Raw genomic sequence first — 72,089 nt, forward strand, 5'->3', positions numbered from 1 at the left:
TGCGCACCCCAGTTATACACATACCTCACTCGCACAGGGTCTATCGCGTGTGTAACTTCCCGCGGACCCCAGTTATACACGTAGCCCACTCGCACAGGGCCAATCGCGTGTGAAACTTCCCGTGCACCCCCAATTTACACGTACCCCGCTCCGATCACGTGTGAAACCTCCCGCGCACCCCAGGAATACACGCACCCCACTTGCACAGGGCCTATCGCGTTTGTAACTTCCCACGCACCCCAGTTATACACGTAGCCCTTTTCAGACTCTTTTCAGTCTAAATGGTAATCCTTGGTATTCTGTTGTTCTGTTGTTACAATGTCTTCCTGTCATAAGTTCGATGGTAGGGGGATGTTGTGCGCAAACTGTAGGAACATTAGGACCAAAAATACATGCACCTGAGAAGATGACTAATGTTTTGTAATGAAGGATATTACTGTCAAATATCTGATGGCAATTGATATATCTGATGAATGTGATTTAGGATGTACAGACATTGAAACATGGAGTTACGAGTAAAGTGAATATTTTTAGTAAGGCTCTTGGTTTAGGCCAAAAGGTGGGTTTGTTAAACGGTAATTATATGGTGCCTCCTTAGTATTTATATTAGCCTAAGCCTATTCGCGCTAAAACGCATTGCAAAGTTCAGATTTTTGGGTTAACTTTGCTGCCATTTTAAGATTAATCCGCCATTTTGATTTCCACTCGTGTGTTCTATGTTCTAAAATGGTGGACTATGTTTTTGACTTGCAACCAAGCCTTCCGACCTTTGAGTTCTGTTAAAGCTTAGGTTGTCCGAGAGCCGACTGTTTAGACTAAGCAAAGAGACCTTGTGCTTCATATGAACTGTCATTCAAGTGTCTGCGCTCACAAGCCTCATCCTTGTATAAACATTTGGACAATGAAGAACAAGCCTCAAGCGTATACTTTGGCTGAACTACATTGTGAAGAAACTTAGTACAAGGCTTACCGTGGGGTCCGAGAACATACATTGTTATTGTGTCTTCATAGAAATGCAAACCTATGTAATCCTTCGCATAATATTGTATAATCTGTATGTGAACTAGGCACGAACTCTAGACCACGAATTATTAACGTGAAGAGAGGCTGGACAATATTACATGAATTATGTAAAAGCACGAATGTTTAGATGTCCATCTCTCTCTCACCACTCCTTGTCGGCTGGTACACACTGCGAGGCGTTGGGAGCCAGATAGCTATCTGTTTTGCTTTGTGAACTGTACAGGAATAAAAGATCTGTGAATCTTTTCAGCCCGTGATTGGTGTATTTCCTTTGTGGTACTCAGCCTCGATATTTCTCTGTTCTTTCACTGTGTGCTGCCAATCCCATTGATGCCCTCCAAGATGGAGTTGGCCACCTACTCCCAAGGCAAGAGTTGCAGGGGGTTGTTAGGGAGAATACTCATTGCTGTGCTAATTCCCTTCAACCTTAGAGACCCCCAGCTCTTTTGGTGGACTTTAGGACTTTTTAATTTTAACCCTGTGGTGAGTGAGACGTTTTTGCTCACTCTCTTCGTGTGTTTTGACCTAATTTGGATTACGTGTTTCCTTTGTTTTTGGAGTCTGACAAACTCCATAGGCATCAACTATTTGTATGGTAACACACAGCACCTTCAGTGCAGTGTCACAGAGAAATCCTTTAGATTTCTCATAAGGTTTAAATACCTTTTCTTGTGTGAACTACTGTTCCCAAAAATAGTAAAGTGAAATTGACTTTAATTACCTTTTATCTTTGTAGGTCCAGCACACCCCATTTCATGTGGAGTTCTGGGGGGTTATCCAGTAGTCCCTTATTCTACATTCTCCTGTAACATCTGTATTTTACCCTCACTACTTTAAATGGCTCGTGTAAGTGGTTTAATTTTCCTACCATTGTGCTTTACTATCGCAGGCTGAATCCTCAGCTGCAGTATAGCACCCATGGGTGACCATTTTCTCAAAATGGCCCAAGTCTTCTTGTTTCAACATTTTCTGTTTGTGTGGTCTTTCTTGGGTTTTATTCTGTGCGTTGAGGCTGAGTTGGGCCCTTTGTTCATTTTGCCTTTGCTGGGCTTCAGCCCTGAAGCCCACCTCTGGCTCCAGTGTGTCTGGAAAGGCAGGATGTGAGGGATGTTCCCGAAACTCCCCTGTCCTTTGTCTCTAGGAATGCATGAATGCAACTAGTCCTGATTGGCTGTGTGATTGACAGCCTAGGCTGTGCATGAATGGGAGAAAGCTGCTTGAAAGGTGAGGGTTTTTGAGACTAGAGGCAGAGTCGACCACTGGGAGAAACACCCGATGAAAAAACCATGAACAAAGCTTGCTGCATCCTCCTGGACCTTTGAATTGCCCGGTGAAGCCCTGCTGCTGTGCTGAAACTCCTTTTTTGATTTGATAGAGAAGGTCCGTAAGGGACATCTTCTTCCCTTGGGTTAGTGGGGCCAACTAACCCTGAGACGAACTCACTGGACCATCTTCCCCGACTGGCTGTACTTCTTAATTGCTGCAAGAACCGAGTGCCACAGGTCGAGAAATCCGTAGTCGAGTGCAAAGTCTGGAATCCGGCCAGAAGCTCCTGGAGTCTCCTAAGGACCCTCCAGAAGCAAGACGACCAGAGCTCGAGTCCACTCACCAGATAATTGGACCCAATGAGTGAAGGAAGCCCAACCAGTTTCCGAGATCCGGGGTGGTGCTGTTTACTGAGCGCTGAAACCGTGAAGTGCTGCTGATCCGAAAAGAGCCTGTAGCTGCCAAAGACCTCCAAATCACTGTTGCAGGAGCCCTCCAGACGTCCTCCCTCTTGTCCCCACAACTGAGGCCCAGGAACCCAGGGTCTGCACCACTGAAACATGACAGAATCTAGCTGGACCACTGTTCTTCAAACCAGAGGTACTGTTTAGACTTGGGGTACTTACCTCGTGTGTGTTTTTGAGCTGTGCTTTTCTCAGTGGAGACTTGCAGTGGCTTACCTTAGAGGTGATTCCAACTCTGCTTTTCACAGGCTTAACAGCTTGTGACCCTACACATGATTTCGACAAAATCTCTAACCCTGTCCAAGACTTTTTATCTAAGAAGTGCCTCATCGCCATAGACTGTGCTCCAATTGACTTTGGCTACCCTGACTCCCTGCAGACTCTTCTAGTCCATTGACTTTGATAGTTCTGTCCTTCAGAGGTGGTAAATTGTTTTAGACTGTCATTGCTGGGAACATCTAGATTTCATTGGAAGATGTAGGTGTCCTCATATATATTGAGAATCTGTTTAACCTGTGTTTCCTTTTTCTAACCTTTCCTTTCTGCAACCTCAGAATCTGCAAAGTATAACTAGTGATATAAATGTGATTACTGTCCTTTTGAATGAAGTCATCGCCGGGTGTAGGAAGTGTGTGTAAAAAGCATATCCAAAGAGTATCCACTAACTTATGCTGATTCTGGAATAAGTGTTTTAAAGTATATTTGATTGTTACATACCTTGCCCTTTTTAAAGAACGCTTATTTAAAAATTGATGTTGAATAAATAAATAACTATTCATAACTTTAGGGTAAGTGTTACTTGGCTACTTGTATTGGCGAATTTCATTGTTACAGCTCTACAGCTCACATTTACCCCTCTTGAGATAGGCCTGGCTGCTCAGTCACACTACCAATGTGTGTAGTACAGACCTATACCAAAAAGTGGGTTACCTAATACCAAGCAGATAAGTGTTGTGTAGTCTCACAAAGTGTTACTACACCAATTCTTACCTAACAGGGGTCCAAACTGCCACCGCCTGTGACAGCACTCTCCATCCTGTGTCTGGCTATGAGACTGTGTAACGTCTACTTTGAAACGTCCCACCCATGTGGCAGTTCCCGGCAGGGTGGGGAACAGCACCCATTGCTGTCACCCTTGACATGAGGCTATGTTGCGGTTTTTGTTAAGTGCACCATCGCCAGCAGGCATCATGGTGCTGAAGATACCATAGGATGCAAAGAAAGCAGTTAAAACAGATGTGTTTTCAGAGGTTTCTGGAATTTGAGATGATTTTCGGTAGCCAAAAGGGCAAACTGAAGGGCATTCTATGCTCTGGCCGCCAACACAGAAAATTAGTTGCCAGCCATTCGCGCATGGCAAAAACGAGGGATTATAAGCAGGATCTAAGAGGATGGGCGGGGGCATAGCGGTGGAATTTCTCCTGCAGGTATTTGGTTCCCTGGCCATAGTAGGGCCAAAGGAAAATACATAGGGACTTGAAGACGATCCGTTTTTGTACCGGCAGCCAGTGAAGAGTCTGCACAATCGGAGTAATATTGGCCCCATAGGGGGGATTAGTGGCAAAGCACTGCAGAGTTTTGCAACAATTGAAGGCGGTTTAGAAGATGCAACGGTTGGGGCAGAAATAATGAGTTGCAGTAGTCTAAGCGACTAAGGATAAGAGAAGATATCACCAGTGGGTGGAGATGCTCTGGGAGAAGGGGCAGATCCTTCTGGAGCACTCTAAGTTGAATATAGTCAGCTTTACAAATGGCACTGACCTGGGGTCAAGCTGATAAAGATTCAGAGAAGATACACCCCAAGTTCCTAACCTGAGGTGCTGGTAAGGGGCAAGAACCCAATTCTGGTGCCCACCAGGTTGTTGACCAAAGAGAGGGGCCCAGTAGGGGACCAGACGTGCGGAGAGAGGGGGGACCCACCACCAGGATTTGTCTCCATTCAATTTAAGCCAGTTCTTGCCCATCCAACTACCCATAGCCTCTAGGCAGCCCCTAAGCCGTGCCACAGCATCCGATTGGGTCATATCCAGTCAGACAATGATTTGGGTGTTATTGGCATAGGAGTAGCCTCAAACCCAGAACGAGTGGATGAGCAACACAAGAGGCTGAATGTAGATGCTAAAAAGGGCCGGAGACAAGGCGGAGCCCTGCAGGACACTTAGGAGAAGGGAAGTAGCGTGAGAGAGGAAAGAAGAGAAGGAGATAATCTGAGTTCTCTCCGACAAGAAGGAGGAGAACCATGATAGGACCTGACCCTAGAGGCCGGCCAGGGCGAGGCGATGGAGCAGCAGAGGGTGATCGACCATATCAAATGCAGCAGAAAGATCTAAGAGGATCCACGCTCCCACCAGCCAAACCCCTAGTCAGCGAGGCAGGTCAGGTCATCCAGGACAGAGACAAGAACACTTTCCTTTCTTCGGACTGGTCGAAAACCTCGCTGAAATGGTTCCAACAGTTTAGAGTGCTAGAGAAAAGAAGTAAGAAGAGGAGAGACCAATGATTCCAGAAACTTCATGGGGAACGAAAGCAGGGCAATAGGAAAGAAATTAGAAAGAACGGATTGGTCAAGTGATTTTTTTTTTAGTAAGGGAATGAGACGCGATTGTTTTAATCCCGGGGAATGACACCCTTGGAACAAGAGATGTTGACTGCTTGAGAAACCCATGGGTCAATCTGTGGTATAATTTCTTGCAGCACACATAGTGGAATAGGATCAGAAGAGGAGGCTGATTTAAGACGATTGGTGACATTTATAATAACCACTGGGCAGAGCGATGGAAATACAGACCACTGCTCCCCATTGACCTTAGGGGAGACCATAAGCTTGCTGGGGGTGGTGGAGTGACTTGACAAAATGATGTGATTGCAAATGTCTTTGACCCTTTTTTCAAAGAAAACAGAGAGAGAATTGCAAAGTACTTGAGAGGGAACAACCCCGGCCATGGTGTCTTCCTTGGCCGTCAGAGAACATAACAGAGAAAAAACTCATTTGATTTGTTCAAAGAATCCTCTATTCTAGCTGCATAAAATACTGATTTAGCAACACGAATTCCCTGGGGATAGTCATTGGAACATTTTTTGAACCGTGCACTATCGGCTGGCACATAAAATGTTCTCCATTTGCATTCCTTTCAGCTTTTTTCCATGCATAGCCGCTTTGATTCCTCTTTAAATCAGGGCTTGGGAGAATGAAAAATCGGTCTCTGTACCTTAAGTGGTGCCAGTGAGTCAGCCACTGTGGTACAAATTTGTGTAATCACAAGAAATCCATTGACTCTGTGGTTCTGCATTTCTCTTGGAAGGAAGCTATGATGGTCTCTCTTGCCACCCCATGCCAGTTACATTTCCAGGACACTTGGGTGGCATATTCCATTGTCTGAGCCAGGGTGTGGATTGAAAAAGGCTCTGCCAAGTGGTCGGACCAAGGACAGAAAATGGAGGGAAAACTCTGATAAGTGACTTGGGTGCAAACATTAGGTCTACGGTATTCCCTAATGAGTGGGTCAACTCTGTGACAAGTTGCTCCAGACCCAGGTCTGTTTCAGAGACAAAGAATTGCGTTTCCGCCCCGAAAGCGGAGAATTAGCTTTGAAATTAAAATCACCACAATTATTAGATTGCAGTGTTTTAGGCATAGACTTCCTGCAAACTCGATAAACTGGTGGCTGAAGAAAGTGTCTGTCCCAGGGGCACGATACACTGTTAAAACATGAAAAGTCACGCTACGGGTGACAATAAAACGGGTCAGAGACGCCTCCATCTTAATAGTGAATGCTTGCGGTAGGGGTGTAGTGGTCAATGATGTGTTGTGCATGACTGCCACGCCCCCACCTGGATGGGTAGACAATCGGTCCACATGAAGAATGTGTATAGACTACGGAGGGATTGGACCAGCGCAGGGGCCAAGGAGTCCCTTAGCCAGGTCTCGTTAATGAAGACTAGATCTGGGCTTAGCTCTGCCACTACGTCTCAGCAGGAAGCCCTTAGGGCCACTAGTGACCTTTCATTAATAAATTCTTGAAGTTTCCCCCCTACGCCATCCACCGAAGGTGTGTATATCATATCCAATGGCAGTAAGGTATGCTGAGGGGCAAGCTGGAGCAGATCATCCCGTGTCCATTGCTTAGGACTTGTATGCAAGCAGGGGAGGGCCCATGGCATGGTCTGCGCATGGACGGGCACAGATGGGCTGGACTTTGGTGTAACTTCTGCGTGCCAGTTATGTCCCCTCTGCGCTCGTCTGCTGCGCTTCCTAGCCTTGTGCTGAATAAATAGGCACATGGTATGTACAAGGGCTGCCCCCGTGACGCTGCCAGTAAGCAGCGAAGAAAGACTGGCTGTGAATTACATGCCGGTCCAATGAGAAAAATACTGCACTGCTGCATTGGCAGCAGCGTGTGTGTAGAAAGGAGACCAGGCACCCCCAGCCCTAATAGCTGCAAGGAATGAAAAATTCAACTAAAATAAAGAACTTAAATAACAACAGTGCGCAACTGGCATCCAGTCAACCACTACGGCCAGGATGGCAGAGCGGCTGGTAACAGAAAACCAATTTAAAGTGCAGAAATAATAATCAAATTAAATCAGTAAAAACAACATATAAGACCCAGGGGCTAGTGCCTACCTGGAGTATTTGCAGAAGGAACAGAGGAGCCGGGAGATAAACTGCGAAATAGGCTGTCCCGTGACGCTCCCAGTAGGCAGCGAAGAAAGACTGGCTGTTAATCACACGCTGATCCGATGAGAAAAAATACTGCACTGCTGCATCGGCAGCAGCATATGTGTAGAAAGGAGGCCAGCCACCCTCAGCCCTAATGGCTACAAGGAATGAAACATTCAACTAAAATAAAGAACTAAAATGACAACAGTGCGCAACTGGCGTCCAGTCAGCTGCCATGGCCTGGGATGGAAGAGCCGGTGCCTAAAAGGAAACCAATTTAAAGTGTAGATATACAAATCTAATTAAATCAGTAAAAACTACACAAAAGACCCAGGGGCTAGTGCCTACTTGAAGTATCCCATTTATGATATCCACCCATTTGGCCGTCTTCCTCTGTGCAGCGGTCTTGCGCTGTCTGCACCCAAAAAGTGCAGTGAGCCCTGCCTCTGTGAACTTGGGCTTCCGCAGCTGCAGTTCTGGGAGGCTTGTTTTTTTTTCTTGCGCTATGATGCTGCCACAAATATGGGGACTGAATGGCAGCAGGAAATGGGGTATTCGGAATGGATTGAGTTTTTAAAAATTGCTGCTGCCATACCTCCCATTCCGGCAGCAATGTTTTTTCCCCTGTCGGTATTACCAGCTAGGATAATATCAGCAATTGTGATACAGGCAGCGGTAATGCCAGCCGATATGCTGCCGATATCAGTGATACTGCTGTTTATTTGGCGGTATTACCGGCAAATGCATATTGTGGCGGTAATTCCACTGGACGGTTTTATCAGTGGTGGGGTGCCGCCCGTGCCCACTCCAGGTCATAATACGGAGGTACTTCTACGGGTCACCTCTGCCCGACGGTAATGGTAACACTGCCAGACCGGTATTACTGTTTTAACAGCATACTCATAATGACCCCCAATGTCAGTCTGTTACCTTTTAAGCAGGACTGTACTGCAGTTATTTGCAAAGTTTGACATTGAGGGGTGTGGCGGTAGGGAGACATAACTCTAGCCCAAAGTGTGAAAGGTCCACTTGACCAGGGACTTGTGGACTAGTGGAAAAGAATTGACTATGTGGCAGACACTGCACACTTGGCCACAATCATTCCACCAGGCAAGATAATCCACAGGACATTTTGTGCGTGCAAGTGGAGTTAGCATGTGGGAGAGGGTGTTAGAGGCATATTAGCTAAGTCTCTGTCAGTAGAAGCTATGCTTTGTGATGGCTGACAACAGGTCCAAGGTCCTTGCTGCCATGATGGCTGATCAGACTGCACATGTCCTGATTTTCCCATGTCCGCTATCTGGTGGTGAAACAGTTGATCAGTGATACAGGAATTGGGATAACACGAGGTCTGGTAAGAATGTCGCTGTTTTCAGGCACATAACACCTGGACTCCTTTTCAATGTGAAAACCTGCTATGGTATTAATTATGTATGATGGTCTGAAGGTGGACAGAATATTGGCTTACTTTATGGTGTTAGTTAAATTACTTATAATTAAGACTTCCACCCATGTATCAGACCTGTGTTTTGAAATACGTGAAAAGACCACTTAGTTCCCCATGTCTCAGCAATGACAGTTTACGCTTTAGGTAGATTGCGTCATGCTGTTATTAAACACGTTATTAATCTGTAATCATTGTGTCCCGTATATAAAAGAATAATTCAGAGTCTAAACGGATTCCAGTCTGTCCAGCATTTAACTTTGTTTGGCTATCAGGCAGGGCCGGTGCTATCACTAGGCAAGGTTAGGCGCTTGCCTATATGTGGAAATGTTAGAGCGGCAACATGCTGCTTTAACACTTCCACACTAATTGTATAATACTAACTGTCTTGCCTGTGATAGCACCGGCCCTGACTGTCTGCAGGCTGAGGCTGGCTGCAGCAGCAGCAGACCAGGTGGCGCTGCCATGCCGCAAAGGTTGGGGTCAGGTCAGGGTCACGGGTGGCATGGCCGTGGCAGCGCTGGCATGGTCCGGCACCTGGGCATTTGCACTCCATGTGGCAGGCCATGAACTAAGCACCATATGTGCCCCCTGGAGTCTTCAGTCTTGACCGATCGTCGTGATGGTTTGAGTCTATCAGGGAATGCTGCAGTGCACTGTGCAGCCTGGCTGAGCCCCCTGCCCTGTGCCTGTTAACTTGTGGTCCACCGTACGGACCGTCCATCAGATGTGGTGGCCTGCGCACCCTGGCTGGAGGCCGGCAGCAGCCTTTTGCTGTGCAGTGCTGGTGCGCCAGGCCAGTGAGTACCTGTTGCGTAGGCCACCCATCCTGAAGGCGGCGGTCCCTGCTGTGCTGTGAGAGTGGACCTGGGACCTGCGTGTACTGGAGCCTGTGCTGAGAACAGCCCGATATCACGCAGGTGAGGATTCCACACTAATTGTATACTGCATTGCCTGAATAGGCTCAACCCTGCTTCCTTTGCACACTCGCTCCTCCTCTACAAATCCCCCTAGCAGGAACTGGTACCTGCGTTAACATGTGTGATCTGCTGTACTGTGCGTGCAACACTAGGAGACTGACACTGTGCAGATTGCATGCTCATGTATGCCCTGTGTCTCCTTCACACTCCACTACATGAAAGTCAGCGCATCCCCTGCAAACACCTTTAAAACATAGTTCGGGTTGCACATCCATTTGTACCCTTAAACTAAATGCACTGACTGTAACAGTGGAACATAGCACGGAGTGTAGGCAGAGGTGCGTGCATGCAATATATTATGCATTAATTTAGCTCACTTTGTTAACATGCCTGCTGTAGACGCCCCAACTGTGTGCAGTGCAAACTCTTCCGGTCAACGACACTAATGCAAGCAGGACCGACTCCACCTTTCAACCTTCCAAGGTCAATCAATAACATGGCTGCCATTTCCTTCCTTGGAGCAACACTTGTTCTTCACAGAGCCAGGACCTCGAATAATGCAGCCAGTGCCCCACACTACCCATTTGGGGAGTCGGAATATAGCTTTTCAATGCATTTGAAGGCAATACATTCACGGACTGCCCGACGCAGAATAAATACAGGATGTTACTGAGACCCTGGAATGCAGGCAATCCCAGTGTCCCTGTAGGTCATGGAGTCTTCCTGATTCTCTGACATTGTTTTTGTGATTACATCAAATGCGAGGAACATGGGCGGGCCGAGTTTCCCCATCTTCCTTCGTGGGACACTTGTGCCCATTTGAGCTTGCATTCAATTAACTACCTAAGGCCATGCTAATCCCTATGGCCAGCCATTCCCACCCACTTCCTGCCCAAACGCATGCACTCTTGGGATATATTTGAGCATGCTTTACTCAAGCCAATAGCCCCATATCGCCCGAGGTCCTCTCAGAGTCAGCCCTCGGCCCCATCAGTCAGGCGGCACTGACGGCAAGAGATGTGGGGGAAAAGTATTAACAAAACCCCCCACCCAAAAAAAAACTACGATAAAGGAATTTGTTATTTGGGAATTTGTTATTATGTTATTAGTTATTTTGGATTCGTTATAATTACATGTAACCGACAGGACAGACAAACTAACTAGTCCTGGTAGATTTAGGTCATGCATGCTTACAGACGGAGGTGGGAGGAAGAGGCCACTGGGGGGAACAAATAAGTCCAGTCCAGCAGGGTCCTGGGTTAAGTGTAGAGAGGTTGCCCCGCTCATGGTGCGTGATCTGAAAGTGCAGTAATGCTGAACATAGTGCAGTGGCCCGGAGGCAAGTGCAAAAGACTGGCGGGGGAGCCTGGGACCTGTAAGGCTCTGGAGGTGAAGCTGGCAACCAGTCAGCAAAACTGACCAGAGTTAGGAAGGAGCAGGAGGAAGGAGAGAAAAAGAATGGAGGTTAGCAGGAGGGATGGGGAGAGAAGGAGGAAGAGAAGAGGATGGTCTTGAGGAGTTTGCGGAACTTAAGGTGCTCCGGCTCAAGACAGAGGGAGGCAGAGAGGCTGTTCCAGAGGGAGGCACCTGCAGAGGATAGAGATCTACCCCCCAAATCTCTGTTTGTGAAAGTGGCTCACCTGCCGAGAGTTGGAGGAGGACGAGTGGAGGGCCCTAGAGGGAGAGTATTTAGGAAGAGAGCATTGTAGATAGTGCGGGCTCCGGCCCCAGAAAGCCTTGTGGATTATGCAGAGGATCTTGAACTTGATCCTTGCAGCCACAGGGAGCCAGTGGAGGCATTTCAGCGCTGTAGAGATGCAGTGCCTGGGCTTGAGGCCAGGGATAAGTCTTGCGGTTCTGTTCTGGATGAGCTGTAGAGGACAGAGAGTAGAGGTAGGAAGATTGAGAAAGAGACTGTTGCAATAGTCTAGCCTAGAGAGAACCAGGGCTTGCAAGGTGGTGAGTCTTTGGGGGAAAGTGAGAAAAGGCAGAATACCTCTCAGGAGGTGCAGTTGGTAGTGGGACTTTTTGGAGATGTCCGAGATGTGAGAGGAGAAGGAGAGATGACCCCTAGATTTTTTGCCTCATTGGTATGTGAGGGCGCAGGGCCTAGGGAGGTCGGCCAGTGTGAGAGTGGGAAAGCAGGGGCAGGGGTCCCAATGAGTACAATCTCTGTTTTACTGGCATTCAGGCAAAGAACGTTAGCAGCAAACCAAGACTGACCTGCAGATAGACAGTCAGGAAAGAGCGAGGAGGAGGAGGCCGAGGGTAGCCTGAAAGAGAGCAGCAAGTCACAGGTTGCAGCAATCAGTAACAAAATGGTGACAGTTGGTTGAGAACGGTGAGGACCCAGAAAGATTGTGGTGGGGGGAACCAATCTGACAGTTTGCCTAGGGTGGCAACATTCCTTGCACCGGCCCTGCTATCAGGCTATGAGACAAAATGGTTCTGCATTAATGTCCAAAGCTTGGAGGCGGATGCACGTACGCCTGTAAAAGGCCATTTGTTAATATTATACGTGGTGGGAGAGATTAGCAATCTGACAGTTTTGGAGTATAATACACAGAACAGCAGCAATGGCTGCCATGAAAGCAGTAACTCCTATCTGTCCAGGTAAAATAATAACATCCCGCGTCCCGCAGCAGACAATGGGCCTATTCACCGCATTACTAACATGCAGTATCAAAAGTCTCATGCTGTTTTTATCTGAGAGCATGTGTTGTGTCTATAGAGAACAGGCAATATCAGCACCTGTAATCTCGCCTGGAAGGCCCTGCTGCAGCCCAATAATACACAGACCCACACACTAGAAGCGACAGCGGCTCTGGACGCCGCCTCTATCAAAATACATATATTTTAAACGATATGGATCACTAAATCACCAGCTGAAGAATTCCGCTCGAGAGCAGCGTCGAGTCCTTCAATCACGGCTCTCCTCGGCTCATTTGAATATTTCAGCCTTTTACGTGAAGGCGGAAGACAAAGGACCACGAGGCCCGCTCCGAATTCAGGAAGGCGACGACTCTACTCGAGGGATGTTCTGTGCATGCGCTGGGGTTTGCGGCGTTTCCTGTTTACGTGCTCTCTCGCAGGTCTTTGGCTAGTCATTTTAAATAATGTTTCAGCTTGATCTTTTCAAAAATCCATCCATGCTAAATGTCATTGCAAAAATGTCCGGCGCAGATATTTAAATGCTTTTGCTTGAGCAGGGGCACTTACCTGCCTCGCTGCTGATGGTCTAAAATACCACCGTGTCCGCACGATTCTCCATTCTTCACGTCCAATTGCTCTGTTATGGTAATAGTCAGAAGCACAGTATGTAGTAATTACTGACAGCTGATTTAAGGAAAGAATATTCCACCCCCCACGGTTTCACTGCAAGGTCTTTATGCGCTATTAACGTATTCCTGTTTATTAATACTGTTCATGAAATCCAGACTGCTGCTTCTTGGGTTTCAAATGGGGAGACTATTAAACATCAATTATTGACCATATGGGTCAGCACATATTTTTTTGTATCTCACGCATACTCCCACACACTTAATTTTGAGGGTTTGTGCAACAATATAGTAGGGAAAGCAATCATCTGCTGTAGATTAACAATTGTGACGGAATTACTTCTGCGTTTAAATAGCTTAAGCGTTGCAGACATCTCAGTGCACTCCGATACAAACGTGGACAAGGCCAATAGTTTTTTTAAAACATTTTTTTAGCACTGGTCAGGCACTTGCAGGCACAGCTGTCATGACCAATCAAGTGCACTATTTACCAGCTATGCATATATTTATTTATTTATGGTTTGCTTGTTAGGCGCTTATACACAAAGCAAATACTTTTTCAAAAAGCCCACAGGGCAACAGGGAGGGGACAGGGGATGATAGACAATGTAATTACAACAATGTTAAATAGTTAAATACTGCATTATAAGAAGAGACAATTGGGAGGGGAAGATGAACCTACTATGCCCTGTGAGTGTTCAGAACGTGCAAGTGTGGAGGGGAGAGGGGTATGGGATAGCTGCCAGAGAGCAGCATGTGAAGTGCTATGAAGAAAAGTAAGTGCAACCTCCAGTGGAGGAGGGTGAGCCAAGGAAACTGCAGAGGATACAGAGCAGCTGGGATGATAAGATGTAGGAGGTCAGGGCCCAGAGGATGCGTAAGGGCCCTGCACACCAATCAAACTACTGTGCGATTAGCAGGGGAAAGAGGGAGGGAGGGAAGAGGTAAAGAGGAAGGTCTTGAGACTTTTCCGGAACTTAAGACGAGGAGGGAGGCAGAGGCTGTTCAAAAGAAGGGAGCCCACTATGGAAAGTGATCAACCACCTGCCCTCTGTTTAGCAAACCGCTTTACACACAAGGAGTTGGTGTCAGAGGAATGCATGTATCTAGAAAGGGAATATTTAGTCAGAAAGAGCTGCAGGTAGAGTGGTCCCTGGCCCAAGAGAGACTGGTGGATGATGCAGAGGGATTTGAATTTAATCTGTGCTGCGATTGGGAGCCAGTGAAGACTTTGTAGGGCAGGAGAGATGCAGTCCCTGGGCTTGAAGCCAAAGAAAAGCACTTTTGTGCCTGTGTAGACTATTATCATCTCAGAATTTCAAGGGCTCTGATTGGACAGTTGTCTTTCCCCATGTTCCCACCCTCCTTGAGCGCTTTGAAACACTTGCCTTGTGTGTAGGTGCTTTATAAATAAACATTACCATTACCATTATAAAAACCAGAAACCAGGTATGGATATGTTCTTTCTACTTTATAGGTTTCTATATCCTTCTTTAATTTCCATATTTTTTTTATCTAAGGTGAATTGTTAAACGTTTTGATTTCTTCTTCTTTTTTTTTCAAATTTTAATTTTGCGTCTTGTATGGTAGATGTATCATTAATCTTTCTTTCCAAGGCTTCCTGTTCCACACCTTGGTCGTCCCATCAGTGTTTTGTTTACGGGGGGCCTCACTCGATAATAGGGGAGCTATAATCACAACAAAAGCATTCTTTTGGAATTTTCTTGAAACTTATAGTCTGTGATTTAAGCAGAGTGTGAATTAATTATTTTGAAATACATGAATGAAGGAACCAACACAAGAGTGTGGCCATGTCAAATCAATATATCCTTTCTGCACGTGTGACAGTAGTACTCCACGCCTCCTGAATAAAAGGACTGTGAATAACCACACATCCTAAAATAATTGCATAGAAAAAGAAATTACTGATCCTCCCTGTGTGTGAAACAAGCTCAGGACAGTAGCCTAACCTGGAAAATGTACTGGTAAGGGAACTAGCCACAGTAAACCTCACTCACTAGTGTTAATGTTTGTATTTGTAACCTTACAGATTCTTGAATATAAGACAAAGGGGTATTCTTAAGATTTACGTATCGCGTTATTCCATATGTCCTAGTGAAGGCCCAACTATAAACTACGTAAGAAGACCACCAAGAAGGGGCAGATCCTCAATAGGGGCCGAAACACCCGGTGTCAACCACATACTGGTAACATATCCTTCCTTGAGGCGGAATTAAAAATGAGAAACTGTACCACAGACATATGTATGCATACAGGACCCCTTGTTAGAATTGGTAGCAAAATGAATCTGTCATGAAAACCTAGACGTAGATCTACCAACAAATTGATTCATATTTTGAGTTCTGTGTGTATGCTCATACCTACCTGTATGAATAGAAAATTGCCAAAAAGAATTGTTGCACCGCATATGAAGCATTTTAATGCACTAACCCAATTCTTCTGTACTTATGAACTTTAACGAGTGGGCAGAATTTTACTTCTGCTTAGACATTAGAACATTTCTTAACTTGCTGCTCTTTGTCCTGTTATTGGTTTGAATGACATTTGTATACCACATAGTGTTGTGGTTTATTTGTGATATTTTAAGAAGGGTGTTATGGTCTTAATGTTTGTGTTGAATTGTATATGTGTAATCAGTATATGTTTTGGATATATTGTTTTTTATGAGAAACAGAAAACATTGAGGTATTATGCAACGTTTTCTCCACATCTGCACATTCTGCACAGCTTTGGCTGACTGGTCTGCACAGTAGAGGGAGGGGTAGCCCAACACTCGCTTGCTTTTGTTCTGATTATAGCTTCCCTATTTTCGAGTGAGGCCCCCCCTTAAACACAAAAATGAAGGGAAGACCCCTTTTTGTAATAGAAATCTGCTATAAAGCAGTCATAACCAAAACAGCACATCGGGCCTCATTTTGAGAGTGCCGGTCTGGTAACAACGGTGCAAGTAATCCTGCCGGCACCGTTCTTATCGGACCGGCATACTCCAAGTCTGTGGGACAGCAGCTGCTCGCAGACTTTCATGGAACACCGGCACCATTCTTAACGGTGCCGGTGCTTTCATCTTCCCCAATCCCATTGAGTCCTATTGGACTCAAATGGTAATGGGGATTAACATTTTTCTGGGGGCCTAACTTCCAGGACCACTGGGGCCGTAATCTCCTAGTGTTTCCGTGAAGCCATGCGCCGGAAAAATACACGAGTCAGGCGGCAGCCCGCCGGCCCACTATCTTGCTTAGAAACACACAAACTCCAGTGGCTAATGCACCATCACAAGCCACTAGTATGTCTGACTAGCAATGAACTGTAAGAGAGAAAACCTATGAAACAGGCTTTTTTCTGCTATGAACCCTGTGTGTGGACCAAGTTACCAATACAGATCAGCCTTGCCATTTTATCTTACATTTCAGGAAGAAACTGAACACCCTAGTCTTAAAAACATTACCCAAATGCTGATCCTTTGACTCAGCTATAATTGTATTCTCCTCTCTGAAGTTCCCTTCCTCTCTTTCCCCTACCAATCCAAGCAACCTCTGCTACTCCCACAGCCCACCTGTAACCTTCTACATGTGACCATTCTTTATACATACTTTTGCACCTCACAAATCCCATACATGCATGCATATGTACAAGACAATATTGACAATACATTGGAACAAATTGTGATTTTTACAGTACATTTTTCTTCAGAGGTTTGAGAAATAGAAACAGGATGCACTGGTCAATCAGAAGAGGAACAGTTGTGAGATGTTCCAATATTTCAAAGGCAAATTTGACCACACAACACAACATAATTTCTCTTTTGCAGAGAGTCATGTATTTTAACATAAAAAGTTATACACCCAATAGAAATGCTGTACACAGAGAAGATGTTTTGTGATATTACTGAAGCAGTGAATCACAATGTTTGCAAGTAAAATTCTGGGAACAATGGTCATGATAATTCATAAACCAGTAGAAGTGGCAATGGCTGTGAATATTGTGTCAGAAGATTTTGGGCCTGTTAAGAATTGCCACCTGGCAAGGGTGCAGACGCCATGGTTTGGTTTAATTGAATTAGTTAATAACATGATACAGGTAATTCCATTTTAGGAAGGAAAATCTGATGATAATAGTACCCTGACCTAAAGCCACATGAACTAAGTATAGCATACACCTGTGCCCAGCTGCAACAGTAGCCTAATTTGATGCACCTGCTCTCCAGTGACACAGTGCAGGTTCAGGGGTCAAAGGTGCCCTATTGCCAGCTGCAGTGACAGCCACATATCTGCAGGACAGAGGCTACATTGAAGATAAGCATCCCTTCCAGAAAAGTATGAGGATGTTGCCCTGGTGGCTTGTTAAACTGTAAATATTAGCCATGTTTCAATTAGGGTAAAATGTCAGTATCTCATAGTTATCAAAGTCACACACATTTGATATCATACATGTGACAGCCTGTGAAGCCAGTACAGCTGTAAACGCTCTATGTGTATTCCTCCCAGAAAGGCTGTCCCTGCCACTGCTTACAGGACTGTAGCCTTGGGGATTGCCTCTCTTTGTTTCTCTGTGACGGCAGGTGACCCCTCCTCAGAGAGACAACCACTCCACAGTAAACTGTCCTGGCAACAGAAATCAAAGAGAACACTCATTCACAAAAGGCTAGGCCTCACACCAGGGTGATGCATAGCTAAAGGCCATTGTTTCTATATGGAACTTGTTGGGGTTAGTTTAGACAGGGGGAGCACCTTACATCTGTAGACAAGTTCCACCCTATTGTTTCTCTCTCTCTCCATCTTTCCTTTCTCTCCCCTCTACTTCCTGTAGCACAAAGCACTTTGTCAGAAGGCAACATCCACTTGTTCCTAGAACAGGGACTGGAGCCCCTATAGCAGAATAGTTTTAGTCCAATGACCTGGGACCTTCACCTTTAAAAGAAGAAGTATCCCACACAACTCTGCCATGTAACTACCCAAATTGACCATCGGAAGTGAATTGCTGCTGAAACAAGACCTCCACCTCTACCAGCCACTGTGCTGTCCAGGACTTCACTGTGCTGAGCGACTGCTGGAAGGTGTGTGCCAGCCTCCACTATCCTTGAGACCCTAAAGTGGTACTCACAGCTATTGAGAGCCAAGACAGCCAGTATTCCTGTAACTTCATGATCTAACCACTACAAAATGTGATTTGATCATGTTAAACCCAATTTGTACCACCAGGAACCTCTACAGACGCATTTGGCACTCATCCCATTTCAAACCGTAGTCTGCCCTTTTGAAAAATGTTTGTCACTGCACCATGCTAGCTGAATTGTGACCTTGCCTCAGTCCAAACAAAAAAGTGCCACTGCATCTGCTTTACTCAAACCGCTGCTCGCCCACCAGGCTCTTTATTGCTGATTGAGTCAGCAGCCAAAATGCCACTGGTATTCTCTCTGAACTGCATCCTTCAAGCCACATCGAACTGCCTCACCTGCTCATCCCATTAACAGTCCATTCGTTGTCGAACCTCGATCTTTGAGCCAAACCTGATGACCTGCATGATCCTTACCACTCGAGCTGCTTCAAACCACAGCTTTCTTCCAGTTCGACTCCACGTTGACACCCGCTCACCGCTAGAAGACGACTACTGCCACATCTCCAACTGACTCAAACTACCTAACAGCACTGAGAAGCCTGGTTTAGCCTTGTCGAACTGCAATGACATTCCAGGGTACGATTGGCTAATGACTGACCCCTGGGGCCCTAGAGACTGGCAAGGTCACCTTAATTCCTTTCTGCAACCTCAATAACATAACCCTTTGAGCATTGTGGTTTTCATAGCCTTATCTCTGCCTGTCTCCTTGCCCAGAATGCTGCATCTTGTTATCTGGTATATTCTTTGTTCTTTGCACAAGGGTGGGTTTTGTGATGCCCTCTATTTAGTTATTTTTGCACATGGTGTTTGATTAAAGTATATATAATTTTATGGTACCTTGATTGGACCTTCCTCAATTTTGGACTGTTATACTTTGCTGATCGGGTCACTATGTAAACCTACTAACCAATCTGCTAGGGATAAAAAATTGTTAGAGAGTGAAGTGTTCAGGTTGATGGCTGAATATGATAAAAACATTGACACAATCCCTGAATGCAAAGTGCAGGTCACAGAAATGTATTTTTTAATAGTCATACTGTGCGGCGGCGGGTGCTGCACTCTATAAACAGAAACAAGATTTGCATTCCCGGTTTAGAGAAATAAAATGACACCATTTGTATTTCAGAAATCTGGGGCTGTGCTCAATGCCCTGTGAACAGCAGGGCATGACTCTCACTGGGGCTATGCCAAGTCAAAGTCTGCGAACTCTGCCATCTGATGAACATTTACCAAGGGCTTGCCAGGCTCTAATGTTGGAAAGTCAGGTCATGCTGAACAGAGAAAAATCGGTCAAGATGAAATTCAAGTTAATGCACTTAAATCATCTCTTATAAGTCTAATTAAACCTTTTAGAAAAGATTTGGATGAGACTTTTGAAGACCATCTGGAGAGGGTTCCCGAATTGTTTTGCACTTTGAACATTCCAAAAACACAATAGTTGGTAGGGATATTGGTGTTTGGTGTCCAGGGTCGGCTTTTTTAGGAGCAGGAGGACGCATGCATTTTAGAGATTGATGGCAACTGTATTGGAGGCGAAGGAGGCATTGATCAAAGCTGTTATAAAAGGTGCCAGGTCTTCAGCGCAGTCTTTAATGAAAGTAGCTGGACACCCTTGCAATGAGAAGGTATGAGGCCTTTGATGATAAGTGCGGTTTCTAGTTTTGAGATGGGTTTGGAACTGAATAGAGGTGCATCAAGCTGGGGGGGTCAGAGTTCCTGTAGTGTCAGTATCCAGAGTCCCTAAGGCATTTTTTGATGGATAATCTTCTTTTGGATGTTTATAATTTTTTGGGAGAAGGGCATTTTGCATGTAGCTGCACAAAGTATTTTCTTGAGTACAGTTGGCTGGCTTGAGGATAGGGGATTCTAGTTCCCATCAGGATAGCGAAGAGCTCTCTCGAACTACATTTGATTTCTCTATCCCAGAGTTTTAGGCAACTTGTTTCTATAATAATTGATTTTTTTAAACTGTTATTTGGCTCAGTAGGGTGGCAATTCCATTTGTCTTCAGCTTGGCGTTTGAGGATGCTCAGGGTTTTGATTTTGGGGAGAACCAATAATTGCGATGCAAGCCTGCTTTTGATTTTCTGTGGGTAAGGTGGGCTATCCTATTGATAGCATCAGTGAGAATATTGTTATACATATCTACTAAAATGGTGGGGTCAGATACACCTGTTGGGGCATAGCATAACTCGCCCAACAGTGGCAAAAACGCAAGCTTTAGTCATATTTTTGGAGCTATGGCTCACTAAGGGGGAGATGAGTAGGGGCTATGGGAGGGGGTTTGTGAGTGGAAGTGAAAAGGAGGTACTATTGTGGTCGATGCACAGACAAGGCTGATTAGCAATGACTGAGGTATGGCAGTTCAGGTCAGCCAGCCAGTCTAGGATTCGGCCTTTGGTATATATATGGTGGAATATACGCTGTACAAAGCAAGTTCTATGAGTGAGTTAGAAAAGGCTTGTGAACTAGCATCTTCTGGGTCGAAGAGGCCAAGGTTGATATCCCCCATGAGCAGTATTTTGGAGGTTTGTTTGGTCTCGGAGAGAAGATGGACGATATCCTGCTCAAAGGTGAGGATAGGTCCAGGGGCTCGGTAGAGTTGGTGGATGGTCAATGTGGTAGTGTGTGAGGCGTTGAGCTTGATGTTTAAGAGCTCACAATCGGGAGAGGAAGGGGTATCAATTTATTTAAGTGTGATGGAATTCTTGGCTATGATGGCAATACTGCTGCTCCTGGCATCTACTCTGTCTTTCCAAAAGGTGGTGTAGTCAGTAGGGATAGCCAGAGCGAGGGAGGGGCCTGAGGCATCATCCAACCAGGATTCAGAGATTGCCAGCAGGTCTAGATTGTTGCTTGTAATGAGATCAGCTATTTCAAGTGCATGGGCTGCAACATATCTTGCATTCCCCAGTGCTCCTCTGACATACGTGGGTGGGTCAAAAGAGAGGGTGCTGAGATTGGGTTGTATCTTAGCAAGTGGTAACGGAGGTGAGGCAGTGGGCATAAGAAACGGCTGTGAGGCTGTTGTAGGGTCTTGGGGTGTGATGTCTTGGGGTGTGATGTCTTGGGGTGTGATGTCCGATGGCCAACTGGTGTCATGCAGTGTTGTAGGTGGATGCAGTAGGTATGTGGAGGTGTCATTCCAGGGATGGATTATGGTGGATTGTGCTACATGGGGTAAGGAAAAGAGGTTAGGGCTGAGGAGCAGATCATGGGGTCATCAATACTGGTCTCGGTTAATTCACCAAGGTTGTTGGCCATAGTACTTGTTAATGGTTTGGGTAGGCTGTTGAGCTTGTGGTCAGTGCCTGAGATCAAGGCTAGAGGGCTATGTGTGAGGTTCTGCATGATTTGTAGGCGATAGAGTGTTATGCTATCATTGTTCTGAGTGCTGGCTGTGTGCCAGTTGGTGCAAGGGTTTCTGTGTGGGTTGAAAGGCACCTATTTAGGCCTGTGCAAGATAGTGACAGCATGGTTTTGTACAGCGGTTCCATAGAATGGGCAGAGGGGCAGGTGGAGAGGTGGTAGCAGTGAGAAGGACCTCTGCAGATCGGAACGGTAGGTGCAGGGAAGTGAGTAGGGTGTTCTTGGGCATTAGAATGAGCAATTGGTTTGGGAGCATGCTTATGGAAGATAGGGGCTTGTGATGGGAGTGGATGGGGTGCTCGACCACTAGGCTGGGTACTATGCATGAGGAGGGAAGCAAGGTGGGGAGGCTCTGTCAGTTTAAATGTGGTGGGGATGGCAGGAATCTGAAGCATAGGGAGCTCCACAGAAGGTAGGATGGAGCCATGAGGTGGAAGGCATAGTGACATGCATAATTTACCTATTACAATGTGAGCGTTAGGTTGAGCGTACTTTAGTGATTGTTCTTCCTGATGTCCCTCCATTGTCTGACAGGGCCAGACAGTGTTCATCCTTGAAATCGGTCTTTGTATCAATCAAATGAGACACATATTGTGACATACAGCCCTGGTTCCTTTGTTCAGGCCTTCTCACAAGGAGATAATGGACAGAGGACAGCCATCCCACGCTCCCCACCTCCTGTGGCATAGACTGTGGCAAGAAGTGGTGGTCACACCCATTGAGGAGACACCATTCCTATTAGGAACACATTCTCTGAAGAGATTGTCACCCCTCATTGATGGGGTGAATGGGGTACTGTAGTCTTTGGCCCCAAAAAAACGAAAGGCTCAAAAATTAGTGAGCAGGTTAGCAATGCAAAAGAACATGTATCTTCAAAATGGTTATGTACCTAGTGTCACCGTCTTTCTCATGTGCCAGGGTCGAATGCAAGGAGAAAAAGAAAAGCAGTAATTTGAAAACTACTTGGATTCCAAGAAAAACTGGCAAACACTGATAGATGAAAACACATTGCGGTTCTAAGTGATGAAGACTGTGAGCAAAGTGATGTTTCTGAGTCAGATCAGGAGAAGTATATTTCAACCAATGCACAAATAGTAGACATGATGGCAGATCAGGCCTGGATACCCATGCATGTGAATGGGCATCTGGAAATGGCTGAGGCAGTTTGGCCCGAGAGCAAGAAAAGTGTTTCAGTAATGAGAAAGTATTCTAACAAATGCCTGACAGGGAAGAAATACCAAGTTTCAATATAAAAAATCAACACATTATCGGATTAGATGGTCCTGATTGGGCACAAAGCATGTTGAAAATAACAATAGGGTCCAATAGCATTCATCACAACATATGCATTGTAAGTGGAACCAAAGTCAAATTCTATTTGGCAAATGACATCATGCACAGAATAAGGGCTTGATCACGACTTTGGCGGTAACACCGGTGGTATTACCGCCAGTGGTATTAGCCCTACTGCCAAACTCCTTGGCGCTAATTACGCCGGATCACGAGTTCGGCGGTATTGTAATTCCCCATTGAGCCCATTCGGAAATGCCCCATTCCCCACTGGGTTCAATGGGGAAAATTTGCGCTCTTACGGCCGGCGGATTTCCCGCCGGCGGTAATAGCACGAATTTTCGGTGGATTTCCCCAAGCCAAGAGCTGGGGTGAAATCTGCCGAAGTCCTGATTTGGCGGACCCTTAAATACGGCGGTAATAGTGCGACCGCCGGATTTAAGGGTTACCGCCAAAGTCGTGATGAGGCCCTAAGTATGGTGTTAGATTTCTTGAATCCAAAAGTTTTATCCAGACTGTGTGGCGCAGCACCTGAATTTGAGAATAGAAGGCAAGCATACCATTTTGCACAAATAATGTCATACGCAGTTGAGCTTGAAGTAAAGAAGGATGTCAGTATTCCTGCACTCATAGGGCAATTCACAATGGCATTGAAGTACAGGAAGTGGCAGAAAATGAGGGAGCCCAGTGCCTTTGTGTGTCTAAATCAATCCATGAGATAGCAGGGGCTAGAATGTGAATACACATCTTTAGTGGAAGTTGGGGATGGTCCCATTCAAATACTTGTGGATAACAAAGGATGTCATGATATTTACTTGGAAGAAGGTACACCATTACGGATGGCAATGCAAGAATCGTACTACACTGCAGCTTTAAACAACCCACTCATTGGGAATATTCCTGAAAGCTATTTCACTTCACAAGGTGAATTGCCCAAGTCTTTTAGATTTGAAACCAAAGGGGATTTTCAAAAATTCAGTCAGTGTATCCTTATGAATCAAAGGATGTGATTTATCATTATCAGGACAATTGCATCATACTTCAGGTGTATGAAAATGAGACAAAAGAAAAACATCAAATTGAGGTGGAGGTCAAAGTGTCAAGGCATTTGATAGTGGCCTCTCTACAAAGAGATGCTGCTACGCAGTTCGAAGAAAGCACAGACATTCCTCCTTAAGAGGGTTTTCCAGAACTAAAATGGTAGAGCAACAGATCAAGGCCACAGATGCTTGCACCAATGAAGAAGAGAAAGACCAACTGAGAAAAATATTCATAGAATTCAAGATGTTCGCTAAAGATGCCTGCTATTGGGGGTGTACTGATTTGCATGTTGCTACACTGCCAGAAGGCTATGGTAGGCAACCTGTATTTGTGAGACAATATAGGCTACCCTTGGCCCATTTAGAGCCTTTGGCAGAGATAATTAAAAACGTTGCACCCAGAGGAATCATTAGACCCATTCTCGGTACTTCAAACAAGCCCATATTCAGTGTTTTGAAGCCCAATGGTCAATACCTGTTGTGTGAAGATTTAAGAGAACTGAATAAGAGGGTACCTGTTTCAAGGTGACCTCTCCCATTGATTGACCAAAGTCTTGCACAAATCCAAGGGTTGATGGTTGTTACTACCTTATATTTAACAGCAGGGTAATGGTGTGGGCCCCTAGCAAAAGCTTTACAAAATCTAGTTGACTTTACGTTCAAAGGCACACAATTTCTGTTGAATCATACTGCCTTTGGCTCTTGTAGTGTGGGGAATAGGCAGGACAGAGGACGCTGGGCAATATATATGTATATTAACAACGTGTTTATTCAAGTATACATATGTAGGGAAGGAGGAGGGAGACCGCTCATCCTGCATGAGCAGAAAATACTGTTTTCCTTCGAACCGCATTCTACATTCCGTCACCCGACAAATAGCTTGTGCTTGCCCTACATCATAAGAGCAGAGCATGCGAAGCCATGATGCAGCCAGGCACGTCTCTCCTCAGTCAGGCACATATCTTTTCCTGCAGATGAGATGCTACAGCTCTCAGTAGTGAAAGTGAGTTTCGGATCTTTCTGAACAAAGCACTCACGGATGCTGATGAGAGAGGCACTGTGATCTATGTGGATGATGTCCTGATAAACAATGAATACATAAAAAGCTATTTCAGTGAAATTAGGCATATGCTCAATCAGTTGAAAAATGCTGGGACAAAGGTGTCATTGACGAAGGCACAGTGGTGTAGGAAAAAGGTGCATTTCTTGGTACATGAAGTTACAGAGCAAGGGTTAAACCGGAAAAAGAAAAAGCTAGAAGGCATCCACCAGTTAAAAGACCCCTCAAATGTGAAGGGCTTAAAGAGCTTTTAGGGATGGCAAGTTACAATAGGAAGCTAATTGAAGAGTGTGCAGAAAGCACACAACCATTGACTAAATTACTGAAGCAGAGACTGTCCTGGATATGGTGGGGACAGGAACAGTGTGAAGAGATAGCCAAATTTAAAGATCATCTAATGAACACCCCATATTTGGTTTACCCAAAGAAGAATCACGATTTCTTTCTGGAGATAGGGTTTGCAGATCAATGTAAATCAGCAGTCATGTATCAAAAGCATGATTCAAATCAGAAAACAATTGCATATGCTAGCAAAGCATTGTCATAGGAGGAAACAAAATTTAATGAATGTGAAAAAGCACTTTTGACAACTGTTTGAGCATTACAACATTTCTGCAGCATTAGTAAGCGAGAGTGGGTGATTGTTGAGACTCATCACCAGCCCATGCAATTCTTGCAGAGTAAAACAATCAGATCATGGAACTTAGCCCAGTTAAGAATTACATCATGGACATTGTAATTACAGGGATTCCCTGTGTAAGTGATATATGGGCAGAATAAGCTCAGAGGCTGGCAGATTTATATGACTGTGCAGCTGTAGATGCTACACATGGTGCAGAATTAGAAACAAATGTGACTGAATTTGAACAACCACCTTTGATGAAGAAGGGTTTAGAAATCTCCCAACTGTATATGTGGATGGATGTGCACACCACATGGGGGGTGATCCTGAAAAACAATTGGTAACAGGAATTGGGAATGCGTGGGTCAGAAATTAAGGTATCCCATGACTGGGCATAAAGATAGGTCCCAAAAGTCGTCAGGTGGCAGAATTGGCTGCAATCTTCAAAGCAATATCCACAACAGTAGAAACAAGTTAAAAGAAATAGTTTTGGTTACCAACTCTGGTATAGTTTGCCCGGAATCATTTTATAGAATACTTACCAAGGTGGAAAATTAGAGAAATGGTCACTTTTGACAAAAATACACTCAAACATGGAAAACTGATTCAGGCCATCGACAATTATGTTTCAGTGAATGAGATGAGAGTACACTAGAGGAAGTTACGAGGGCATTCTCGAACACCAGGGGAAAATAAGAAAGGGAATGATAAGGCTGATAAATTAGCCAAACTTGAAGCAGTGCTGCGGAAATAGTTTCCTATTGAACACTTGCTCTGTGAGATCCAAGTAGATGTGATAGCATGTTCCAAACCTCAGGGAACAAGTGATCAACCAGTGATGCAGCAGAGCTTTGATACTCCTGATCAGGACTTGATCAAAGCACAAAGAAAAGACTTAATCATAGGCATGTTGTACAATAATTTTTCAGATACAGAACAAGATCTTTAACAGAGGAGGGCTGCAAAGGAAGAGAGAGTAATTGAGGGTGATGTTGAAGAAAAAAAGGATTCAACTGCAAGACAGACTTTGTCTGATAATCCATTTCAGATCAGATCCAATGGGTGGTCCCTGTGTCATTTTGGTGTTAATGCTACATCATGCCCATTATGCAATAACAGCGGACACATAGGTTTGCAGTAAACATTGGAAATATTGAAGAAATATGCTTATTGGCTGCATATGTCCTGAAGGCAAGTCCCAAAGGGGGAAATGTTGGGATGGAAACTAGTCTGTCCCAGGGAACAAGAAAGGGTTCCCCCTATTACTGTAGAGCCTTGAAACTGGGCCACTGTCCTGTTCCCCCTCCTCTTGGGCCCTTCCCCTAAACCCACCCCCTTGATCCTCGAAATCCACATCATCCTTGTTGCTGTCCTTCTTGCCACTGTGGACCAGAGAATTCTGGGTTTCCCCACCGTCCTGGCCCTCCTTCAGCCCACACTGTGGCCATTTTGGCACTGGTAGCATTAGGAGTGTACCCTCCCTCTTACACCTCTGTCACCATTGGCCCCGTCCCCACCACTGCCACTTTGCCTAATTCATTTAGTACCAGTTTTGCTTCCTCTGCCTGCCGTCTCTGAATCGTTTCTTTCTCACACTCTTTTATTCTCCTACAATGGTGAACTATAATGCTTTGAATTTTGGGCCAAACTTTCACTTCGATTCCTGCTATTTTATATAGTGCTTTCTGCACGTCTTTAGGCAAACAGAAAAATCTTGAGTGTCTGGGAACGTTCGCCATATCGCATCCCATACCTTGGCCCTAATCCTATTGAATGAGGCTCCATCATGGGCATCGTTGCTCAGTGTCACTCGCGGGTAACCCGCCTTCACCCACACATCTGCAGCATGGTCCCCAACTGTGGCCACCAATATGCTTTTAATGAATCCAATTGCCAAGGGTAGGCCTGCTGTATTCTTTTCAAAAGTGTATACATCCATTTCCCTGCACCAGCTGTGAGTGCCAGGAGTGCCTTAAGGAAGTTATTCTTGTCCATCCGTGCCCATTTTTCCGGTATCCATGTCCCCTTGTGTATTGGGACATTTGCATTCCCATCTTTTTTTTCCACCCTTAGTTACACTTCCCTTTTTCCTTGCTGGCCCACATGCTTTCCACTATCAGGCTGTATTGAGACACCTGTTCCACATCTCCCCCCTCATCATCCTCAACCTCAATTAATTCAGTCCAGTCTTCTTCATCTCCCCTCTGTGACCCTACAGTATCATAACCCAAGCTGTCTGTCTCTCCATCACGCTCTACGTGGAGGGTTCTTATGGGCTCATTGTCTATTCTAAATAAGAAGTCTCCTGATTTCCACTCCTCCTGCGTGGGAGCACTGGTGTGTCTGACTTTGTTATGTCACATTTCACTCGTAGTCTTGCTAACTCTGTTCGTGTTGATGCTAGTGCTAATTCTAGGTCTCTTGCGCTTACCCCTGTGTGTGTAGTAACCTCCGGGTGGGGGAAATTGGAGGTCGGGCCGTGCCCGATGTTGTGATATTTGTGCTTGCCGACACATATGTTGGGTTTGTGTACCCTTCTGAAAGACTGTTGACTAGTGGGTATATTCCCTTACTCCCTGTCAAGTTGTTCCATCCTTCTCCCAAGCCTGTAGCTTTACTACTGTCAAGTTTCACTCCTTCTTCAATGTGATCGTCTGTATCCTCAACCATTTTCCAGAGTTGCAATACTTCCTTTCTATTCTGCAATGGTCTCCTTATACTTCTCTGTCAGGAAGATAGAATTGTGTTTAAACAGGCTTCTGTCAAAGGAGCCCTAATCTGGCCAGGATTGCGTCATCTCCCCTCCCCTAGTCTCGGTCACCCATTGGTTGTGATACTTCTTAATCTTCTCACAGGACAATGGCAGGGACTTGCACATCCGTGCCCATGCACATATGTTCTATGGGCATTTCTCCCCCCATGGTCGCGTCTCCCTGTGTGTCTGCTAGTGGGGCTACGCCTATGCTGCTGTGCCACAGTTATGCAATAGTTTGTCAACAAAATGCAGTTTAATTTTGTCAACAATACAACTTAATGGGTGTCATTACGAGGCTGGCAGTAGCCGTGCCTGTAATACAGGCACTGCTGCCGCCGGTATTATATTTTTTCCGACGCCCAGAAATGGGCAATTACTGGGTCATTACGGCCTTACCAGACCTGGTATTTGCCCATTCCTGGTCGCTGGGAAAAATTCTTCCCCATTCTCATTTGAGCCCCATAGGGCTCAATGGAAATGGGGAAGCCGGATGCACTGGTACCGTTATGAACGGTGCCGATGCATCTGTCATGCTGTACTCACGGGTGCAGCTCTGCCCACCAGGTCCGACCTGGCGGGCAGAAAGGCACCCGCAAGCACAACTTGTAGTTTGCCGGTGTGGGAACTACAGTACTGGCAAGCTTACCAGTACCGTAGTTGCCAGACTGGCAAACTTATAATGAGGCCCAATGTCATCAAAAATCTTCAGTTCAATCCACCCACCTCTCTGCCCCCAACCTGCACATGCCCCTCCTGGGCCTCCTCCCTACACCATAAAATACACTAAAATAACAAACTAAAACCACACACACTACTATTCCTGAGTTCTCTAATTATATGGAGATCCTATGTATTTTCTCTTTTCACTTATTGTTTGAACAATAGTTGCAGTGCCACCTTCCCCCCTCACTCGGGGAGGTTCCCTCTCTTCTGTTTTCCTTTTCTTTATTATCCTTAAACGAATTCATGAAACCCCCAAAAAACAACACTCTCCACAGGCATGCCACACTCCCACATTCAGTTGCTGCATATTCATACCATTCACACTGCTCCACATACTCAACCCCTACTTTGTTATCGCTTGCAAGCTATACACATGTGGGCGTGTTCATCTGCACTCCTCCGTCCACTGGGTTCCAACACCGGCCTACACCTATCCGTGGGACCACACCCCGCTCCAAAGAGCAGGCAGGATTCTTCAAAAAGGTCTCCTGCAGGGCCACGGGGGAGTACGCATTTTGGGGCTGGTCACTGTAGGTAGGCGCAGCCCTTCCAGAGAGGTTGCCTGGATACCTCCACAGGTACAGGGCACTGGGATCGCATCAGAGTCACCAAATGAAGGAAGTCCCTTTATGCTCATGCCAGAAATAAATCAACCCTCTAGGGAAAAAAGGTCAAGAGATTGCTTGCAAAGATAACAAGGTTTAATTGTACAAAATATGAGGGTGTCAGCAGAGGACTCTGCTGCTTGAGAATATTCCATCCAAATTATCATGAACACTACATTATAAGAGTCCACAGCGTCACCAATGACGTCATTACAGGGTCTAAACCTGCACAGCTAATTGGTGAGACAGTATACATGCTACTGTTCAATAGAGGATGCCAGGCCATGATTGGTTCTTGTCTCAGCCATCTGTCTTTTCTCACATGGTTCAGCTGGGCTCATCTCTCCAGGGACTGAAGGTCAGGCTCTTCACATTTTGCTGTTCCAAGGCTACTATTGTACACTAAGGCTACTACTACATCATTATGGCATGTGTCTGGGAGGCTCAGTAAATGTTACTGGGGGGGAGGAACACAATCATGCTGACCCACACAAATTGTGCTCTGTCTATATGGCATCCCTCACAGCCAAGGCTTCCCCCCTCATTTGGATCTATAAGTTATCCCTCCCTGCACCTCATACTACAAAAGGGTGTATTTATGGGAATAGGTGAAATGGTTGCATATGTTCAGTTCTTTAATGATCAATGGGTTTATCGCTGGCAGGCTGGGGTCATTTGCTATCGTGGAATGCAGGGGTTCTTGGACTGGGTCAGTGGTGGGTGCCGTTACTCCTGGTGGACTGGGTAGAGGGTAGAGGTCTGCTGTTGTCCTGGCTGTGATGAATGTGCTGCAAGGAGCCTGGCACTGTCTCATGGCCTTGCAGGGCACTTTCGTCTAGTGGGATGATAAGTAATTGCAACAATTGAGGAGCAAAGGGAAGTTTCTGTGAGAATTAGCAGCACAGATGCATCTGGCTTCATCGTTGGGGCCTGTTCAAGTTTCCTCGCCGGGCCTATGTTTACTCCAAGGCCATGCAGGACTGAGTGTGTCTACCATAACGGTGTCTCTTTATATGCGTGCCGTACGTCAATAAACCTATGATACCCGTGATATTGTACTTGAGCCGGGCTTCTTAGCACTGCCCTTTCCTCCCTTGCATATTACACGTTCATCTATTGAACTCACCTCACTCTAAAGTGCCTAGGGGGGGTTGATCAGCCTAATTTCCATCCCAATAGTCCCAAGATGTGGAGTTGTATACCAAGAGTTGTTTGGTGTGTGCACAGTTCAAGCCCGCCTCCCCAACACACAGAGCACCATTATTGAAAAAAAAGGTCTGACACTTCCAAGGTCAGATTAGCAAATAGCTTTCATCGGCCCAGTCCAAAGGTCATCACGGGAAAGCAAATACATGCTAACAGTTCCCTGTCTAATGTCAAAGTAGTTGGAATGCATACCAGCATTGGACTGTAGTGCAGCATTGTTAGGGAACTGCATATTTTCTAGGTTTGATTTGCCTCAGAGAATAGAATCAGACCATGGAAGCCATTTTACCACTGCAGTAATGACCAACATGTGGAAGCTAGATTTTTCATACTTCTTCTAGTGGTGGTGTGGAACGGAGCAACCAATCAATAATTGATATGCTTAAAAAATGTGTAGCTGAAGCAGGGTCTAATTGGAATTTGGCTCTCCCTTTGGTAATGATTACCATCGCGGTCTACAAACCTCAGTCCACATGACATCATCACAGGCAGGGAAATGGCACTGCCCCAACACCTCTTCTATAGAACCAATGATTACGTCCTGGTAAATGCATCCACAATTCATGAATATGTGGAGGAGTTCAGAAAGCATTTGCAACACACATTTGCATTTACACAGTGACATCTGGAAAGAGCAGCTGAGGGTGCTAAATCATACTATGACAGGCAGTCATCTTTTAGGGTGTATGCAATAGGTGAGCAGGTGTAAAAGTTCAACTTAGCGAAAGACAAACGTAAATATGCCAAATGTATTGCATCCTGGTGTGGCCAATTTAAAATTGTGGACACTGTTTCACCTGTGGCATACAGAATAAATACCAAGGAAGGGGATCTGGCTGTGGAACCATTTGTCCATGTGAATCAGATACAGCCAGTTCACCTGAAACATGAAATTTAGAGGTTAGAGCAGTCTAGGGAGACCAGTAGGAAGAGAGAGGTGTAACAGTCACATTACAATCAGGGTGTGTAAGTCAGTAGGTTGAATGGCAGTAAGGTGAGTTGCTCAAATAAGGGGTGAATGGGGTGCATCAGAGCAGGTAAGTAGGTGTGTTGGATATGGTAAGCCTGAAAGAATGAATGAGAAGTAAATATGTGTACTAATAACAAAAGTGTAAATCACGATATGTATAACGTTTTTGTTTATGCCAGGTAGAGGAGTCCTTGCAGCTGGATGTCCATGGTGGAGGCTTCAGGATGGAGCAAGGCAGAGTCCCTGGGACCTTAAAGGAGAAAAAGGCGGGAAGAGACTGGCGGACGTAAATAAGAAGGACTTATGATGAGATGGTGGTGTGCAGTTTATTATGATGTACTTTGTGATGTGGACACAGGCCTCAGTGCTAAGCAGACACACTATAGTCATGCCAGGGCCAGTATTATGCCTTGTGATGGAAAACATCACCACAAGGTCCCAAAGATGCTGAATCTATTGTAAAGAGTTTCTCATTTTGATATTTGTTTCTATTCTTTCACTATAATTCTTTCATAGTATCCTCTTTTCTATGTTTTCATTATGTTGCTGTTCTTCCTTTAATCTATGGACAATCGTTGGACATTTCATTCAATTGTTTACACTTTGGTATTAAGCAAAACACATACTCACATTGTTGCATGAAGATCAAATGACAAGAGAATTTGTTGAAAGATGACACATGATTTTTAGCTAGAATTCGTGTTTCTGCAGAGTCCCATGTTTAAGCAATGTCCTCCGCAGAAGCAGGGGGGATGTAGGAAGGTTGTGTGCCAATGATTTAGACTTCTAATAGTACAGCATATGTGTTCTGTGGTATATTGCTTGGGTTGCTAACATGAATAACTAACATGGTTTACTAACAACTGCGTGACTGTAGCATTAGGCACTGAAAGGGTTGATTTTGAAGCAAACAGCTGATGTAGGGGCAGATTTGCAGCCTGCAGGCCTTAACATTATAGTATTCAAACACACTGGCTGTAGTTTGCCACTTCAGATTGTCAGCGACAAGTGAACAATGCATTTGCAGGCTGTGTTTCTATGAGGCTGCAGTGTGAAAGTTAGAGTTTGTCAAATGTTCACTGTTCTGGATGGAAAAGAGGAAGGCATGAATTGTGTTACTTTATCGGGTTGGGCAGAATGCTGTTCATAGTCGTTTAGCGCTGAGGTGACAAATCACATGAGATGGGTGAACAGAGTTGGATTTTTCTCAAAGGCTCTGTCACTTGTTAAAGTGGGGAGTGACACAAGGTGCTGGAGTGAAGGAAGGGACATCGCCAGAGAGGTGTATAGAAATGTGCAGAATCTATATGTTCTGTGCTGGGTTCTGAGAAAGGCTTATAATGGACTGCAAACTGGAGGGCAAGGGATTTTTGCCTAGCCTTTTCTGCATGGGAGCCTGTGGTTTTTAGCAGGTCTTTTTGTTGAGACTTTATAACAGAGCTGTGATATCACAAGCTCTGATTGTGAGCAAGGCCTGCGGCTGTGTTTTCCGAATTTCAGAAAAGCATCATCAAAGTGAGAAAGCCACACTGCCATTTGTGACTGTGCTGTTCCTGCATTAAGGCATCTTGCCAATTCTTGAATGAGCCTTGAATGAGGACTGTGAGTAAGGCGATATCTGGCCGATTGAGGCTATTTGACAGAATTCCAGAGCAGTTTCCCAGAGAGACCTGGGCTGGACGGTGGGGCTGTCGACTGGTGCTGAGGCAGGCGCTGAAACTGCAAGCAGACCAGAAGGGCTGGTATTACACGGGTCTCAAGTGAGTATTAATAGGGTGCTGAAAAACTGGAATTTCTCGCAAGGGGTGATTTTCCCAGGTCAAACTAACTCAGAAGGCATTGCCCCCTCTATCTCCATAGTACCCTGGAATCAAGAAAGTTGCCTGAATAAAAATTGCTTGTGGGAATAATTCTGATATGCAAGAGAGTCCAGTATCTCTAACCTCAGACTAACCTGACCTTAGCTAAGGGGCAAAGGGTAAATGAGGGTTGAGGTTCTTTCGAAAGTACATTTACTTTCATAAACCAACTACAGTGCCTACCAGGGTGTGTTTTAATGTCATTCCCAGTCCAACCCAAAGAAAAATGTCAATGTCAAATTGCATATTCTGTTTTCTCTTTTTTCGCTTCTCAACATGCACAGTTGAAATGTATGTTTTGCTGGTTAATTTTAGAATGTGTTTCATTTTGTATTTTCAACATGTTTTGTTTCTTTACCTATAACCAGTCCAAATACATAAATGATCACCCTGTTAATGGATCAAAATCTTTTATATAAAATTATATATTGTGAGCCTGCATTATGGTCTGGTATTGGTCTGTTCAATTTACGCTATACCATGTAAAAATCTGGAGTGTGACTAGTGCATATCTAGCCAAGGAACCCACAATCTAATATAGTTGTATTAGCAGAACAGTGGCAGGACATTTTTCTTAAAGTCCTAGAACTTTGCTTATGGGTAAGACCTGTGTTCACCGTGCCTTCTAAACTTTGCTTCTAGTGGTAGGAATGTTTCCTTTCTTGCTAGTCTCAAAGTCAGAAAGTTGTGTGGGTGGTTAGTTGTTTTGTCTGCCCAGTTCAGGACATATTTTGTGCAATTGTTTGCTCCCATGGTCACATGCAACAATCAATAATATAAGCTGAACTTTTCAGAAAGTGTGTTTTAAAATGCTGGTCAAGAGTTGAAGGGCGTCTAAGCACTTTGTTTCGAGTGGGATTCCCAATGGAACTTGAGTTCTGTCAAATTATAATAGCATATTGCACTAATTCAATAGCTTTGTTGGCACCTGAAACAATAATTTTGTGTTATCTTCATAAAACATGATGGTTTTGTGCCAGAGTAAAAAGTGTGGTAGTAAATCTACAAACTGATTCATATTCCCATTAACCAGGTGAAAGTGGGTTACTGGGGGGGGCGTGGCTAGCGCACGAACGATGCAGACGTTAGCCGAGTGAGCTCCCGTAAGCGCCGATACAATCCTGCACTTTTATCCTGATTCCTGGGGATTTCGTGCGGCAGCAACGCCGCGATCGTGCCCGTGAACCTGTGGGCTGGGATCGACTGAAATTTGGGCACCTATCTGCCCACCCGGTGGGCCAATTCCACAGTTTGCTGAAGGCCGGCGGCCCCGTCCGAACTGCGAAACCAAGATGGCCGCCGGGGCCTGAAGGCAGACCTCCTCCGCATGACGGGGGCTTGGGGCGGCCTGACGTGGTGCGGTGTGGAGCGGAGTACGAGGCAGACACCAGTTGAGCCTGCTGACACCCGGAGGACGCCCGGACAGACCCGAACCCTCCTGCGATCCCAGTGATAGGCGGCTCCTGTTCCTGGGCCGTCTCGACTCGAAGCGCCTGAATTGTGGAGGACAGCAGCAGCTCGGCTCGACCGCGCCAGAGCTAGGTGGGATCCCCCCTGCTCCATATAGAAAACGAACTCTGGTGCCACACAGGAGGCATAAGGGGACCACCACTTAGCGGGTGAACTGTGAGATACACCGGAGGCCTGCACAGTCTCTGGAGGCTCCGTGAAACCCCAATAAAGGACACCGAGCCCCCTGGCGCCCAAGGTACATATTAGCCTGTTGGAGGACGCTCTGGGGGACCCGCGGCTCTCCATCCGACCCGCTGCAGGGCTGCAACACCGCACACCGGAGAGGATCCAACTGAGTATAAACAATATCATTCGACCCATTGTGCCGGACGCTCCACGGCCTCCGGAGCTATGGGGAAAGACAGGCAGAAAAAACCATCCACACAGAGCAGTATGAAACAATTTGCCGTCGCTACTACCCCGGCCCCTGCGGGCCCAGCAACACGACCGAACTCCCCCATGGGGGACGGCTCCCTCTCCCTACATGACGTAATGGCGGCCATTGCCAATTCCCGATCCTCCATGGAGACCAAAATAGACAGTATAGCGGCGGATTTCTCCTTCCTGCACCACGACCTGCAGAAACTGACTTTCAGAACAGGAGAGGCGGAACGCCGCATCTCTGAAGTGGAAGACAACATTGGCGGGATCAATCGTCAACTGACCCAAGCCTTAAACCGCCTAAAAACCCTTGAATCAAGAGTGGATGATGGAGAGGGAAGATCCCGCTGCAACAACGTCCGCATCCTGGACCTGCCGGAGGGGGAGGAGGGACAATGCATGGAACTATTCCTGGAACAGTGGCTCGTGGACATCTTCTAGGCCACATCCTTCTCAAAGTTTTTTTCAGTGGAGAGGGCTCATAGGATGCCACCAGGCAAACCACTCCCGGGTGCTCCGCCACGTACTATCATTGCCCGCCTGCTCAACTACCGAGACAGGGACGCCCTCCTGCAACTGTCACGATCGCAAGGGTCGATTACCCATAACGGCTCCCGAATCGCCTTCTTCCCGGACTATACCCGAGAAGTGCAGCGCGCACCACGACAATCGTTTGAACCACTCAAGAGACAACTGGCTCAACTGAATGTGAAATACGGCCTGCTCTTCCCGGCCCAACTAAAAATATACCATAAAGGAACTACTGTTCACTTCAATGACCCACAAGAGGCATGGAAGTGGGCTGAGGCTCACGTAGAAGGCGATTGGACTGCAAGATCGAGGAGACCGAGAGGAAGACCCCGATCGAGGCCTAGGCGGGCTTCCCCGAGGAGAAACCCAGACCGGGAAGGACAGGAGATCCTGGAGCCAGTGGCAGAACAAGAAGAACACTAAACAAACTATTGTCCCCTACTCCGGGGCCTAGGAACAGTGCTCTGACATGTGGACATGCACTTTTCGCACCTCTGAGCCCGACGCATAAGTAGTCCACCATGGAAGATGTTGACATTGGGTGCAAGGGAGGGAACTCTGGAGGAAGCTCTCATCCCGCCCCTAGTCAAGCGTTTTTTTTTCCTCACCCCCCTCTCTCTTTCTTGCTTATCTAGACCCTACCCAAGGGTCTGGTTTTTGAGCTGACACCTTAAGTTGAAGGTTCAGCAATGTTTGGGCGACAGGTACTTCGTGTTGGGGTGGAGTATAGGGTGGGGGTGTGTTGGGAAAGTTCAAAACCTTGTTTGTTATTTCAAGATTGTCACATGCTCATAGGTCAAACGGACCATTATCTCTGGTTGAAGACGCTCTGTACCACTCCACAGAGCACCCCCGCCCCTCTGGTACAGGCGGGTACCATATCGCCATCTCTCACTGATCGCTACACCCTTGAAAACCCCATCATGTGTAATAAATATCCTCCGCAAGACTAGCAAAACACCCATGCGACACACTAAATCTCTGAAATTCCTTACTTGGAACGTGAATGGGATGGGGTCAGGAATTAAGCGGCGTCTTCTCAGGCAATTTTTAAATAGACATTCCCCTGATGTGGCCCTCCTCACAGAAACCCACCTGGCCGGATCTAACTGTGCCTTTTTTCAGAGAACTAACTACCACCTTGCCTTTCAGGCGGGGTACACAATGGGCTCCAGGGGCACCCTCATTCTGATACACAAACGCATCCCATTTATTCAACAAACTGTAGAACGGGACCCGAGGGGCCGATACGTGTTCATCATGGGAACGATCTGGGGTCAGACTATGGCTATTGCCTCAATCTATTCTCCACCTGGGCTGGGACAGGAGTTACTGGATGACCTCACTACCCTTATAGGGAAACACCACCCTGATACACTCGTTCTGGGGGGAGACTTCAATGACACCATGAATGATAACATTGACCGTTCCCATCTCCGAAATCGCAACCCAGATACTCCTACTAGATTAGCCAACTTTACATCTGCTCTTGGGCTCCGAGATGTATGGAGGGAGTTACACCCAGATGTTAGGGAGTATTCTTTCCACTCCGGCGCTCACGGCTCCATGTCCAGACTGGATTACTTCTTTCTACCACATACCGACCTTTACAGGGCAATGTCCGCAGATCTGCTCCCTCAGGGCATCTCGGACCACTCACCTCTCTTAGTTGAAATATGTATGCAGGGTCGCCTTCCCCCTAGATCGTGGAGACTTAATAGCTACTATTTAGGGTTCCCAGAACTGATGGATCGCCTAGAGGAAGTATCTGCCGAATACTTCGAAATTAACGAGGAATCGGTGGACAATCCTGTGATATTATGGGAGGCATATAAAACAGTGCTCAGGGGTGAGATTCTCTCCTGGACGACACATAAAAGAAACACCCGGCTTCGGGAAATACTAAAAGCCGAAGAGGAAGTGAGTAACTGGGAGACTAAGCATATCTCTGACCCTACACCCGAGACTCATCGATCCCTCCAACGCGCCCAAGAGTGCCTTCGGAACAGAGCGATGGATGACGCTAAGCAGGCCCATTGGCAGGCTAGAGCGAGGGTGTACGAACTAGGGGACAAGGCGGGTAAATTGCTCGCCTGGCAGCAGAGAAGGGACGAAGGACAACGCCATGTCCGGGAAATAGTTACACCACAGGGCGACAGCTATCACTCAGACGCTGGGATTGCTGGGTCCTTTGCAGAGTTTTACGCAGACTTGTACCGAGCCCCGACCTCATCGCTAAACCCCACCCTCTTAGATGCGGTAACGCTGCCGACTCTCTCGAGCAACAGAGGGACCAGCTGAACTCTGCCTTATCGGAGGCTGAGATTTCAGAGGCGCTATCTCAACTCTAATCAGGGAAGGCACCAGGCCCGAATGGATTCCCTGTTGAAACCTGGCAAAAGCTAGGGGCAGATAAAACGGCGGCTCCTCTGCATAGAATGTTCCTTGCTGCCCGGGAACAGGGGACTCTCCCACCAGATCTTTGCAAGGCGGCTATCGTGGTCATTCCCAAGCCTGGCAAACCTCCACATGAATGTGCCTCCTATAGACCTATATCACTGATTAACGGGGAAGCTAAGGTCCTCGCTAAGTTACTAGCGAACCGATTACAATTAGTTGCACCCACCCCGGTCCACCCGGACCAATGTGGATTTATGCCTTGCAAATCGACTCGGATGAATCTACGCCGCCTCCATCTGGCACTGGAGAGATCCCCGATTATAAACGAACCCTTGGCCCTGTTGGCAATCGATTTCGAAAAGGCGTTCGATTCCATTCGATGGGACTGCCTCTGGGAGATCATGCGCCGTATGGGATTCAGAGAGGCCTTTCTGGGATGGGTGCAGTTACTTTATACTAACATCCAAGCTGAAGTGAAAGTAAACGGTTGGTCCTCCAGGTCTTTCCCCCTGGGTCGGGGTACACGACAGGGATGCCCGCTGTCCCCTCTTCTATTTGCCCTTGCAATCGAACCGCTGGCTCTTTGGCTTCGCCAAAACACCACCTGGAAGGGATTCAGATGGCCGGAGGGACATGAGGATCGTACATCCCTGTACGCAGACGACCTCCTTGTATATCTGGGTGACCCACCAAGGTCTTCCCCCATTGTAACACAACTGCTCATCCGGTTTGGGGAATTTAGCGGACTCAGAATCAACTGGGAGAAATCAGTCTTCTTTCCGGTAAAGGGTGGAGAACAAGCAATCCCCCAGGAGTGCCCGTACCGAGTGGAACGACAGGGCTTTCGATACCTGGGAATATGGATATCTGGGGACCTGAAAAGTTATATAGAACACAATCTCCAACCAATCACAGACCGCTTCATTATTTACGTCCAACACTGGAAACTCCTCCCCCTGACACTTATGGGAAGAGCGGCACTCTTTAGAATGATGACCCTCCCCAGATTCCTTTACATCCTTCAGAATGCCCCACTTAAAATCCCAGACCTGGAATTTCACCAAGTGGAGACACTTCTTAGAGATCTCATATGGGGGGGAGGCCAACCACGAATTGCGTTAACCACACTCCAGAGATCGATCTGGGAGGGTGGAATAGGAGTTCCCCGTCTCCAAACGTACTACTGGGCATCACAACTGGCAGTGGTTAATAATCTTCTTCATGGAAACCGAGACCTACCTCATATACGTGCTGAGATAGCCACTATGCAGAACACTGACCCGCTGCCCCTCCTCTATCAACCCCTCCCGAGAACTCCCCCACCCACAACCACAACACACATGATTACGGTATGGAGACAGGCACACCGATTCATTGGGTAGGAAAACAAAGTTACTACCACACAACCCCTCTGGCAAAATAATAACCTAGCTGAGACCCGGAAGTTTGAGCCATGGCCCAAATGGGTGAAAGCGGGGGTCATTAGGGTTGGGGATATGCTCACGGAGTAGAGATTGACCTCATTTGATGACCTGCAACTGCAATTTCAGATCCCAAACATGGAACGATACCATTACATACGCCTAGCCCACGCCTTAAAACCTTACTTAACAGTAGATACACAGATACCAGACTATACCCCTATAGAGCGTAACATCCTGCTGGCGTATATTCCCACCAAATGCACTTCCATCCTCTACAATGCCATATCCTCCTTTGCTACCCCTGAACTGAACAAGCTGAAGGCGAAATGGGAAGCGGATGTGGGGGAGATAGATCCAGAGGACTGGATACAAGTCCTCATGCACCCCCGAGAAATCGCTATTTCCTCTAGGCTTCGACTTGTGCAGCTGAAAATACTGCACCGGGTTTATTACCCTATAACGCACCTATACGGCTGGAAACGGGCCCCAAACCCAAACTGTTTGCGATGCGGGGATGAGGAGGGAACCTTCATTCACATCTTGTGGGCATGTCCCCGGATACAAACTTTTTGGAATGCATGCTGTAGGGAACTCTCCCGAGTTCTGACCCGCACCATACCACTGGACCCAAGGGCCTTACTCCTGGGTGTGCCTGACGAGATAGAGGCTAACAAGTGGGAGAGATTACTCCTACACACGGCAATGGGACTGATCAAGCGCAACATAGCGCAGAAATGGGGAGCCCTGATTCCCCAACACTGGACCAATGGAAATCAGATATGGACATATGCGCTATGATGGAGCATAGGATCTACTCAGCACGAGGCTTTCCCAACAAAGCCTCAAAAATATGGGATAGATGGGAAGAAGGAGCGACCTGAGAATCCCTCCTACAAGCTGGGGAATGTGCACTGGGTGTTTTGTATTATACATTACTACACGTACTGAGGAAGCCGCTCGACCTCTGATGTTATGGGTACTATCTCCACTGATTATGAATGACCATGACAGTCTTTAAGTTGATTTGTTTGTTTGTTGCTTTATTGTGATTGTTGTATTATGATAATAACAATAAATACTTTATAATAAAAAAGAAAGTGGGTTACTGAAAAGCTGCCACTGAAGGTGAGACCTGAACATTTCATTTGGCACTGATGCTTTGGGTTTAGTCATTCAAATTCCATTAACCTGCACGCACACATCGAAGCTCTGAAGGGCCTTTTATTCACCAAGACTGAGATCCTTATACTGGCTTTCGTTTTATCGAATTTAAGAAACTCTGCTCCAACTATATATATAATTATGGAAATGACCCAAAACACCTCAACACCCTATGGCTGTGTTCTCTTCACTCAACTGACAAAGATATTTCCAACTAGCACAACTTTAAAGGAAGCAGATTCTTTGCAGTCCTTGTGCACTGGTTACAGAGTATATTCCCTGTGGCAGTCTGAAACTATGCCAACCCATTGAGGTTTCTGATTTCAGATTACAAGGGCTGATCCATCTATCACATATCTATTCAAATGATTACCTGACAGGTAACTATTCAATTTATGAAGCCACACTTGCACACATGTATTCATTCATATACTCATGGTATTTGATCCATTTTACAAGTAATGCAGATAAAGAGATATTCAACATCATCAATGAAATAAGGAACCCAACATCTCACTATAATGTACCCCCCTCATAAACATCCAGCAAGTAACGCTATTTTGATACTACCAGTGACAAACCAAATCCTGCCAGGAAGCAACCACAGCAATGGACAGTTATGCAGCAATCTCCACAGAAGACTTTGCTAAACCAGTGGAAGAAAGCAACAAAGCTGGCTCTCCATCAGTCCCCTACCCACCAGACATCTACAAGAACATCCTCAGCAAAGGAACAGCAGCACAACATTTCCACATTCTCATTAACCTCTCACTTAAAGCAGGAGTAATCAATTGTAGTTTCACATAGGCCTCTATTAAATCCCTTCTCAAAGACCCCACAGGAAGCACAGAAAAGGGACCAACTAGAGGTGTGGTGTACCAGAAGAAGCACTTAGATGATTGTTAGACAAGGATTCAAGGATGTATTAAAAGAAAATTAATCAAATGCATAACTTCCCTATTTCTATGAGGGAACATCCCTACCTAACAAAAAAAAATACTAAAGGTGGATGCCAAAGTCAAAATAAAGTTCTTTAGTTCAAATCCTATTCAGCTAACTGGTCCTACCACTATGGAAAACACCTAACTAAAAGAAGGAAAAGGGGAGGCTTTGTACACTAGCCTCGGCAAGGCTTTCACCTTGCCCAGTTTATACTGGACTGGATTTCAGTCTTCCAAAGTTCCGTTTTGCTAGCAGGATATTCTTTCCAGCCTTGATACCAAGTTTAGCTTTGCAGTCTCTTCTCTTAATAAAGAAAACAGTTTCTTGATTCAAACATGTCCATTCCGCCAGGATTACTTGGAAACACACACAAACATATTTTACTGTCCTTTCTTCCTTGGAGGTGCTATTACTCTACAAAGTCCTTTAGTCCTCAGACAGCTTCTTTTCTTTCACACATTTTATTTTGGATAGGGTAGTAGCCCGCCATGGTCGTTCAAAGTTTGCAACTTTTTGGCTTACTGAGCCTCCATTCAATTATTCATATCTCCTTCTTTCCTCCTTTCATGATTTTATTGTATACTGGGGTTTCTCAGGTTCTCATAACCTGAATCGCTTTTACCAGCCATTAGTTGCAGTGTTAGTACTTCTCTCAGTCCCCCTTTCATATGTTTTTTTACTCTCTGATTTCTCAGGCTTCACTAAACTGAATAGCTTTTCCAGTGATTTTTACAACGTTCATATTACTCTCTTAACACCCTCCCCCTTTAATAGGGCATTTGCACACTTGGCTTTTTCAGGCTTTCATAACCTGGATAGGTTACCCAGCTATGATTCACAATGGCCTTACTTTGTAGTGGTGTGTCTTCCATTGGGGTTCTCTGGCTCCCGAAACCTTGTCGGCTTTCCCTGTGGCTACAAATCTCTCTAGCTACAGTGTGACGTGTAGAGAGATTGGGGATTTATGCTCCCTCATACAGTCTGGTCTCTGCGTGTGCTACCTGCCTCCTGGGATACCACAGGTCCTGCATGGTCATGCCACCAGGCTTGACAGGTACCTTTCTGTTTATGCTCCAGTTCTGTGGGTTTTTAGATCAGATATAACAACAACCAATAGATGTTAGTTTAGCATTTTGCCCGTCTTCCTTGCTTCCATTGGCTCTGTGGCCCAGCATGGTTCCGCCCCTCCAGGACGTCAATACTGCAGAGGCTCTCCTCTGCGTAGCAGTCCAACTGCCTACATAGGAGTTTCTCTTTCTGCTTTATGATCTATCTACTTCCTATACACAAATCGCAGAAACAAGTTGAGTCCTTCTTCATAGACCAGGGCATTCAGGTTGTGTTCAGCACTACCTGCAGCCAAAAGAGGCAAAGAAGGATCCTTGTAAAATATAGTGGTTGCAATAGATACACAAGTATTTTTCATATACATATATACAGACAGGGTGGTTTAAACGGGGAGCTCCATTCTGGAATGAGAGTCCTTGTCCCCAAGAGGGGAGTTACTCCAAGTGAGGTCCCGCTTGCCAAGACTCCTAGGGAGGGTCTTGCATAGCAGACTCACCTCCCTATCCTCAAAGGGGGTGGCTTCCCTCGGGGAGAAGGGACGAATATGCCAGATTTATCACAGTGGCCAATATCAAGCATCCCATACCCAGTAACTACTGGAAACCTATTTATATGATCAAATCCTTACACATGCGGAAGCAAACCACATATTGGACCAAACACAGTCAGCTTCAGACCAATAAGAGCAACAGAATCTAAATCTTGTATGACATAAAATGAACTCAGATTCCAACTCCATCTTCACCCTGATACTGTTAGGTTTTGCTGCAGCTTTTGGCACAGTTAACCCAGTGGTCGAAGTGTACGAAAAGAAGTAGTGGAACTACGATACCCGCTGGCCTGCCCCTGCTCCTCACAAACCCCATTGTCATGCCCCCTCCCATGTGCAATCCAAACCACCAAACGAGGACACATATCTAGTATCCCATCTCTAGCAGGTAAATTGCACTTTGTCTGCTAGAGAGATTTCAATTGCCCAACCCATTCCAGCCAGGAATGAGAAAAATATCACATTAGACAACATTAAACCATTCCTCCATCCATTGCGTAAACCCCTACCTCCTTCTTCCGATCCGGCGGAGCTAGTGAATCTATATAACCAAACTATCACCTCAGCCATAAATGCTATTGCCCCTCTAAAAATGCACAAAAGAAAACCTAGAGCACATCTGAACACCTGGTTCTCTTCCAAAATCAAAGAGCTAAGAAATGAGAAAAGGAGACTTGAAACTATCTGGAAAAAAAATTCTTCCACAGCGAATAAAGACAACTTACTAAAAACTACTGCCACCTATAAAGAAGAAATTCTCGTAGCTAAACGTGATACCTATAACAATTGGATTGACAAAGCAAGCTCTAATACTAGAGAAATGTTTACCATATTAAGAGAACTTGAATCTCACACCCCGCCACAGACAACTGCATTAAAGATCAAAAGTGGTGCACCATAATTCAAGATGCATTAGCCAATAAAACCACTATGCTCCAAAACAAACTAGCCGCCAAAAAACTAAATTTGCCTCCTCAAGGGAACATTGGGAATCAGAGCCCTATTGCCCCTAGGCCGGCTCAACACTTCAAATTCACCCCAGTGTCTCCCCAAGAAGTTAAAAAAATCATAACCTCAATCAAACCTTCCAACTGTCAAGGCAATGCCTGTCCAGCTTCTGTCATAAAAGAAGCAGTGAGTGTACTCACCCCCTTCATCACCTCATTGATCAAAGCCTCCTTCCGCACACGTACTGTCCCTACTAATCTGAAGAACGCATGGGCACTACCACTACTAAAAAAAAATCACTAGACCCTAACATACCAACAAATTTCAGACCTATCACGACAGTCCCCTTCCTTCTAAAGATCATTGACAAAGCCGCTTATAACAAATACAAAATTATCTGGAAACCAATAATCTACTCGGACTACGCCAATCTGGCTTTAGGCCCCAACACGACACAGAAACTGCCCTGATTGACCTAAAGATACAGATAGATGATCTAAAAGACAAAGGGAAATCAGCCCTCTTGCTTCTGTTGGATTTGTCTGCCGCCTTTGATCTGGTTGATCATAAGGTGTTATGTGAGCACCGTTACACAGCGGTACATTTCTAAACAGAAGCAACAGCATGGATCAACTCCTTCTTAAACAATAGATCCATGAGAGTCTTCTCTGCCACAGCTATAGCCAACCCTATCCCAATCTCCTGTGGAGTTCCACAAGGATCTTGTGTATCGCTAACCATGTATAATGTGTTCACTAAACCATTGTTTTTTGATCTGGACCATCTGGGTGTCACCTACACTAATTACGAAGATGACACCCAGATCCTCATACCTCTGACTGGCGATTATAACAAAGACCTTACCCCCGATGGAAACAATATTAAAGTTGCTAAAAAGGTGAAAACTTTGGGTTTTTACTTAGACTCCTCCCTGGACATGCGCAAACAGGTTAGTGCAACAGCCTGTGTGACAGCATATACATGCAAGCTCATACAATCTTGCAAACCCATTCTATCTGTGAACAGCTGCACTACCATAGCCAGAGCCCTAGTATTATCCAAAATTGACTATTGTAATGTGCTGTACCCAGGTGCCAGGAAATATACTATCAAGAAACTCCAGATCCTACAGAATAATGCACTCAGGACTGCTGTGAGCATACCTCGCAGACAACACATATCTGCCAATAGACGTGACAACAACTGGCTCTCCATCATGGAGAGAATACAGCTTAAAACAGCATCCTTAACTTATAAAACCCTTAATAATGCAGCCTCTCAATAGCTCATGGAAAAACTTACCAAAAATCACCACGTCCAACTCACTAGGTCCTCTTACTCCAACTGTCTGCTAGTTCGCAGGTACAAACTTAAAAAAGCAGATGGCAGCAGCTTTCCAGTCTTGGAAGCTCAACTCTGGAACTCCCTACCTACTACACACTAAGAGCAGACCAATCCTTCTATAAATTTAGGAAAGACATGAAAAACTGGTTGACCTCGATTGATGCACCCTACTAGTCTTCTCTAACCCTCTTGAAACTGAACCATGAATTACAAAGTTGTATAGTTCATACTTCCCACACACATATAACAGTATTGTTTGACCATTACCTGAGTAACTGTATACTGCCTAAAATGTATATATTTTAAACTATTCACTGCCCAGTGTGTAAATACTGTCAGTATCTCCCGATACCCATTGTTTTTCCTGTACTTATTTATCTCCCAGTACCCATTGTATTCCTGTACTTATGTACTATGTGTAACTAAAAAATTGCATATTTTTGTAATGCGCCCAGATACCTTCAGGTGCGGTGCGCAATATAAATAAACAAACAAACAAACAAAAACATGCTGTTTAAGGGAATTGTCAGTGCAGTGCACTGAAGTACAGGTTTCAACTTCTATTTTATTTTTAATTTAAACCATTCTGGAATGGCTTCTTTTAAAAATAAAAATATAGAAACATCAAAACATAAAAAAAAAATAGAGTAGCACTGCTCCCAACTGCTCCCGTCCACTGTGACCACTGAGTCAACCTTGTAATCCTCACCATAAGGATAGAAAAAATAGGGCTAAGCAACACCACACTACAATAGATGAAATCCTTCCTGATGAAAAGAAAATAAACCACCCATCTGCCTCCATTCAGCCCAACTTCACAAACTTGCATGCAGAGTTAATCAATGTTCATCTCTCTCTCCACTACGCTTCAACATTTACATGGCTCCTTGCATTGAACTTATCAAAGGACACAGACTCACATTCTACAATTATGCAGATGACACTTAAATCATCTACAAAATCTCCACCAGTGAGGACATAGATTAAACCCTCATCAGTGCCTCACACTAATCATGGCATGGATGAGCAACAACAACCTGAACCTCAAACCAGATGAAAAAAAATAGGATTACACCTAACAACTTCTCTATACAACCAGTGTGACTTTGACCAGTAGAAATTGGAACAGACAGGAACCCTCCAAGCTGGTTATAAATTTTGGAATTTATATGGACAAGAAAGCCAAATTAACACACTAGTATAGCACCTATACTCTATTAGGTGGATATTACCCTTTAAACCTTTCCACAAAATTCCTCAACATCATCTTACCTGTCATGTCAAGAGGAGACTAAGCCAACAGCATCTACCTGGGCATGCTTGACTACCTCAACAAAATCTCTGATCTAAGGCTCAACAAGAAAACATCAGACCAGCACTAAGATCTCTATGTTGGTTTGAAGCCAATAAAATAATCTACTTCAAAATGTTTTGCATAGCACACAGATCAGTTCATGGTCAAGGAGCAGAATTCCTGCCAGAAATAATATCTATCTACAAACTAAATAGAACCCTTAGGTCTGGCAATGATAAAGGCCTTGAATTCAAACAGTATTCGAAAATAAAATATGGTGGATTATCCTTTTATGGCATCTCAACAAATCTCTGGAACTCTCCCATCAAGAGAATTTGCACAAAAAGGAAAACCTCACCTTCAGGACAGCAGTAAAAACATCACTGTTCAACATGCCAAGCTAACTTGCAAAGCTGTATACCACTGTCAAACAGAGACCAAGCAAAGCAGACAATGATACAATGGACAGCAGCTACTCAACAGGCTACCGACACAATTCTGAATTAGCCATATGTCACAAGTCCCACCCTCCTTCCCGCCACAAACACATACTAAAACTCTTCTGGTGCCACTCAACATAGCACCCACAAACAAACTAAGCCTCAAACACCATATATAACACCCCCACCACACAAAAACACCAAACAACAAAACTCCTTACTTCTGCCAACAACTTATACAATCTCAACACAACCAATGCACCCCCACCCCATGGGCACACAAACCGGAAGTATTTCTAAACTGAAATGACCAACACCACATCACCACAGCACCACAGCAAAATGCTCTACCTCTCCTCCTGCAAACAATCCCACCCCTTCTTTTATCTTCAGATCCACCAGAGCACTTGGAGACCATGAAAATGGCAGTGCTGCTCAGTGTAAAACATACTAACATAAACTAGCATAACATTACATTACATAAAATAATGTTTCAGATGGTTCTACAAATCCATGCAGTTCATAGTGCTCTGGAATCCTGATGCTAGACCAAGAGATTAAAGCTACCAGCATGAATAACACTCCTTGTCCAATCAAAATGGCCAGTGAACCCTGGGGGAACAGCACCTGCAAGATACAAACTGCAGGGACTGAGGACTTTCGGTCTCCATAGAGTTTAAACTGGTTCTACCACTTTAAGCATCAGAAAATAAATCTTGAATGGGAAACGTCAACAATAACTACAAGAACTACAATGCACATGAGTCCAATTGAAAAAACCTGGTCTGGAACAGAAAGAGAGAAATGGTTGCCCTCATTTTGATCTATGAAGGAGTAGAATGGGAGACCACACACTGGATAAAGGGTCACCAAACTTGCTACAAAGGAGCACTGGAACAGCAGTGGTGGAAACAGAAGCAGCAGAAAACTACCTAACAGAAGCAAAAAACATTCCCCAAAAAAACCAACAGACAGGAACTTGCCAGAAAAAGGAGGATGAGAAGTAGAACAGAGACCAAACTATGCCATGGATTACAGGTCAGATTGAAGGAACAATAGAGGGTGACAGGCAGTGGGGATAAAGGCCCTTATGAAGAGTCTGAGGGAAGGTTCCAGTCAACAAGAGATGGTAGTATGGATTTGGTTTAGACAGCACATCATTTGGCCAATGGAGATTGTGAGTTGTCAATGGGATCCTACACAGTTTCAAGACAGAGAGGGAAGGATGGAAAAGCCAAGGAGAGCCAGTGTTCAGGGTGAGTTGTTTGCAGGAGTTTGGATGAGATATAGGAAGAGCAAGATACAATAGAGGAGTGTGCAGAATGCAGAGGAGGAGTTGGAGGAGAATACTGGTATGTTTGTAGAGTGTGGAGTGAATATGTTATGATTGAGTAAGTGGTACCAATTGGCTAGAAGTGAGGGGGTGATTGAGGATCATTTTGGAGAGAGGGTAGGAGAGGTTGAGATTTGTAGTGAGAAAGAGTGAAAGAGAAAAATGAAGCGGAGAGACAAGCTAGAGAGAGAGTGTTAGGAAGGGGCAGACATGGAGGTGAGAATAGTGAGAGAGAAGGAGAGAGGAAGAGGAAGAGGGGGAGTGAAGAACAATCAGGAGGAGTGGTGGGAGGTCACACATGATTGGTAGGAGGAAGAGTGTCTGAAGAAAAGAGTGGTGGTCAGTGGAACGATAAGATTCATAGGAGGATGAGTGTGTGAATATTGGAGGAGTGGAGGGAAGCAAGACAGCCATTTAAGTAAATGTTCTGAACAATTGATAGCACTTTAAATAGAAGATTCATTGTCACATTAGCATAATAATTGACTGTAGTGGTTAAGAATTTAAATGGACCAGAGAGTTCTGTTTTTTGATCGTTTCATGGGCCTACAGTTGTTTTCTGGAGAAGAGAGATTTGTGTGTTTCTTTTGTGATGGATGTGCAATTGATTTTGTACTATATAGATTTCTGGTTATATTGTTTGATGCAGGAGTTGGTCTTTGTTTTTTTAGTGGTATTGTTGGGAAATCTGCTATAGCTTCTGTTTCTATTATTTGTCTTTTAAAAAAAAAATCTTTTTTGAGGTAGAGGGTACATATCTGGTGTATAGTGCCTGTAGCATGATATATTCCAGAATGCAAAGAATGTCGGTGTTGACTTTGTTTGCATCAATGTTAACTAGGAATAGACCTTTGAGTGCATGCAGATCTGAAAGTACTACATAACTCGTACCTTCTTTAAAAATTGTGCTGCCAATGTCAATTAATGCTTTATCTAGGGTTAGACCTTGTGATTTGTAAATAGTGACAGCATATGCAAGAGAGAGAGAAAATTGATCTCTGTGTATGTACATGTCATGTCTTTGAAAAGAAGGAAACGTCCTATTGTCCGGCCAATTTCTTTAACTCACTTAAGTTTGTCAAAGTGGATGTTGACAAGCTGAATGTTGTTGTCATGTATATATGTTTGCAAGCCAACAACTGTACCAATTGCTCGATTGACTAAACCTTGTTCTATGTCAAGATTACATTTTTAGAATTACTCTGCATTTTGGACACAAAGTCCATATTTTCTCCATTCCGGCTGTGTTGGAGATACATTTTTCTAAAATACTTAGTTGTGCTGTTGCTTCTTGACACATAGGAATTGTCATGCTGTCCACTTCTATTTTGTCTGTGGAGCTGATATGCAGTATTGGTTGCATTTCTTTTTTCAACATTGTATCGTTGAATTGACTACAGCTTGCAAGGGTTGGCATTAAACACATAGGGCCTCATTCCGAGTATGGCGGTAAGGGATAGCGGCCACCGGTAACGAGACCGGTGGCGGTAATCCCTTACCGCCATACTCCGAGTTCCCTTTGCGCCCTCACCCTTAACGCCTGCTTTGAGCAGGTGTTAAAGTCGAGGGCGCAAAGGGGCCTCCAAGCCAATAACGGTGACCGTAATGAACGGTCACCGTTATTTGCATCTTCCCCATTCCCATTGAGCCCTATGGGGGCTCATTTGGGAATGGGGAAGAGCCTTGGTGAATGGGGAATTACCGCCCCGCCAATCTTGGAATGGGGCGGTAATTCCGCCATCCACCAAGGCGCTGCCGGTCCGGGTAGGGCGTCAACCAAGGCGTTAATAGCGCCATTGGTTAGCGCCGTACTCGGAATGAGGCCCATACATTTTAGATTGTGTTTAGGTCATTGACATCAGGAGCAGATTTATTTCTTCCATATAGCTCATGGATTAGTGTACTATTTAAGATGGATTTTGCATTTTAGTAAGCAGCTAATGTTCTAATGAATTTTTTTAAATGTTAGCATATGTGAGGTCTGCAGACTGGCACATGTTTTGAGTTAGTTCTCTGTAGTGAAAATGTTGTCAAAGATTTACATTTCGAATGCTGATGAGGGTATTGCAGAATTCTGTGTGTCCTAATATTTTGTAAATAAGTTGTCCTTTCACTGGTGTGAACTGTAGGTCTTTGAAAACAATAGCATGTTTTTTCTCCCATTCTCTCATTGTTGGTTTTTAGGACTTCTTGCATTCTGAGATGAGTAAAAGCCAACATGAGTTTGGAAACCATGCTTACTTCATCTATCAGGATCACTTCAATTGGTTTTAGAATTGTGCATACTACACTGGCAGCTTCTGCTGATAATTTGTAGTATTCTAATTTGTTTTGGTGTTCTTACGGAAGGAGTAGTAGTTGGTGTAAAGTTACACCTCCTGTGTTTTAGGAAATAAATCACAGGAGATGTCCAACACCCATTTTCAGTCCTCAAATTGAAGAATCGTGGAAGATTGTCAATAAAGGTGTATCTGTTCTTTTATATGCTGCAGGAATGTAATCTTTTGAGAATGATAATATAAGTTATCATGGTGTGAATTTTTTTTGTCAAGATGGAGTTCACTTCGCAGATGTCGGAAAAGCAGTGCTCCTTTACAATCTTAGGAATGCATTGAAGAAGTTCCTATAAGGAAATTGTAAAGGAAGATGTAGAGTGTACAGTACTACTGTACATAAAGCAAAACATAGGAAACAAAAAGTGTTTGTTAAGAAACGCCCAAAAAAGGTTATTTTCTGAGCCACCACTAAAGATTACATGACTTAAATTGAGTTAATTTTCACCCCACTGCCCTTTTGACTGGCCGTGACATCCACGTACACCACGGTAGTCCATGGATGGCACGTGCCACATCCAGTCTTTTAAGGTTACCTGCTGTGGAAAGGGGACTGTGGGGAATAGCTAATGAGGTGTTTTTGGTTGTGGTTTACAGGAAGAGATGGTAGCAGGTGTTTTGATTGCTGCGTGTAGGGAAGACGGATGTGGCTAGTGCTCAAGAAAAGCTCACTGTGTAGATGGAGGGACATTGTTGGGTGAATATTTTGAAAAGATACACTGAGCTGTGTGGCATCTCTGGTACCATTGGTTTGCAGGGAGTGGGGGATTGCTGGTATACAGTGTCTGGGCTAAACTGGGTGAGTTTACTAACATTTTGTAAGACTATGGCTCACTTTCAATGCCCACATACTATTCTTCATTGTGGAGGAAATAGTTTGGGGTATGTTACTCCGCTATATTTTCAGGTTGCATTAAAAGACATGTTGCGAGGCTTAATGGAACTATCTCCATGTGCAAAGGTTATTTTTTTCAGAAATACATCCAAGGGAAGTTTGGAGATGCCCAAATGTGTTTTGTGCACAACTAGAACAAGGTAGGTACCTTCAAAATAAAGGTGTATTTGTTTTTTTAAATGGTCTGGACATGGCATATTTTGAAAATGAAAACATCTAGGTGGATGGTGCAAACAATGTTCTGAGTGATGGAGTGAATTTTACTGATTATGGGAATCAGATGTTCCTTGTAAATATTTACAATGCACTTAAACATTTTATGTGAAAAAGTTGTACAGTGCATATGAAACTATTTGTAAGCAGTTTCAAGAAATACAAATCAGAAAAGCAAATAATATCAAAACTGAACCCCCCCAAAAAAGATTCTTTTAAGAGCCACCGGTGTATCATAAATTCAATTGGACAATCTGTCGGTGGACACTGCGGTAGTCCACGGACGGCATGTGCTTCTTCTGGGTTTTATAAGGTTGCCTGCCATGGAAAGGGGACTGAGCAGACCACGGACATTCCTGGGTGTCCACAGATATCGGGGTTCATCCAATCAGTTTTCCTGGGTGTGTTTTACAGGAGGAGAAGGTAGCAGGATCTTTGTTGGTAGGAGTTGGGAGACAATTGAAAATGGCCATGGCAATGTCTTTCAGCAGGCAGAGTGTTTGGATTTTGGGCGACTCTTAGGTCCACTGGGTGAAGGTGTATGCTGAACATTGTGGAATAGCCATAAATCTTGGATCTATGTGATCACTGCGACCACATATAATTGCGACGACCGAAAATGCCAACTTTTAAAAAAAATGTTTTTTTAATTAAACCCCCTTTACACCACATAGATATGTGGGGGTGGACCCCCTGCAAGCCCCCTATATTACTATAATATCCCATACCCCCCACAAATATATCTGGTGTAAAGGGCATGTTTAAAAAAAATAAAGTCTGGTATGGAGTGCGAGTCATGAAGTGTGTGTACTTGCTCCCATTGTGTGCATATATGGTTCAATTGAAACATTCAGACATTATTATCATTCATTGTGATGGAAACAATTTGGGAAACGTGACTGAAATTTCAATGCAGTTTGCAATGAAAGACAGATGAAAGACAGATTGGGAACATTTAAGGAAATGTTTCTTAATTCAAATATGTTTTTTATCACGCATTGCGTAGAGACAGCTGTGGATGTGTTCCAGTTCATTTGGTGCACTAATGGAAAATATGAGGTGCAACATTAATAAAGTTGTGTGTGTTTGTGTTAGATATGTTGGCATGACATTGTTGCACAATGAGAACATTAAATTTGATAGGGCCAACATTTGCCAGCGAGATGGAGTTTATCTAACTGATGCAGGTAATAAGATTTTTGTGGAAAACATAAAAAATGTGTTGAAGCAGTTTTGTGACAGTGAGAAGAAATATTGAAATTCAGTTAAATGTTTTCTTAGTTCAATTTGTAAAACTAAAAATAAAAACATATATAAAAGCTAAAAACAGAAAAATGTTTCTTTTAAGAGCCACCCTTTTTGAATGTGAAACAATCAAAATGATTTACATTATCCCACAACTGGAATATCTTTAGAAGTCTGCAGACTATCACACTGTCTGCAGACAATGCAGGCTGCACAGGGGCCTATGACTTTTTTTGCACTTCTATTTTTTAACTGTGAAAGGTGACTCTTACAGGAACTTTTTTTTGTATTTTTTCAATTTTGAACTTGTTTGGGTGTTTTTTGTTAGGAGAGGCAAGGTAGTGGATGGGTAGGGAGGGAAAGGGAACCAACCACATGGATGAAGGGGCAGATGGAGAGAGGATTATGTTGGGTGGGTCTTAATCAGGTAGGTGGCAGTGTTTCTCATGCTCCTTGACCGTAGCCTTGAAAGCACTCTGAAACTGCTCACCTTTCAGATCATTACACAGAACATGTATAGCACAGTGACCCTCAAAAGGTAAGGGTCTACAGTGTTCGGTATGGCCTGTGAAGCTGCCGCTCAGATCCCCTCACCCAAAGGAGTTTCCTTTGTGGTGACAGGAGTGGATGACGATGATGGGCTGGAGGAAGTCAACCTGCTCTTACCTGAGAAATGTATTGCCCTTCCTGTAACTGAGTACATGTTTTGCAGAAATTGGGACATTTCCATCAGTCATTAGAAAATTGCCACACCCAGGACTCCCTATGAGTACTGGTGACAGGAACATCCTCCATTTCATCCTCTTCTTCCTCTTGATCCGCGTCTTCTGTATCACTGCGCCTGTTCTCCTCTCCAGGCCCTCCAGATGATGATGATGGTTGTAGTTGGGGTGATTGGGAAACACAGATGTCCATAGTAGATGCCAAGCAGCAGGTTTTCAGAAATCTGCAAAGCAGGTGTTTTCCACATGCTCTCTTAGAGAATGAGGAAAAGTAATGGGTGGATCCCTTCTGAGGAACTGTCCACGGACAGTCGTACTGTCTGTGGACTACCGAGTCAAAAATAAGCCTTGAAAAGTTGTAAAAAGTTGCCAGATCAACATAGAATGGGTCTGGAAGCCATACAAGGTTAAGTTTCTGCTTGAACCACCCTAGATAGGCTGGGAAAGCACTTCTAAACTGTCCATGGCCACAGACATTGTTTGCGGACACCACCATCACGTCGCATCAGTGCAGTCACATGATGACGTCCAAAGATGTCTGCGGCCCTGACAGCCGTCCGTGGACACCCTCCAGGTGGGAATCGCAGGGCGCATGCTCTATATGTCCGTAGAACAGGCACGGTGTCCGCAGACTAATTAAAGAGTGTCATGTGAAAACGGACATGTCCAGACATCTGTCATGATCTCTGCTTCCAAAAGGTCAGGGTTTTCCCAACTCCCTTGGAAGCAGATCCATAACCCAGGTTCCGAGTGCCAACCAATCCCAATTGGGACCTTTTGGACCCAGTCCTGGCGCCAGTGGCACCAGGCTCATAAATATGCCCAGTCCCAGCGCTGGAAGCGCCGGGCTCATAATGCTTGGGTGGACTTACCTGCAGCAGACCATGCTGCTTACTTGCCTGCCAGTTGAGCCTCTGATCCTCTTCTGTTTGGAACTACTTTTCCTGTTGGGTGGGGCAGGAGCCACTCCCTAGATTCAGAACACTGGAACTCTTCTGGAAAGCAGGAACTCTTTTCTTACCTAGGCGTGGCTGTGGAAGGAGACACCTAAGCACTACAGGAGGCTATTTAAACCACACCCGATGGATGAATCTTGCTTTGCGTTATTCTGCATCCTCTGCAGCAGAACGTTCATCGTGTCTTCTGCACCTGATCCTGGGCCTAAGGAAAAAGGCTTACCATCCTGAATCCAGTCTTCAGCAACACCTATAAAGACAAGAAAGAACAGGTTAGCATTACGGTCTTCAGTGACAGCTCTTCACTTACCTGATCCATCGGCTGTCACCAACGCCTCGCGCTGCATTCCGGCATCTGAAAGACAAAGGCTTACCTACTCTTCGTGCGCTCCGGAGGTCTTCACACTGCATTCCGGCATCTGAAAGACAAAAGCTTACCAACTCTTCGCACGCTCCGGAGGCCTTCGGCGCTGCATCCCGCATCTGAAAGACAAAACAAGGTGCGTTTAAAGACATTGGGGAACTTTAATACTCGCGTGCCATTACTCCTTTCCACATCTAACCCAGTGGGTATTCTGGCACCCTGCAGCCGCTCCGAACTTGTACCTGCAAAATAAAAAGACAGTTAGAGCGCATCGTGAAGCAGGCAACAAGCGCTTACTTACGTGCTTCCAGGCGCTTCTATTCATCACATGGGCTCCATCTTCAACTCACTTCAGCCCGTCATCCGCCATCGCCGGAACCCTGCAAAACAAGAAACATCATTACTAAAGACTTTAAAGACATTAGAATTACTCGAAACTTACCGTTCGTGCAGTAAACGACGGACAGCAGTCCTCTGAAGTCAAGAGGCCTGCTCCCCTTATCCAGTGAAGAAACTGGTTACAGCACCCTGCCCCGAGGCAGATGGAGAGCACGGCGTTCACTTACCTAAGGTGAGAGCGTTAACCTTTGGGGTTCTACAGGAGAAGAGAAAGGGAAGAAGAGCGAGACATTCAATAACCCAGTTCCTTAATCCCATATTTTCTATCTGCAGACATCTTACCCTTCAAGTCAGACATACAGTGCACAGAGGTCCAGCCCAAAGAGCCAGCCGTGTGTTACACATCCCCTTTGCAGATACGGTATACGCCCAGTCAAGACCGGCGCCTCTACGGGAATCAGGTGAGCGTTACAGAACGCAAAGCCTACCACAAAACTCCCGTCCAGGCGCTATGGAAACCTCGGATACCGACCAGCTAGCCCAGTTACTTGGGGAACTAAGGGCAGAAGTGCATGCAGCCCGTCAGGAAACAAACGCTCTAAGAAGGGAACTGATTATTTCCAAGGAGCGAACAGATGATCTCGCTAGACAATTGCTACAGTCAGAAGCCGGACAGACCACGTTACCCGCATCTGGGGGAAATCTTCCTTCTACATCCTCTATGAATCCAGTGCAGATCAACCTACCTGGGAATGTACCTCTGGCTCCGCCCGAACGATTTTCTGGTGACCCAAAGAGGTTTGCAGTATTTATCAATCAGTGCGGTTGCATTTCTTATGCCGGCCAGCAGCCTTTCCAACTGATCAAGCTAAAGTAGCTTTCGTGCTTTCGTACCTTAGTGGCAATGCGGCAGACTGGTCGATCCCTCTAGTAAATCAAGATGATCCGGTCCTCCATGATTTTCAAGCTTTTCAGCTCAGTATGGAAAAACTGTTCGCAAGACATTCACAGGGGCAGGCCTTGGACAATGAGCTTCTTTCGTTGCGACAAGGTAATCAAGACCTTTTGACTTATATTGCGTCTTTCAACAGACTGATAGTGGAAACTCAATGGCCTGAGGACAAAAGGATTACGCTGTTTTATAGAGGTCTACGTGGAGAGCTCAAAGATGTGTTAGCCCAAGTAGTGAATCCCCCACAAGATTGTTCGGACTATATAGACTTAGTCATTCAAATAGATCACAGACTGCAGAACAGGAAGGCCGTTCGTTCCAAGTTTGATGCTCGAGTATTTTCCAAACCGCCAACTCCTTCCAAAGGAGTAGACCCCGGGGAACCCATGCAAATAGGGGGTCTGAAAGGTCCTCTAACACAAAAGGAGCGGGAAAGGAGAAAACAGTTGCAATTAGGCCTCTATTGCGGAAACTCAGGGCACTTTCTTCGAGACTGTCCGGTGAAACCTGCCAAGAAGGCAGTAGGAGCTGCAGTTACCAAAGTTACAAACTCTGAGCAGGGAAACGACCTCGCCCGACAAGAATAGAGGTCCTCTTGCCGAGCGTGAAAACCAGTTCCGTGACCTCGCATTTCGTGATACCTATGGTCCTCATTAGCCCTGATAATCCGGATCGATTACATGCAATTGAAGCTTACGTCGACAGCGGTGCCATCGGCAATTATGTGGATCATGAAATGGTTTTGAGGATGAATCTAACTCTTTGTCCCAAGGCTGTAAAGGACGTCATTACTACGGTGGATGGTACAGAGATAGCCTCCAGGCCAGTAACGCATACCACTCAAGAGGTGACGCTAGTAAGTCAAGATGGACACCATGAGAAGATGGTGTTCGATGTGATCAAGGCCCCTCAGTTTCAGATTATACTAGGAATACCTTGGTTAGAGAAACACAATCCTCTGATCGATTGGCGAGCAAGAACGGTCCAGTTTCCAGAATGTGTCTCTACTTGTCACCCTCCACCTGGTGTTGCACTGGCAGCAATTTCTTCAGAGACTCCCCAGTTACCTCCTGAATACCTAGAATACCAAGATGTTTTCCGGAAGGATCAGGCTAACTCTCTATCTCCTCATAGGTCTTATGACTGCCAGATAGACCTGATACCTGGATCTACTCTTCCTTGTAGTAGAATTTATGCCCTCACCGAGCCTGAGAACCTTCACCTTCGACAATACCTGGATCAATACCTGGCAAATGGGTTTATTCGTCCTTCCAAGTCCCCTGCTTCTTCAGCTTTGTTCTTCATTCCAAAAAAGGAAGGAGACCTTAGAACTTGTATAGATTATCGCTCCCTGAACCAGATCACCGTTAGGAATAGATATCCGTTACCTTTGATCCCTGAAATCCTGGACCAAGTCAGAAAAGCATGCATATATACAAAGCTGGATCTTAGAGGAGTTTACCACTTGGTACGAGTAAAAGAGGGCGATGAATGGAAGACGGCCTTCCGCACCAAGTATGGACTATTTGAATATCAGGTCATGCCCTTCGGACTTTGCAATGCCCCGGCCGCCTTTCAATATTTTATGAACGATGTCCTCAAAGAGCTCATAGATGTATGTGTTGTTGTTTACATTGACGACATCCTCGTTTATTCTTCATCGGAATCTGAACATCGGAAACACGTGAAAATGGTCCTCGAAAGATTGCGTCAACACAAACTTTTCGCTAAGTTGGAAAAATGTGTTTTCAACGTGACTGAAGTTGAATTCTTGGGATTCATATTATCACCTGGCGGAGTGCGTATGGATTCAAAGAAGGTCGATGCAGCTCTCAAATGGCCATCACCATCCTCCGTAAAAGGTGTGCAAAGCATGTTAGGCTTCGCTAACTTTTACCGCAGGTTTATCCCCGAATTCTCTCGAATAGTCCAGCCCATCACTGCCTTGTTAAAGAAAAACAAACGTTTTGAATGGTCTACCGAGGCGGAACAAGCTTTCCAGGATTTGAAGACTAAATTTATCTCTGCACCAATCTTAAAACACCCTCGCCCCGAACTCCCCTACATCGTGGAAACTGATGCTTCAAGCCTTGCCATGGGGGCAGTTCTATCACAAAAGGACCCGGTAACCAATCAGTTGCATCCCGTGGCATTTTGGTCCCGCAAATTCTCGCCTCCTGAAATCAATTACACGATTACTGACAAGGAACTTCTGGCTATCAAGTCTGCCTTTAAGGCTTGGCGGCATTATCTGCTGGGGGCCCGACACACCGTTACTGTGATTACGGATCACCGAAATCTGCAATATTTGAAAACCGCAAAAGCCCAATCCTCTAGACAACTCCGTTGGGCATTATTCTTTGCCGAGCTTGACTTCATAATTACCTATCGACCTGGTACAAAGAACGGTAAAGCTGATGCCCTTTCTCGGATGGGAGTGGAAGAACACTTGATCAACCCTAAACCTGTACCAATCATTCCCGAACAAAGAATTCTGGGTGTAATCGCCACAGAATCCATAGAGGAAGTTAAGGATAAGGCCAGGCAACTTGTAACTCCAGCAGACATACAGAATTGGCATCTGCAGGGAAAGGACTTTGCAGTAAAGGACAACTTATTGTATTTCCAAGAACGATTATATCTACCCAGCACAGATTTACAGAAAAAAGTAATCTCTTGTTATCACGATTCTTTAATGGAAGGACATCCCGGTATGGCCAAGACCTCAGAAAAGATCAAGCGCTACTTCTGGTGGCCGTCTTGGAAAAAAGATATCAGAGACTTTATAATGTCCTGTGGAGTATGCGCCCAAAACAAGAGTCAAAAGGAAAGACCAGCAGGCCTCTTACGCCCTATTGACATCCCACCTCGCCCTTGGCATACGCTTTCTATGGACTTCATCACCGATCTACCTCCATGCTCCGGATACAATACGATTCTAGTAATCGTGGACTTATTCTCCAAGATGGCGCATTTCATTCCGCTCAAAGGCTTGCCAACAGCAGCAACTCTGGCCCGAGAATTTCTCGAAAACATCGTCCGACTGCACGGTTTTCCTTCGGTTCTAATTTCGGATCGAGGTAGTCAATTTATTTCGCATTTTTGGCGAAGTTGCTGTCGGTCGGCTCAAATTGATGTGAGACTATCGACCAGTCACCACCCTCAGACCGACGGACAAACCGAGAGGACCAATCAAACTCTGGAACAGTATTTACGCTGCATGCTGCAACAAACTGAAAAAACTTGGAAAGACATCCTTTGGATAGCCGAATATGCCTACAATAACTCTGTCCATTCGGGAACTGTGAAAACCCGTTTTTTCTTTTGTACGGCAGTCACCCTCGAACCTCGGAGTTGGATCCCCTCCAAGATCTTGAAACACCAGCAGTAGACTACCTGCATTCTACAATCACCCAAGCCTATAAGGAAGCTGTTTCTCACCTTCAAAGGGCTAAAGAACAATACAAGAAAGGAGCAGATCAACATCGGAAGGAAGCCCCTCAATATCAAGTAGGGGATCAAGTCTGGTTATCCACCAAATATCTACCTCTAAAAGGGCCACGCACATTCAACCCAAGATACCTTGGTCCCTATTCCATCACTACCATAGTAAACCCAGTAGCGGTCAAGTTGGACTTGCCCCCGCACATGAAGATACATCCGGTCTTCCACGTCTCTCTATTAAAACCCGTGCAACCTCAAACCCGACTAACTAAATCTCCAAAACCTATCCTAGTTGATGGAGAACTCGAGTTTGAAGTCAAAAGCATTCTGGACTCCAAGATCTCCAAAGCTAAACTATTTTACCTAATTGACTGGAAAGGCTACGGCCCCCAAGAGAGATCCTGGGAACCTGCTGAATATGTCCACGCTCCTCGCCTAATCAAAAGATTTCACCGAACATTTCCTGACAAGCCAAAACCCCCGGAGAAGCCCGGTTTGGGAGGGGCCTTGAGGGGGGGTACTGTCATGATCTCTGCTTCCAAAAGGTCAGGGTTTTCCCAACTCCCTTGGAAGCAGATCCATAACCCAGGTTCTGAGTGCCAACCAGTCCCAATTGGGACCTTTTGGACCCAGTCCTGGCGCCAGTGGCACCAGGCTCATAAATATGCCCAGTCCCAGCGCTGGAAACGCCGGGCTCATAATGCTTGGTTGGACTTACCTGCAGCAGACCATGCTGCTTACTTGCCTGCCAGTTGAGCCTCTGATCCTCTTCTGTTTGGAACTACTTTTCCTGTTAGATGGGGCAGGAGCCACACCCTAGATTCAGAACACTGGAACTCTTCTGGAAAGCAGGAACTCTTTTCTTACCTAGGCGTGGCTGTGGAAGGAGACACCTAAGCACTACAGGAGGGTATTTAAACCACACCCGATGGATGAATCTTGCTTTGCGTTATTCTGCATCCTCTGCAGCAGAACGTTCATCGTGTCTTCTGCATCTGATCCTGGGCCTAAGGAAAAAGGCTTACCATCCTGAATCCAGTCTTCAGCAACACCTATAAAGACAAGAAAGAACAGGTTAGCATTACGGTCTTCAGTGACAGCTCTTCACTTACCTGATCCATCGGCTGTCACCAACGCCTCGCGCTGCATTCCGGCATCTGAAAGACAAAGGCTTACCTACTCTTCGTGCGCTCCGGAGGTCTTCACACTGCATTCCGGCATCTGAAAGACAAAAGCTTACCAACTCTTCGCACGCTCCGGAGGCCTTCGGCGCTGCATCCCGCATCTGAAAGACAAAACAAGGTGCGTTTAAAGACATTGGGGAACTTTAATACTCACGTGCCATTACTCCTTTCCACATCTAACCCAGTGGGTATTCTGGCACCCTGCAGCCGCTCCGAATTTGTACCTGCAAAATAAAAAGACAGTTAGAGCGCATCGTGAAGCAGGCAACAAGCGCTTACTTACGTGCTTCCAGGCGCTTCTATTCATCACACGGGCTCCATCTTCAACTCACTTCAGCCCGTCATCCGCCATCGCCGGAACCCTGCAAAACAAGAAACATCATTACTAAAGACTTTAAAGACATTAGAATTACTCGAAACTTACCGTTCGTGCAGTAAACGACGGACAGCAGTCCTCTGAAGTCAAGAGGCCTGCTCCCCTTATCCAGTGAAGAAACTGGTTACAGCACCCTGCCCCGAGGCAGATGGAGAGCACGGCGTTCACTTACCTAAGGTGAGAGCGTTAACCTTTGGGGTTCTACAGGAGAAGAGAAAGGGAAGAAGAGAGAGATATTCAATAACCCAGTTCCTTAATCCCATATTTTCTATCTGCAGACATCTTACCCTTCAAGTCAGACATACAGTGCATAGAGGTCCAGCCCAAAGAGCCAGCCGTGTGTTACACATCCCCTTTGCAGATACGGTATACGCCCAGTCAAGACCGGCACCTCTACGGGAATCAGGTGAGCGTTACAACATCACTCCTGTCCGAGGCATCTCCATTTTTATTGCCGACACCACAGACAGTCGCGTGGTCTGCAGACTTATGGTGGGAGTTTTAGAATAAATAGGAAAAATTACACAAGAGTAAACAAAACATTTATAGTACAAAAAATATATTTATTCAAGAAAGGAATTGGGTAGCAGAATGGGAAACATGAATGGGAGAATAAAGAACTTTTGTACAATAATTATGATGGGAGGAAGAGAGTGAGGTTTCATCAAAGCGTCTTTCATTGAAATGTTCAGAATTTGTGGGGGGTGATTTCTGGGGACACTGGGGACAGGTGCAAGAAGGACAGTGATAGAGAAAATGTCTAATCACATGATTTTTCAGATATTGTACAAGGTCTTTCAAAACATTACTAAGTTCTTCTAATGTGTTGGACACGTTCATGATTTGATTTACAGTTGGGGATATGGCTTCTGATTGGGATCCTAGGGATTGGTTATAATTCAACTGGGGCATGGTATCTTCATGAAAACTATGTACTGTAAGAGAAATAGAAATTACTATTTTAGTAAGCTCTGTAAAAATGCATTATTTGTTTACATTAAAATACATTTTGTATACCATTGGACATGTTATCATCACTCATTTTTTCTTTTGTGAAGTTCTCCTCTAATTATTCAAGTGTGCTTGCCATTGCTGTGCTTCTGTCTTATAACACATGTTTATATAATGAAAGCTAATAATAGAGAAATATATACAACACACTTACTATTTAGTGAGACTGTGTTGTCCAATAGGCACCTGGTGTTTCTCAATCTATATGTATAGTTGTAGTGAAGAGATTATATGAAGTGTAGAGTTATGGTTTGTGATTGGTGCATTTCATTTGAATGTGTGTTAAATTAAAAAAAAAATTGTTTAATGTGTTTGTAAAAAAAGGTATTTTTGCATGTTGTAAACATTAGTTGTGATTTTAGGTACATCTTTCCGTTGGTTGATGGGCACATCTTTTTTGGGTCTCCCCTACAATTCTGAGCCTTGTAAATGCTGCCTGACGTCAATGGACTACCATGGTGTCCGCGGACTCCATTGCTGCCACATTGAGGGGGGGGTGCAATATAAGGGACTTGTAGCAGAGTAAAGATGCACTAGCAAAAACCTATGAAATTCACTGAAAGAACATTGTTAAAGGGACATTATAGTTAAGTTGCACTTACAAAAATCCATGAAATTCACAGAAAAAACTTTGTTAAAGGGACATTATGGTTAAGTTGCGCTAACAAAAACCCATGAAATTCAATGGAAAAAACGTTGTTGAAGGGACGTTATGGTTACAAGTAAGACCAAAAAACCCTTGAAATTTGCCAGTCATGGTACGCTAAGCAGCCACAACTCGCGCCACCTCTGTGCACTGCTAAGACTAACAACAAGGACATCAAAGATGACATCATTAATGCAATGCTGTTGCAGTTAGGGGTTATTCCGTGCAGTCGTTTTTTTAAATATTTGATGGAGAAAGGGGTTCCACCTTCCCAAACACAGATAGAGATATTTAAGGGATTTACAAATTTACAATTTAGAAGTTAAACGACCACCATCTTGTTTTTCTAACGATGCAAGCGATATCCATGGCTATAGCCAAGGATATGAGAAAATGAAATGCAGGAAAAAAGTTATGTGCAGGTAAAAAAACATGCAAATGCAATTAGACTAGGGTTGGGGGTGGCTAAAGGTCACCAAGTGAAATTTGGGAGTTGGAGGGGTCTAGAGACCGAGTTTCCAACACAAAGCTACAGCCGTGAATAGCCGACATCTGAAAGCAAACTGTGTCACAGAAACAGCATGTGGTGTTGGGGGCAAGGGACATGATAGGTGAGCTGAGGAGGCCACCTGGGCAGTGGGGGGAGCTGGCCTAGATGAGGAGAGCATTGGTGAGGTCTTGGGGGGGGTAGGAAAGCATTTCTTTGTTTTCCAGGAGATTTGCCGATATTCATGGCTATGTCCGAGGCTTTAAGGACTACAGATATCCGCGGGTATGAGTTGTTCCATGCTTGCGATTATATATTTTGGGGTGCCATTGTTTTATTTTATTTTTTTAAGTTATTTTTGTAGGTATAGTACATCGGGGGTGAAACGTCACGCCTTTTTTTATTATGGGTGTGTGTTTTTAGAGTTTTGTAAATGTGATACTTTGGAGAAAAAGAGAAGAAAATAGTTTAACAAAATTAATATAAAAAGGAGGAATCAGACTCTAAGATGCTCCTACACTCAATGTATTTTAGGTTGTGAATTTTCACTCATGGTATTATATTGTGTGGCTGTGAAATGTTTGCCTACCCAGTTTACAGTTGTGTTTCATGCTCAGTTTTTAAAAAAATCTTTAGCTACTTTACATAAGTACTTGAGTAGTGTTGTATTGCATTGATCTTTTAAGTTGTATTTTAGTATACAACCTGAAGTGAGACCCTTTTTTAACCAATTTATGTATCCGCGTATATGATAAAAGTCAATGAACTGTAACCACGGGTGTAATAAAAAATGTTTTATTTTACATTGAATGTGTGTATTTATGTCATAAGTAGTCATTAAAAGGACTGTTTTGGGGTACACTGAGCATAGTATTTTAGCACATCTGGAGTACTGTTTTGATGTTTTGATGGAAAACGCATTTCCTTCATCAGTTAGGTATACTCCATCATGTCTATAGAAATTGGCCATGTAGAACTGTATGTTGTTGTATAATTTTTTGTGGTCTGTTATGCATGCTGAAACTGCTTAATTAACACTTTTCCGGTATTTCTGAATTTTATCATTGAACTGGCGGTCCATCTCCATTTCTGCCTCTGAGTTGGTTTGGGAAAGATAACGATGGTGTGAGGAAATAGTTCCATTTGTTTATCCATGGCTATCCAGCAGCCACTCATTTTGTGGCTTTGCTACCCGCGGGTAGATGTGGTACCCTGTGCAGCCGCAGCTATATCATGGCAAATGGCACATCATGTGTTTCTGGACGTGTGGTAGTCGCGGCTATCCGACATTTTTGGTGGTGTAGCATCAAAGATGCATTGAGTGTTATGGGGATTGGGCGAGACCAGGGGAGTGGAAGAGGACCGTGGGGAGTGGAGGGAGGCTTATATGTGTGTTAGGGACACTTGTTTGGTGTTTTGAGGTGTGAAAATACTTTTCTAAGTTGTAGTTTTTGCGAATAGCCATGGCTATCATTAAAACTCTCATGTATGGGTTTTCTATAACTGTGTTCATAAAAAAACACATGCGTAGGCGCGTTTATATTTTTTTTATTGGTTGTGTCCATAGGTGCAGTTATATTTATAGCCGCGTATATAAACATACAATCACACCGGGTTTGGCTTTTGATTGAGGCTGTTCTAGTTGGCGACTCCTTAAATACCCATTTGGTTTATGAAAACCGTGGTTATACTTGTACGTTCCAAATACACACTGTGTCGCGTCTCACTGGAGTTGGCGGAAAGGCCAACAATCGCCCATCCAACAGGAAAGCACAAGAAGAATTCCTGGAGAACTGCGTCAGTAACTGAGAAGTTTCAAAATGTATTAGTGATCTCATAGCACATAATGCCCTCTGATGACATGTGTTTCGGCTAAAGGTAGCCTTTTTCAAATCAGGGCAAAGTCGAATTGCTGTAGAAGTCATTACAATTTCCTTTCATAGTACGTCATGGGTCTGATTCCATCAATCACAAATGTGAAGTCTGAGTCACACGTGGTGGCTCCTTCCACTTTTACAATATCTACGTATGTGACTCAGACTTTGCATTTGTGATTGATGGGATCAGACCCATGACGTACTATGAAAGGATATTGTAATGACTTCTACAGCAATTCGACTTTGCCCTAATTTGAAAAAGGCTACCTTTAGCCGAAACACGTGTCATCAGAGGGCATTATGTGCTATGAGATCACTAATACATTTTGAAAATTCTCAATTACTGTCACAGTTCTCCAGGAGTTCTTGTTGTGCTTTCCTGTATAAACATACATTTTCTGTGCAATAATCATATTGTTCTGTGGATGATATAGCACAGAATTGTATCTGTGTGTGTTATTTTGTGTGCTCAGGTGTTGTCTTATTTGAAGTTTTGAAGGCTGGATTCGTTTTTTTTTTTTTTAGAAAATGTACATGTAGTTACTGCAAAAAGTAATCTTTGTAGCCACGTTGAATATCCGTGGCTACATGTGTTGCTGGGCAGGGTTTTGGATGTGTTTTGGTGTCTCTAATTGGCTGGTGTTAATGTTATGAATGTGTACTTCCGTGTGAAAGGTTGCAGTGAATATGTGTTGGCCATTTTATTAGTTTTCTTAGAATATAGTCCTCTTTTTCTGGTTTTGATTTTGGAAAGTATGACACTCCCCATGTTGTCTACTTTTCTCATTTTGGCTGCATAACTCACACTGTGCAGTTCATGTTACCTGTGACAACATATGATTGGCATTAATCAGTTGTTTGTCATTGTTTTGTTGAACGATTTGTTTGATAATATGTTGATAATGGGCCTCTTCATTTATTTTGCTTTTTTACTGTATTTGTTAAAAATGAAGTTGTCCTGCTGTACATGTAGAAAATGGATGGGAACAATTGTTGAAAGTTGTTTATTAGGAAAGAAAATGCATTTCAGTAAGGTGCATGATATAGAATCATTAAGTATACTACCGGCACTCAAAATAAAGGAATGATGACAGAGCAGTAGAAATGTGATTTTATGTACAATGGTTTTATTATCACTTATGGTGTTTATTAAAGTGCTTTTCTTTGGGGTGATATGAAAATGTGCTTGTTTTAAAAATAGTTTTTTGGTGTTGGGTGATTTGAAAATGTGTGTGCTGTAAAAAGAAAATGGTTTGCTGAAGTGTGTTTCTGTGTGGTTATTTTTAAATATATATTCATAAAGAATATATGAATGGTATTAGTTGTGCAAACTGGTATTGTGTGAAATAGAAATTGTATGGATTTTGTGGTGCAAATTGCCCTAATAAATGCAGGTGCAGTATGTGCTTAGCAGTCAAGTTTTACAACATAAATTAGCTTGTAAAATGTTGGGATGGCTTATTAGAGGTTTCCATGTGCAACATTTTAAAATTGGAAACATACTGATTTTGTTAATGTTATTGTTACTCTACTTCTACTTGATACACAAATATTGGCAGCTGTGAATGCCAGTTTACGGGGCACACTGGTTCTTCCATGCAGTTAAGGTGAATATTGATCATGTTTATAGTTACAGGTCTGACCAACATGAGGGCTTTAATAAAGACCGTGGGGCATTATCTAATGCAGGAATGACTGCTTGGCTTTGGGCTTATTGCTATTAGGAGTGTTGCTCATTATAATGCAAAACATATAACAAAAATACAAACATCTGCAGCATTGGAACACACTATTTGAAGAGTTATTAGAAATGCTATAGTGATCAGGGAGCGGCTTCATGTTTTGTGGCATTGTGTTTTTAGAGTTGTCATTTTTGTTATTTTATATTTTTGTCACCAGTTCGATATTAGAATATGTCTACCATTGCACTGAATATTTTAAAACACTAACATGCTACCAACCATAGTTTTGGCATTTATCAGTGTATACTGCTTTCAACTGTGTCCAATTATAGATTATAAACACTGATCAAGCCCTAGCCATGGACATTAGCACAATACTGGCCAGTGGCCACAATCTTTGGCAGTGCCGACTATATATTCTAACATATAAATGGGCCACTAGCATGGCCTTTCACCTTGAGAAGTTTGTACAACTTTTGTCAATGTCCACTGTAAAATGCAATACGCAATGGCTTTGACCGTGCCCACTTTGTATTGTACAACACTAACTAGCCACTAGCTATAGCTTTCAGCAATGCCCACTTTGTATATTATATACACTAACCAGACACTAGCCATGGTTTTGAGCACAATGCTAGCCAGTGGCCACAACCTTTGGTTGTGCCAACTGTGTGTTCTAACATATTAATGGGCACTAGCTATTGCCTTTAGTCACAGCCACTGACTACAGCTTTCAACGTTGCCCACTGTATTTTTTTAAACATTGATGGGCTGCTAGGCATCACTTTTAATCATGCAAAGTGGTATTTTTTAATACTAACTAGCCACTACCTATGACCTTTGGTGCTGGACAGTGACCCCAGCCTTTGTCATGGTCAAGTCTATGGCCTCAATTGTTATTAAGGTAATTAAAGTATGAGCTAACAATGAAGTGGTCTTGCTTTATATGTAGGAAATGGGTGGGAATCATTTTTGGAAATTGTTTATTAGGAAAGAAGCATTCTAGGAGTGAAGTGTGACATTGCAGATTTTGTGTTTGTTTTAGTAAATAGTATTGCCAAAAAAGATAGGAACATTTGGCAACAGTTTATAGATATTGTAAATCTGAAAAACGCATTTTTGTTTTCTATTGGAGCACAATTATTTATACAACGCAGTGTGACTGTACCATACCTGTGCATTTTTGATGTTGAGTTAAAAAGGTAAAGCTATTTGTGTTGTTGGCTTCAATTCTGATGGACAGGGATGACTGAGAGTGTCTGGGTCCATTTTCCTTTTGATAGTATCTTTGTAATTGGGCCCAACACATCAGGTAGCAATGTACTGGCACTCTTTCTGGACCGACAAACAAAGAGTTTGCTGGTGGGGGTTCGGAACTCTTGGTAGGTGTAATATGCTGGGAGTTCAGGCCCCTAATGGCAGTGTTTGTACTAAAGCACCAGCACCATTAGCTACAGTGCTGGGGTTTCAGTGACTGCATTCACATAGAATCCACAGGAATGGGGATGTAACATTTTGCTGCCTGCCAAAATATCACGGTGGCACCAGGAAGTGAGGTGGTGGAAACAGTGTTACATGGTTATATATTAAGTGTATCTGTGAGCAGTGGTTGTGTATAAGAAACCTCCACCGATTAAAGGTGCTTCTAGCAGCAGCCAGTGTCTTCAAAAACTGGTAGCACTGGAACACTATTTGAAGAGTTATGAGAAATGCTACAGTGGTTCAGAGTGGAGGCTTTTCATGAAGTGTCTACAGATGTGCTGCTTCTATCTCCAGCAGTACCACTTGGATGAGCAAGAGGCTTTCCCAGGTTCTTTTCTTTCTGATGTAATACATCTGCTGGTAGTCTTCATCCACTTCATCCTGGGGTACTAATAGTGTCTTTATTCTGTTGAAGATACTCCAGCATTGTGTAACTGAAAAAATATCACCATGTAATGGGATATGAAGCTTGGGAACATCAATTATGAGAAATAATTTGTTGAGAGTCCTATGGGATGATGTGGATGATGTGGATTGGAAATTGCACAAGCTGGTCTGGCCCATGCTGGGTGTTATAGGACGTTTTACTGACAAGAAATGGTCGCAAAGACCAAAAGTTCTAAATACAAGAGTACTAAATTATCTAAATTACAAAAGTTTGACTTGCCTGTGTGTCATTTCCATTTACCTTTCCCTTTGTTTTTCTCTCCGATTCTTCTTCTTTTTGTTCCTTTTTTCTTTCATTTTTATGGTTTAAATCTGTTATATATATTTAAGTAGTTTAAATGAAGTAATACAAACCATAATTTGCTTTCTTAACTTTTTATTATTTGTTTATGCATTGGCCACTAGATGGCACCATAGCTAATCTTTTGAAAATTGTATAACTGTTAAACTTATGAAACCATTAATTTAATATCTATTAATGTCACTAGACAGCACTCACATCTTTTTTTGTTCAACTTATTCTGTTTATAATTGCTTTTTCCATGCTTTCGGGCACTTCCACCAGCCATTTTATTTTGCATTTGTCCGTCTGATTTCGTCTCAGGCAGAGCTCTTTCTCTCACGGTCTTGGTTTTTGTGGATTTTTTTGTACTTTTTCTATTTCTGGATTGGTTTTAAACTTGAATGCGATTTGGGATTGCTTTTTATTTTAATGGATGTGCTTTTAGTTTGGATTTGAACTTTTCTTTGCTTACAACTTTGGATTCATCATTAACCGACAGAAACGTAAGTAATAACATTTTTGTTCATTAGTTAATGTTTGTGTTCCTTTTTTTTAACCATTTGGTGATATTATTTTGTTGGTTTATGTATACTTTTCATGTATTTTGTGCAGAAATGTATTTACATGTATGCTTTTGACATCGTTTTTTTTATTTACATCGCTTAAAATACAATGAAGTTTACATTAAATGCCGGGCTGCTCAGGTAGTCTGTTAACGTTGGGGTGCTGTAATTTTCTGTTCTTTCTTTTAGTTTTGAAATATTTTATATGCTTTTGCTATGTTTTTTTTAGTTGTTTTTTCCCACTGATTGTTTGTTCTATGGCTATTTCTTGAACTTTTTGTTCATTTTGTAAAGTGGTGATGAATTTCCAAAGTGTGGGTTAGTGGTGGCCCACTGCCATGTTCATGGCATGATGCCATCCTTCTAATTTGTTGCTTGTTTTTGGGCTGCCGCTTAATATAGCAATTCCAGTAGTCTATTTTTATTTTGGGTTGTTTTCTTCCCTATCGTGTCTGTCCTCCAACCTATGTTTCCTCAAAATAATTTAAAAAATGTTTTAATTCATCATCATGATTATGATAATATGGTTCTTTTATTGTTGTTTCATAAGATGAGATTACATGATATACTGGTTCAAAAGTCAGTGCGCATATTTTTTTCACATAATATTGAAATTCACTGTCATTAACATAATTAGTTTGTAGTCCATATTTCTGTAATTTTCTCCATACTGCCTGATTGAAGTGGAAATAGCACCCTTGTATTTGCATGTCTTTGAAACTTAATTTAATGGCCTTCATTGCAGTTAATTCAAAATCCATTATGCACTTTTGTGGGTATGATTCCCTGCTGCTCATTTGATTTCTTATGTATTCAAATATTTCCTTATACATTTTTTTGCTTGTATTACTCATTAGTATGTAGACCAGTTGGGAAATAGTCATTTCATATGTTAACGTGAATATTGTATAGCTGGGAAATTGGTTTAGGGCAGCATTTTATATGTGCCGTCCATAATCCATGTTTTGCTCATTTTAAGACGTTCAATATTGTTTTCCATTGTAAATATGAAGTATTTTTTTGTGTCATTGCCGTTTTCGTAAATCAAGAATTGCTGGCCTTCATGTGTTACACGTAAATTGTCTGGGATTACCACATCATTTATATTTTTAGGTAGCAGGGGTTTATTTTCTTTCGCTGTCCACTGATATACACTTTGTTGCTTCAAATGTTTTGCACTTGGCATCTCTTGGCCTAAATGTTGTGGTACTTCGCGTAATATCTGTCGTACAATATCCCCACTGCTTCCCACTTCTGTGTTTGCCTTTCTTTTTAAATCCATTAGTCTCTCTTTCACTTCGATTTTGCTTTTGTTCGGAGCATGGTTGTGCTCTCTTACATACTCTACTAAATCATATTTTGTACAAACTCTGCCTCTACAATTATATCTTTTGTACTCTGTGCACTTCCACCATGTTTTTTCTCCTCTTCTCCTTTCTATCGTATATAAATATCCTGCATGGTGTAGTCACCTACTCCCTTTCATCTGAATTAAATATTTTGCCTTTTCCATTCTACTCATAACCTACGGCATTGAAATAAATACTATTCCTTATTTTTCTACCATTAT

This window comes from Ambystoma mexicanum, chromosome 4q (assembly GCF_040938575.1).
Source record: "Ambystoma mexicanum isolate Mex_15411 chromosome 4q, UKY_AmexF1_1, whole genome shotgun sequence".
Classification (NCBI taxonomy): Eukaryota; Metazoa; Chordata; class Amphibia; order Caudata; family Ambystomatidae; genus Ambystoma; species Ambystoma mexicanum.